This window comes from Labrus mixtus, chromosome 10 (assembly GCF_963584025.1).
Source record: "Labrus mixtus chromosome 10, fLabMix1.1, whole genome shotgun sequence".
Classification (NCBI taxonomy): Eukaryota; Metazoa; Chordata; class Actinopteri; order Labriformes; family Labridae; genus Labrus; species Labrus mixtus.
This window is the reverse complement of record NC_083621.1, coordinates 8652387-8711050: the sequence shown is the minus strand read 5'-3', so window position 1 is coordinate 8711050 and position 58664 is coordinate 8652387. Positions and strand designations below refer to the sequence as shown.

Sequence of the window (58664 nt, the reverse complement as noted above, 5' to 3'; positions counted from 1 at the left end):
ATTGATTACAATTAAGATTTCTATCCTAAAACAGTTAAACGCTTGAAATAGGCTTCTGTGACTCACATGTTAGGCTACACTAGGCCTACAGCTCACTTTATGGTAATGGATTCTCTGTAGCCTACTTTACAAGAGTTTGGCTTTAGCCCATGTCTGCTTAATTTTTCTGTTTTCTCAGTTGTTGTTTTTTTTAATTAATAAAAATCAGTGTTGCAAAGTTACTATACTTATTCAACAAAAATATCTGCCTGTGAAAACTAGGCTTTAAAGAAGGTTACAATTAGGCCTAGACTACTCAAGAATACGTTTCAGCAAAAGTATGATCGTCGTAGTTTACTGGCAGTGGCAGGAATAATGTTTCCTGAAATGTATTTATCATAGTAGCAGTGAGTAGGCATATTCAGATATTAAACTTTGCCATGGTCAAATTCTGTGTTCAAATGCATAGAATAAAGAAAATAGGTCAACCGGACAGTCTCCTAACAAAAGATTGCTGTGCCCTTCTGAACAACCCTGTGAAGTGAGAACTATGGGACCAGAGAGGAGGAGTCTCCTGCCACAGTGAATTAGACAGTGAGAGTATTTCACACTAGAACAAAGTTATTCAGTGAGTGAACAATGAAAACGCATTTGCAATCTTCTTCCATACGCCATGTGTGAGGGGGTCAAGACAATGTGTTTAATCTTGTATTATTTTATTGATGGAAAAAGTCAGAGACTCTAACAGTCTTCTATATGTTGAGCTTGGTTATCATTTTCTGGCAAGAAGAATGGATACAATACTGTCAGCCAATTTAAAAATGTTTTGTATTAAAAAAAAAGGAAATACACTTATTTACATTATCCAAGAGATACTCTGTTTTTTTCATGTGATAGGACTAATAGGCCGCAAAAACAGCTTTTCACCACTGAGTGGAGCTACAACTCTTCGTAAAAGGATTTGATCAGGACCACAACGATAAGAGCAGATGTCAGAAGTTACCCAACATTTACGGAATGGTGTCGTTTTTTCAAGGAGAGATTTTCTCAGTATGTCAGAGTTGAGTTGAACATAACCTAAAATCAGTTAATTTATGCTTTGTTACTCTATGTTAGGTAACAAAACACAGTGTTCATCGTGGTGTTAACAGTTCATCTGTGATGGGTTTCATTTGCTGTTTTAGATGTATTTCATGGTGCGTGCTTACTCACCATTTTGTTGTCAGAGTACGACACTTGAATCGAACTAAGCCATCGTTAAATTCTTTAATAACACCAGATTTTTTCCTACAGTTCGGGCAATTGTTAACCTTTTGTTGTCTTGTTGCACAAGGCTTCTACTTTATTGTGTTAAGTATAAAAGCGCTCTTATTTTTAAATTAGATTCAACAGAATTACCCCTTATAGAGAAGACTTAAACAGGTGAGATATCAACCAACACATCTGCAGTATGTATTGTGACTATTGATTATGATCAAAAGAGCCAACACAGAGACACAGCATATAGAAATTTGTACATTATACTTGGAGATTTATTTGGTAAATGGACTTGAGTTTACACCGCTTTTCTTATCTTCTGAGTACTCAAAGCACTTTTACACCGCATGTTACACCTACCCCTTCACAGACTGATGGCAGTGGTTGCTATGTAAAGTGCTAATCCCATTCATACACCGCCTAAGTGTCTTGCCCAAGGACACATCGGACATGTTGCTGGGGATCAAACCTTCGACCGATTGGGAGGCAACGACTCTACCAACTGAGCCGCAGCCGCCCTTAACCCTTTTCCCTTCGCATGGTAACTCATTATTTCGCTCACCTGAGATATGACAACACATGGTTTCAGCCATTTCCTTTGACATCTCTTCAGAATGTTAAGCTCCAATGCTGGTATTATGTCGTGCTGCTGTGTTCCAGGTTGCAAGTGGTATGTAAACATAGTAAATCTGACATATTGTTATCATTCACTGCCTCCAGATTGATCAGCAGCTGAAAAGAGGATCGCTGGTGATAATTCAGAGAGACATTTGGGTCATACTTCAAGGTAAAACAGCATACTTGATAGCCCATCAGCCAGCTCCTGTTAGACAACAGCATTCTGCTACTCACTAGCTAACATTACTGTTTCAGAGTTATATGATAAGAAAAGGGTTCAATCAATTGAAGTTTCAACCCACATATTTGGTGCATTCATTTCAACATGAGTTTGAAACATACTATAATCAAGCAATGTGATGTAGTGTCTTGTTGTCTCCTGACATGACCTCGGAAATGATTGCAGATTGACTACAATATACAACTTGCAAAACTAGAACACAACACTGCCACATTATCCTTTCGTAATACATTTTGGGCAAACCACCATGAGCGTTCCATCAGAGTAAAGTGGCTTTTAGTATATAATCATCACATAAATAAGTCAGAGATGTCCAGTGTAACAGAAATATGACACCCCCCCCCCAAAAAAAAATATCTACCACCACCAATGGAGGGTAACTTCAGCTGGAATTAAATTGAGCTCATATTGAAGTAGGATAGCTTCTCTGTTTACCACTCTTCAAATTTAGCATTTTTTTATAATCACACAAACATTAAGTGTAGGTTGGAATGTGAAACATCATCATGATTTGATGGAGCCGCCGCAGCCTGTTTCCAATTACCCCCTTGAGAAACAGCAAGACTTTACGGCCCACTCTGGCTCCACAGTGGGGTTTTTTTTTAACCAAAAATAGCAGTTCCGACGACTTCACAGAGTCTGGTTTCACGACTGCCCTGGGGATTCCTCTTGAATGAAGTGGGGGTCAATGGTGAGCGGGACACAACCAATAGTAGTGCTTCCTTTTTGGAATTGGAATACTTCAACTCCTCAGAGAGAGGTGCGGGCAGGAGAGGGAATAAGCATCTGTGAGAGGCCCACACATTTCTGAGTGGAAGATGACTAAAAATGAAAGTAAAGTTTTTTAAAGGAATTCATGTCTTAAAGGAGTATTGTTTGTTTCTGAGTTAAGAAATAACTGCCCCAATGTATTGTCTTGTGAAATTTGGTGCTATCTAAAATCAAGTGATGGTGTGGAGGGTACATGCAGGTTGTCAGGCGCATGTTCAGCAGCATGCTCAAACATGCTGTGGTGGTGGGAGGCGGTCGAGTCATTATCTAAAGCAGTGCAGTATGACTCATCCTCAGTTGCTGCCTGTATTCCTTGGGGGCTTTGGAGCTAGAGTTTGTATTATAACTTCAGCATGTCAGGCCTGTCACTGGCAGTGGACAATAACATACAGTAAACAATGATTCCTTAGTGACGTTGCCCACTTTGAAGAAAACCTTTGAACTGTTTGAATTTGAACTCTGTGGACAGATTTACTTACTGGAGATGAAACAGGGATATCAGTGGGACAATCTGAGTGTAGAGGCTGTAGGTGTATGCCTCTGTGCTGTAGCTTGGTAGCTCATTCCAGAAATTCATCAGGGATGACTTGCATGCTCATGATCATGAATGTGACTAAACAAAGAGCTGCCCATTAGTCACTTCACTGCATAATTGAGTGGGATTGTAAGTGGTTAAAAGTAGCTTATTGTAAATCATGGACCAAACAAATATGCTGAGAATGCTTTTGTTTTTCTCAATGACAAGAGAAAAGTATGCCATATTTAAAGGCAAAACAAACTAATAATAATAATTGAACACTTGTTTGTGTTAGTCCTCTTTCTAATCCTCTTTCCTTATTTGAACAAAAGAGATGTTCTTTTGTTTTGTGATGTAATCCGGCCTGTAAACTATTACAAGCTCACTAATACAAATGGCATGTGAGCCTGTTGTTGTTTGTAATGTTGATTTTCCTTCCAGGGGCCACACACACACAATGTTTATGTGTTCATGGACTAATTGTCTGATCACCCACTCATTCACAGAAACAGTGACACACTTGTCTTTGGGACCATGTTAGACTCTCAGAGCTTTACCGGTAAAGTGTTTGCGTAACATTGTGGGATTGAAAGCAACTCCAACTTATATGCTTTATTGAGGAAACCACAGTGAAAGAAACTGATGATGATATATAGTATAATTTGGTATAGTCTGTGTAAGACATATGAGAACACTTGCCTGTAACAAACAATGATATATACTCAAAGTTCTTGAAAATGGATTTTGTTGCTCAGGAATGAAGGCTGAAATGAATCATTTGGACTTCTGATAAGTCGCAGTAACCTGTACCATCCAGTTCCGGGCAGGTTGTAGCAAATTATCAGTTCCTGAAAGTAGATATGGGACTGATGGGGGTGGAGGAGATTGTTGTCTCATGTAACCAAAACAACCTGAAACTCACAGCTAAAATACAAAAGATGAGGAAAGACCTGAGGAGAAACTGAGAACACATACAGTACATCTGTCTTCTCCACTAAAGTTAAATATGTGGTTAAAATGCACAATGCATGTCCTTAGACGTTTGACTCTGTTCTGCTTATTATCAGGCAAGTAGAGGTACCTGCATGCTGGTGCTTTGAGATGTAAACATGAGGTTGTTAACATTTTTGCTTTGATGTTACTTATTTTTTGCCAATTTTAACTTAAACATTTGCTAATCAGCAATGACACAAAGTACACCTAATGCTATCACGAATGTCATTAGTAGGTATTATTGTAACATAAACCAAAGCATTGGACAGTTCCTTAAAAGGGAGAGGATCGTCTGTGTCAGATTATGTCAGTCATTGCCGTATTGTTAAGATATTATTTTCAAGACCAAATAACGTAGACCTCATGTCAGCAATATATGAGTCAAAGCCAGATAACCATCAAAGTCAGTAGTATCAACTATTATTTGTACAAAGAAAATAGTCCTTTAGTGGATAAATGAAACATTTTACTGGCTGGTGGCGTTAGATGACATGCCAGTGGATAACCACTGATACCTGTTTTATTCCAAGTTTCATGGTCATCGTTCGATTTTTCAGTAAGAATGCAAAGCTGTAAACCTTGTGGTACATGTTGAGGAAAAGTCAGGGGAACACCAAAATCAGTGGGATTCTCAGGGGACCATGAATTAATGCACCAAATCTTAAGATCATCAATTCTGTAGTTTTTGAGAAATATTAGGAAGAAGTCCCCGGTGGTGTACCAACTTGTAGTTTCACATATCATCCCATCAATGAACGTTCTTTGAGAATTCCTTTGGAACGATGATTCCCTATAACCCAAGAGGAGATATATATCAGCACTTCTCTAGAAATATGATCCGTTAAAAACTAGAAGTGATCATTCTGCTTTTCCATGCAGTCCATTAAAATCTGTTTTTCATCTAGCCCAGAGAAATAATTATTAGGTTGTAACACGCCCTCTGTGTATTTGACAGCCAGAATCAAGACATAAACTGAGGAGTACTGAAGACTGGGCCTCCTTTTCCAAGCAACTCTCGTAAATCTCGACCAATTCTACGTCGAGCTTGTAGCAGGGAGCTTGTCATTTCTAAGGCTGTGACTCACCGGCACTCTCCAAGCTGATTAGACATAATAAAACGAGTCCACTTTGCTATTGTTGCAACAAAAAATCTGCTCTAGACCCAGTTGTTTTTATTTATTCATTTATTCAAGATTTTATATTAATTGCTTGGCCTAATTAGTCTGGCCTGCCAGAAAGGAGATGGATTTATTGTATGTTTGAAAGCTGCTCTGGCTTCACTTTTCGCTTTACATCACAGCTGAGCAGGTCTAGAGCTCAGCTTTGGGTGTGCAGAACACATTTCTAACACATTTCATTTCTCCCATGGAAACTAGCCCAAAAGTAAAGTAAAGTAAGTAAAAACACATTTTATTCCTGGTCCATTCTTTCTATATAAAAAAAAAAGTATAAATCTGTTCTCTGCTTCCAGCTCTTTTGCTCAAGAGACTGTATATTTTAAGTCTCTCTTCAGTGTTTATTCATCTCCAAATAATTCATATTGTGTGGGCCTTCTCCTTTTTATGTTGATATAACATGTGCCTGTATATGAACATAAAAAGTTGATTTGTACGTATAAGTTCACTTTCTCACAACCCGACTCAACTGCTGTTAGCCCTTACAGCGTAGTCGTGCTTCTTATACTTGGTGAGAAATTCCTTAAGAAATGTCCTTGTATTTGCACATGTCAAAAACTTAACAATAAACAGACACTGTTTCAACTTGACTGAAACTCAAGAGGATTTCAGTAATGCAGGACGAGTCATTTCTTTGGAAAGATAGGGACCTCTGCCTCTGTACTTTTCTTCTCAGCTACACAACATGGGCACTCTGAAAAAGAAAGAACTCGCCTATACTTTGCCAGCTTCATCCCCTAAAAGGATGAGAATGGAGAGAGCATTTATCGTTCCCCTCCAGCTTGTCACAAAAGGGGCCACAAGAGGAGGGAGTGGGGGTCCGTAATAAACACACTTGCATGCATTCTTGACCCCCCACTCTCAAAGACACACATAAACACACTGTTTATTTCCACAACACCTGGAGACCGTGAAGGAAGTTAGCTCTTAAATAAGTAATCAGAAACAGGCAGCTACACATTCAGATTACACAAGCACAGAAAACAAGCACATGCATGCCTCCTGCTAGGGCTGAGCTAATTAATATGCCGAGCAGCACACCGGCACATGGAGTGTCTGCCCCAAATCCACTTCTTTCCAACACACAAACCCAGAAAAATTCCAAGTAAAGAAAAAAAAAAGAAAGAAGACTATGGATGTCTGGTTTGAGGCCCTGCTGAGAAAAAGAAGGAGGCATGATGTGGAAAAAAATGAGAAGAAAGGCATGAAACGTAAAAAAAAAAAAAAAAAAGGGGGGTGGGAGAGGCACTGAGGGAAGAAGAGAATGAGGGGGTGTCGAGGAGGAGGAGAGTCTGAGGGAAACAACTTAAGACAGTGAGAACGGAGTGAGCACACATTGAGAGCAGACAGAGTGGGAACACGAGAGGACAAAAAGAATAAAGGCTTAAAAAATCCATCACCAACAAACAGGTACAGTAAACCTTTTTAAACATTTCTGCTCTTTACTTTCAAGTTGGTTTTACACTGAATTAGTGATGTCGGTGGACCAGATGCAAAATAATGAAGATTATTTGCTGCATTTAAGTGCTTTTAAAAACCTCTTCTCACTATTCTGATTATCATTAATTGCTCAAAAGATGTAACAGTTGTGATTCAGTTTTCTGGTTCCCACAGAACTCCACTGGCTTGTTTCCAGGAGACAATAGATGTGCTTATGGGGTCACCCCAAGAGTTGTGCTTTTTTTCCCCTGCCCTCATCATTTATTTATGTAAAGCACAGGATGGAAACCAAAAGACCGCAAATATTTGTGTGTAACAGAGAGGCATTTCCGAGCAATAAACTTTAGGTAAACAACATCATTGTCAACACACTGAAGAAATTAGTGTTGTTTTTTAAAACCTTCTTGTCTTCTGTCAAAACAAAGCCTTGTGGTGGGCTCGTGAACCCCACATAGAGGCTGCAAAGCGGGCGGCCCAGGTTCGAATCCAACCTGTGGCTAATTTTTTACGCATGTCATTTCCAACTTTCTCTCTCCCCAATTAATGACTCTATCTAAGAAATGCCATGAATCTTTTAATTATTCCGTCTATTGTCGTATCAAAGTTCTGTTTTTTGTTTTATGTGTTTTGACGCATTGACCACTACTACAATAGTTTCAGTTCCTTTATTGGACTTTACAATTTGTATGACTGAGATCCTGGTGTCATTGTTTAATATATTTAGTCCATAAAGAAACAATGACTAATATATTAGACTAAATTTATCAACTCATAAAGGCGTCTCTGAACAATGTTTGGGATTTTTTTTATGGCTGTATTATTTGCTCATCATTTGTCTTTTCCTCCCATAGATATGATGTCATTGTACAGGAACCTGACTGTGCTTCTCCTTTTTCTGATTGCCGCCCTGCTACCCAGCTCCCACCTCTTAACGCACGCTGCCTCTGCCTCTCCTCCCGTCACTCGTCCTCGCATCAATTACACTTCCTTAGATGACTATGAAGATGACATACATGAAGTGTTCGTCAAGAAGACCACTGCTGTCAAACGTGGTCCGCCACAGCTTTGCAAATTCGACTCCTGCTCAGAGAATCAGGAGCCATGTGATGTCCTCGAAGCTAAACACGGGTGCCTCTGTCCCGGGGTCAGTAGGGCAGATGTGCCTCCTCATGCACCCCGCATCCAAGCGCTGCTGCCAATCAATGCAGGGGCTGACAGCGGGAAGCTAGAGATCAAGTGGTGTGCTCCATCTTCCGTGGTGTCTGGGTACAAAGTGGTGATAGAGGGAAGTGAAGGTGACACCCTTGAGTTCAGAGACGCTGCACGAAGAGGAGTGATCAAAACAGTCGAAGTTGGGACTAAGGTGTGTGTGGAGGCGGTAAACAATGCAGGAAGCAGCACCGCCTCAGATTTCTCATGTATGCGGTTTCACCATCCTGAATCTTCAGACCGTAAACTGCTGGCTGGAGTCATAGGTGGAGGAGTCACACTCCTTTTAATTCTTATCCTTGTAGCTGTGATCTTCTGGAAGTACAAGACGAATAAGAAGGCAAAGGGAGATTCAACTGATGGACTGGGGAACCCTACTTACAGCACAGAGGGGACTCTGTGATCCAGTTTAGTTCTGCACAGACAATTCATTCCTTTACACTGAATAGGCCCGTTAAGACAGGCTCTGGAGGGGCCTTAAAGCAGGGAAGGCAATGCTGTAATCATGAACAAAAAACAAAATAGTTCTAGTTTTTTATTCATTGTAGAATAAATAAGTTGTTTACACTCTTGTTTAGGGATATTTAAACATAATGGGATCAAGATGAGTGTAATTTATTGAATAACACTTACTAAAGGGTAATTATTTTAAAAAGTGGTACGTTCAAGGCTAATTTGCGGGCAAATTAACCTTTGTAAATTTAATGTAGTCTTGCTTTTTTTTTATCTTATCATGGCTGGATTTGATTGTTGAATTCATTTTGTACTTACTGACCTGAGCTTTTGTAATAAAATAAAACTTATTTTAATAAATACTGTCCAGACTCAATTATGTTTTTTTGTGGAATTAAAACAGTCTGTCCAAAGTGTTCTATAAATAATGATTTCAATTGAGATCTAGTGACTGTTTCTGCCATATTATATGATCGCCCCATACAAACCTTTTAAGCCATTCAGTTATTGATTATTGATTATTCTCGTTACAAATGTAAGTATCTGCATTTGACATATTTCTCTTTCATTAGGCCTAACTCTTTATCAAATCTGTCATCCATCTGTTTGTGGTGGAAAGTACTTTATTTTTCACAAAATGATTTCTCCATTAAGAAAAATATTATGATACTTTTTTTTTTTCTTTTTTTTTACCACACTGGAGTTTTGGTAGAGAAATGTGAAAGTTGGAGAAATGTACAGATTATGTGGTACTGTAGGCTATATGTTCATAACTCTATACACAAACTGTCCTCAGAGGAAAATGTAGTCCCTGTAACTCTGTTTGAAGATAAAATGCTACAGCTATGGTGGGGGGCCTTCAACACCAAAATCGTAACTCTCCTGGTAGCTTTTTTAGCTCCAAACCCAATCCCAATTTCTCCTTTGAATAAAGTTTCTGTATTTGGGTCAGAAAATATAGCATAGAATTGTTTCACTTCTCTAACTTTAAAATTTCACTACCAAATGTAGACAGTGCACCTTTTAGAACATACTACTTTCTTAATTAATTTAGAGCTTTAGTTAACAAGTTACAATAACAAAAATACGACATATAAAGGATGTAGAAAACAAAATAAAAACTGTGCTCTAATATAATTTAATAAAAGGATGTGTAAATATTGTATTACTTCGAGAGGGGCCCTATTGAATGACTTTACTTTTGAAACTTTTAGTACATCGTTATAGGAGCCTAATTCTTAATGTGAATGTCTTAATTGAATAGATTTTGTTGTAAAATAATTTGTACATTGTGTAATCCCTAATTTCTATCAAGAATAATTTCCCCCAACACTGTCCGTATTCATGAAAATACAATTTCAATTTCCTGAAACTTTTATTTTGAAGGTCCCGTTAGTGTGATATGAATTTTCATTGGCCAACGTATAAAGTCCATCAGGCGAGGTCCCGCCTTCCCTCTACGTCTCATCCACCGATTCGTCATTAACTATATGAGGAAGTGTCTTTGCTTATAGTTTATGGAATAAGCGTTTTCACAGCTTGAAGTACGCAGGATGGCCAGTTCAGGTGAGTCTTCAGTCATCCCACTCTTATAGTTTCAATGATGTCCGCTTGTGAGAATTTATTATGTTTATACCACTGAATAGTTAGTTAACATAGCCTATGTTGAGTTAACAGGATATAGTTAGGCCCATGGTAATTAATATTGCATAAGATTATTGCAGATGAAGTTGCTTTATAGGTTTATTGGTTTAAGCTTATCAGCTCAGATGGCCAGAAACGTTCTTGTTATTAATACACGTTTAGTTCTCTTCCAATTCCTTGTCAAAAAAAAAAAAACTTCAGTGATATCTTTATTAAAGTTCATGGCGCAAAGATCAAGAATGACTCAGCAGATTAAAAAAAAGTGTAAACCCGGAAGCTACCTGTATCCTTAGGGAAAGTCAGCTGGTTGCCCAAGCAACTATAAACAAACAGTTTCGTAGTTTCCCCCTGAAGTGAAGCTAAACAAGGCAAGTGTTGGCATAATCTGTCAGGTCAAAGAGGAGTGAGGGCACAAACCTTTTCCTCTTATCTTCAGACACACACACACACACACACACACACACACAGACACACACACAGCATGAGAGTCAAATGTGCCCTTTTAGCTTAGACCTTTTCAATCTTAATTCCAGTGGGGTTTTTTTTAATTATTTTTTAACAATGACAAGATTGAATACTGATTCCAGTACTTTAAATCAGTATATCATGAATAGTATGTTGTAACCAGTGCTTCCTTTCCCCAACACTTTAAAGCTCAGGAAAACTGGATAGCTTTAGCACTAACAACTGAGCATATTGTGACAGAACCAATGGAATCACTGCGTTTTATTGCCACAGTATTCTTCATAGCCTGGTACATCACGAATACGCACAAGTGTACCCACTCTTACAGCGTGCAGGTACACACACAATGTGTCGAGTTAATGTCGTCATCAAACAAACAGCAAACGGTTTTGTTTCAAATGCAGTTAAGATGATAATTAAGTAGTTATAATAACATTCAGGTTCAGCATGTTCTATCACTCGAAAGTAATGATAAAATGATTTTATGGGGATATTTAACAATATCTTATCAGACTTTGCTTTTTTTAGTTTTTAATGTGTTTGCTCCATCATTGACAGAAATCTCCTACGAGGATCTGAAAGCGCTCATGGCAAAGAGCGAGAAGCTCCTCCTGGTTGATGTCCGCACCAAAGAGGAGGTGGATAAAGGACGAATTCCAGGGTCAATTCACATCCATGGTGAACTTTTAAATTCAGACAAATAGAGAAATAAAACAAAACATTCTTTAGTAACCTTATTACCTTTACTTTAGTGTTACCATTTATTAAAAACATTCAGACCAAAGTTCCTGTGGATGTGTTGTTGTGCATATGTATAAGTGTGTACAGTGTACACAGTAGGCCTACTGTTTGTTTGTATTGCATTGGATGTAAATATTTTATTCATCATTTAGCTAAAAAAAATGTTTTTCTTCCCTTCATCTCTCCCTCTTTAAATTATTCAGTTGATTCTGTAGAGGCTGCTTTTGCCCTCGAGCCCGAAGAATTCAAGGCCAAGTTTGGTGTAACCAAACCACCACTGGATGCCCCCGAGCTGGTGTTATACTGCCAGATGGGAATGCGAGGGGGTAGGGCCACGAGCAAAGCCCAGGAACTTGGATATGTGAAGTAAATACATTATTTGTTACCATGCATTTATACAAATACACATACAGTTAATATGTATATAAAACAGACAGCACATGTTTACTGCATTAATAGCCCTCATTGTTTTAAAATGTATCCTGTGCCTTTGCAACAATTTCCTGTTAGAACATCTAGTTTTTTTCTTTAATGTGTTCCTCTACCTTCTGTTTCAGCGCTTCTAATTATAAAGGAGGATACAAGGAGTGGTCTGCCAAAGAGGGAAACTGATTAACATACCATTTATATAAAGCAATGTGAGAGCCAGGCGGGAAAATTGAGAAACATTTTTGATGTGTTTTATTTTGTATTTTGATACTTTTTTGTTTTCGTAGGCTGCATCAATGTTTACAAATGTTTGAAATAAAGAAAATTATATTACAATGTTTCTGTTATCTACTCTTATTTACATATTTTTGGGGCTAGCAATATCTGGACATGCAAATATTAGAAGAAAACAGTTTCTGCTTAAAAAAGAGATTCACACAGCAGTTGTAGAAAAATATTAAATACAACTGAAATAAAGTACAAGCAGAGAGTTCATTTTTGAAAAAAGTCTGCTGAGAAAACAAACATGATTCTTCTCTTCCTTTGTGAAAGTTGCATTTTATGTGTTGAACTATTTTGTCTTTTGTGCAAAATGATGTGGTTGAAAGCCCAATAATTATAATTAGCAGGTGGACCCTAGGTTCAGATAATGTTCTCAATAACTTCTGCAAATTGGTTTCAGTTTTAAGAGATGACAAGGAGTTTATATTCATTGATTACAGGCTAGTTCAGTTTCAGTAAACCTCGTTTTTTATTTTCAGGTACCTTATTTTAAAGAACTAATATAATAAATTCTGCAAGTTTTTATTCATGTAAAGACAACTTTCTAATTTTCTCTTTCTATTTGTTATGTATTACCTGTAACTGTCCATATATTAGCATTGTCTGCTGTGACGAGTTGTACAAAGACTGGAAGCAGCTGAACTGTCTCCTGTCTTTGCGCTGCGCATGCGCCCCTGTTGAAATTCAGTAAAGCGCGCGTGCGGCGGTTCAATCTCAACATGCTCGGAGAGATTCAACAGGTAAACATTTGAATTGGGGTTTGGCCTCTCACACATGGCTTGCGGGCTAAGCTTTTGTTTAACGTAAGCAGTTGTTTGCTATTGTTTCTGAAATGGACGGTGGTCAATATACGCGTGAAGCTAATAAGCATAATAAAATGAAAGCAATGCTACCTTTAACTAGCTACAGTCATAGTTTGTGTGTTTTTTTAATTTGGTCAAACCCAGGTGTTGCGGCTGATCATGTGTTTGAAAAAACAAAAGCATGGTTTAAAGACTACAGGAGGGCTTTTGGTGCTGATGTGGACGGACACAGAAGCTTTGAACTGCAGCGGTAAAACTCATCTCTTCATCCTAATATCAACCTGTGAAGACATATACAGTTTATACCCTTTATTTAAAGATCGTAATTATGTTCATACGAATCAGTAAGTGATTTAATGGGCACATTCAGGCAAGAAAGGGGAACAAGGTTTACTTTTATTTATGTCTGCCTGTACCTGATAACTGTAGAAAAAAACAAGGTTTAAAGGAAACCTCAGCTCAGAAGTTAGTGCCATGCCCTGTTAATACCTCACTTTGTATTTAAAATAACATTGAAGTTACTGATTCCAGCTGCTGTATGGAAATCCTTTCTGGAAAAGGTTAAACAAATTGTCATAACCATCTTCACACTTGATGTAAACTTCAGTTGCAGCTGCTGGTCCCTGGTGTGCAGGGATTCACATGAAAGACCTCCAACATGGTATGTAGTAATTAAATTACCTCACATACAACATGAGCTTTTGTTTTTGCGCTGTATAAAATGTTTTATTCTGCATTAGTCCTCCCAGATTTGGAGAAGAGCGTGTTTCACTGTGAATGGACATATCTTCAGCCTGACCCTGAGGAGCTGTGTACCTTTACTGAACTGTATGGTTCCCTCAGATTACTCCTTTCTATTCAGGTGCAAACAACAATCACCCTTCACCTGCATATTGGCCTGAATAATAATACCAATATTAAAGTCAAAGTCAAAGTCAAGGAAGGAAGAGAGGGGAGAGAGTTAAGCTTCCTGACAGCTTGGTGGAAGAAGCTGTTTCCCAGTCTGGTGGAGCCGGCCCGCAGGCTGCGGTACCGTCTCCCCCAATGGCAGGAGGCTGTGTGAGGGGTGGGTGGGGTCACGCACAATGCTGGTTGCTTTGCGGGTGTGGCCACATCCTTTTTAAAACGTTATATGCACAACGGGGTTGGAAATTATTGAAATGGGTCAACCTACCCGCCACGGTGGCAGGTAAATAAAAGTAGGCCTCTCTCCTCCTTTTTAAAACGCATGTACTTTTAAAACACAATGGATTGCCTCTCAGTTGATCCGTAGAGGACATGGCTGCATTGGAAACTCTACCAGCCTAATAATAAACAAAAATAACAAACATAAACGTCTTTTTTTTTTTTTTAGGTTCATGAGCGAGAGAATCAAAGAGAATGTCAGTATTTTCTGTTATAGTCAAATACTGTTATCCTTGATTTTATATTATACGTCATTACAAAATAAAGTGGCGGGTAAAACAACTGTGACTGGTAGATTTTTTTTAATCCACCAGTCACTGGCAGGTTGGCAAAAAGTTAATTTCCAACCCTGATGCACCCATTAAATATCACTTAATGGTATTTTGAAAAATTTGCTATTTTTAAAATTGTCTTTGTGGGATAACTTTACTGATTTTCTTTAGGGAACCAAAAGGAAAAACTTCAATCATACAGTAGTTAAATAGAACCTATTACTTATTCTAATCACATAAAGCATTAGTTTAGAGATTACATTTAAATTGTGTGTGAATGTGATTATGTTGTTGACATATTGTCTCTGTTTGTATATGTTGCTGTCCTCAGATTAAAGATACAAGTCTTTTCAGTCCAGAGTGGTGTGCTCACACAGAGGCCTTCCTACACACATTCAGTTTGGCTAATGCAGGGGTAGGATCTCTTCCCCTGTGATATGTGCTGAAAGGTTGCATCAGCAATATTCTTCCAAAGCAGGTTGCAAACATTTGACTGTCTTTGACTGTTTTTTTTTTTCACAGATCAAAATCCACCTCAAATTGAAACTCAGTCAGCAGACTGTTCAGCGCGAGTTCAGGTAGGACTATGCAGGCAGAGGCTCATGTTTCTTTTTCTCAGATGAGTCGAGCAAGTCTCCCCTCTTTTAAGTGACCTCATGATACAGTGGATTTATTGTAACTTGTGTTGTGCAGTCATTGGTTTACTTTTGTATCACACAAAATGTATCTGTTTGTTTTATATAGTTACTTCAGCTTTTACAAGAAAAAAACATCCTGCACACAAAGAATGCAAAGCGCTCAGGTTTCAATAGTCCCTGGCTATGCATTGCATCATTAGTAACAATATTACAGCAGTTGTTGTTTTTCTTGGTTTGCTTTTTTTTTTAAGAGCTAACATAATGTTTGGATTCGTGCAGAGGGAAAGTTAAGAAGAGAGTTGCCAGGGGTAACCAACCATCTCCGGTCTTGGACGTCACTTGTCGTACACAGTCAGTAATGCTGTCTTTGATATTATTTATTATTTATTAATTAATTAATTAATTAATTAATTAATTAATTATTATTTAATCTGTACATTCTTTTGTGGATCAAGGTTGTCTTACTCATGAAGTTATTCTCATCAAAGGCCTCCAGTGTGTGTGAAAAAAGGATGCTGGTGTCTGGGAGGTCACCCTGTCTGTGGAGGCCAGATACCCCTCAGTATCCACCCTGATGCCATGGATCAGGGCCTGTTTGGGGAACTCAGCATCCAGCCTGTCACTCTCCTGAGCCCCTGTGTGCTTCAGTACCCACATCTGACAACACAACTCACACAAATCAAAATATCCTTTGTTGATTTATGTGGAAAGAATTCCGAGTTGCAGCCAGACAGGAGTTTCTGTTTAAGGGGCTTCTGCTTTTTGTAGACGTGGTTCAGCTCACATCCTGAGCCTGTGACGTGGTCTCCAGCTGAATGTGAAAGCAGTGATGAGAGGTCAACACCTCAAGTCCATGGTCATGGGACACAGCTGGAAAACAGTGGATTACTCCCTGGGGCTGAGCTCATCCTCCAAGTGACAGAGTCCAGTTATCCTCTGGTCTTGATGACCGTTGAAAGTAAGGCCTGGCCATGCGGAGCCAGGACTTGGTCTACCAATTAACCGATGTGTTTATAGTTGTTTTAATTTTGGACTGTCTCTCCTTGAGGATGTTCATAGTTTTGCACTTTTTGAGTTAGGGTTAAAAAAAAAGAGAGAACTACAGAGAAGTTCTTAGCTGTTTGTGAATGTTTGATAGTCAGATTCATAAAGTCGTAGAAATGTTCAGAGAATCTGACATCAGTTGGGTGGGTGGAGGAGTGACGTTTGCTGGCAGCTTCAGATGGAGCGTGAGATAAGCAGGCAGATTTGTGTCAGGTCAGCAGTAAAGTAGATGTTATACTGGACTGTCATGGTGACAGAAAATAACTGGCCAATATTCAAATCCCCACCACGGGTCATAAACTTTTGAGAAGTGACGGCGTGTGAGAGTAAGAAAGGTAAGAAGCTAAACTGCCGCTCTTTTGTGTTGACTTAGTCGTGCTGCTACAGGCTTCTTAAATGTGTGCTTCTTCCTTGACTTTATATGTGTCCACGTTTTGGTATACAGCCCCAGTAATGTCCCTGTCACAGGCCCCTCCATCTTCTTCCAGAACCTTCCTGCACATCTGGACTGTCAGGAACTGGGCATGCGCAGCCTTCACTGCTCCTCCTTCAAAGGTAGACAACAACCACGCACACTGATTACAGGGAATAATTAAGATCCTCTGCTAAGGGATCTATAAAGTTCATATTTCTTAGCTGATCTTGAAGTTGGTCTGAAGTCAAGGACTGTTAATCCTGCCTCAAGAAGAGACACCCTGAAACACTTAGATTCTTCGATATGAGGTCGAATGGAAAAATCCTAATTCAAAACACCGGTGTTTATTTATTGGGGTATGTATACACATCCCTATCCTGAAGCTTCTCATAAAACTTTAGAAGCCCATTATCAGAATCAGAGGAATATGCACACACAGGAATAAAAGCAAACAGCACGATGGACCCAGAAAGAAAATAGTCACAAAAACCTTAGCGGGACAGCACTCGGAGAACTCGGAGAACCCGGACTCCAACTCTGCAGATCTGGTTTCCGTTAATAAAAAGACATCTCCTTTTAATTATATCCATGTGCAAAGAATCTGCACCAGTGGTTCATCAAGATTGCAAACATTTAGACCGTGTTTAAAAAGTTGTGTTGCAACCATCTCACAGCGGTGAGGTTTGTGGTGTGGGAAAATGTTTATATTGCGTTTGAGTCTTACATTGAATGGTCCTGTTTCTATCATGCTTAAATAATAAGTGTTCCTGTTTAGCTTAAACCATCATTTTGAACCTTGTGTGTTCTGGTGCCACCACATAATCAAACCGTGAATGTATTTCTAGTTTCCACAAGAAAAACAAAAACAGGTTGAAAACATTTTGCTGCTTTGTTAAAATAATGAGATTTTTTTGTGGCGTTTACAAAAGACAATTCTTCTACTTTAATGTTTTTCCCCAAATTACTCGTACAAACCCACAGTATGTTCTTTCAAATATAAGACATAAAATGTTTACAACAAACGAAAATATTTTAATGACTGTCAAAGTACTTGCAGTAGGATTCAGTTTTAAATCTAATTATCTAATTTAATCTGAAATTAAGCTGAATCTTCCCACACTAGTCCCACCCTGCTGATATAACACAACACTGTGCTGTACAGTCAGTTCATCATCAAGTCAAGACTATGCTGATATCGCAGAAACGTCTCTTGCATCAGCGTTGTTCTGCTTGTAGACTACACAATGAATCACAACCAGCAGCTTCATACTGTAAATGACAACCAGCTTATTCATCCGCAGTACACAAAAAAAGCCACAAGCCCCATGACACAGCCTCTGTCATAACATCCACATTACTGACAATCAGTCAACTCGACTTAACTTGTAGTACCTTTTCATTCATAAAAACATGCAGTCCAAAGTGCTTCACAAAAGAACAGACAGGAAATAACAGAAATTGATAGCAACAGAAAACAAAAAAACAAGATGGAAGGTACAAAGATTACAGTTAAATAGAAATTAATACATGAATGAATAAATAAAATTTAAAACAATAAAGTAAAAAAATATATATTAGTGATGAATCAAATAATTTAGACATGGTAAAAAAGTTGAACAAGACAAAAAAAAATAGCAGAGATAAAACAAAGATAAAGACGAGACCAGGTCAGAAAGGTCGGTCACATTAGTCTGACGAGCCGATGTTGTTGATGCAGCAGAAGGAAAAGACTGTAAACATCATTTCAAACGTTGGACTTGAGTAAGATCAAGTTGTATTGATAGAATTATAAAATCTAACTTTATGGTTACCTCTTGCCTCACCCAAAGGTGTGTTCCTCCATTTCCACAATGTTACGTAAACATTGTGATTTTGTAACCCACCACCGTATCCCCGAGCCTTCAACCTGTGTAGACCTGCAGTGTTATTGTTGAAGTGGAAAGAATCACCAACAATAGTGCTCCCTTTTTGTTTCCCTCTCATTTCTTTAATATCTTCAAAAAAACGTTTGAACATCCTCTGCAGATCTTGTGCACAGCGGCGGCTTCGTGTACACAGTAGAACAAGAGAACTCTGAAGATGCAGAAGTAGAATCCAATCCTTCCCCAGTGCAGCAGAGCCTCCTGCTTTTCCTCTTCCTGCAGCACAGTGACCCCTTCACCTGCCAGCTCTCTGATATCATGGGTGAGAGATAGCTATCGATGGCTGTAATCAAAAACACTTACAATAAAGTTGATATTTATTTTGTCTTTTGATTGACGTGTAATCCACATGCAGGCACAGAGGCACTGATAGAGCACCACCTGGAGGATATTCTGAACAACAACAGGCAGGCGGTAACAACAGCCCTTCAGACTGAGCTGAAAAACACACTAAGAGCCCAAAACCTCAGACAAAAAGCAAGTCCAAGAAACACAGTCAACCATCACAGATATTATCATTCTTTAGTCCTGTATGTTTTATGTTTTCATTATTTGGTTTTATAGAAATGTGTGACCTGAGTTTTCTGTCATCTATTTAAAGCATAGTTAATCAACTTAAGTTTTGATTATCATTTTATTGCAGATGTCCTTTTGCCAAATAAAGATGTTGAACATTAGGTTACAACTTCTCAAATCTGAGGATGACCTTGCATTTCTCCTCATTTTTACCTCTGGAAATAGCGGAAAAAAACATGAAGGATTGGTCCAATTAGTTTGGCCAAACCCAATATTTGATCTTCCCTCTGCGGGATGTGATAACTCTTTTTTTTTTTTTCTCAATTCATTGTTCGTTTGAAGAAAAAGAAGAAGTATGAATGTGATATTTTGACCTGATAGTGTGTGTTCTGTGTGGCATGTCAGGAACGCAAGAAGCTTGGTTCTGCTGCTGAAGTGATTCTCAGTTCGTCCCTCAGTATTGTGAGCTGCAGCAGTAACATGTACTTCAGAAATGCCTGTTTGAACTGCATGAAGGTGAGGGATGAAAGGATTTTCTAACTGGTTAAAAGAGAAGAGGAAAAGGTTTACTGTTTAATAAGAGGTCTTTCAGAGTTCATACTTTTACAGACACCATTGGCAAAATGATATATTTTGAGCTACAATCAAAAATATATATGGTGACAGTGTGACCAAAGTGAGATTTGCATCCATATAACGTATATGTTTGTCAGGTGTGTGACACTCATGACCTGTCAGCCTCCCTCCGTGAATCACTCAGGAGGGTGACATCATGGAAATTTGTCTCTAAGGGTGGGTGCTACTCAGACCGGGTGAGATGGATGTTTGTTGTTCTCAGAAACTGTTCTGTTACTATAGCAGCACTTTAGTTGTTTAACAAATCTCACTTTTATCTTTTATTTAAAGGGACACGATTACTTTGAACAGATAGAAGAAGAAGAACAACAACAACAACTGGAGAGTGATGAGCCAAAAAGAACAGAAATATAAAATCTGTCTGTGTGTCTTGAAGGAGATTAGTTCTGAGAAGGCTGCGAAAGCATTTCACAATTTTTATAAAAATGATTGTTTTTGTGTTACAGCAGATGTGATGAATTCTGAACTAGATAACGTTACTAAAGAGAACTTAATTAATGATCTGAGATAACCCTGTGTTCATATTGTTTCCCCATGTGCCTCCTGAAATAAACAAGTGGTTAATAACAGCACGCAGACATAAGTATGATCAAATATTCTTCAGTCATCACAAAGTCTGATTTTATTATTGAGCGTAGGGTTACAGTATATGGTTCATGCTATTTGTGGTTGTGAAACAAGTCTAGCTTGGTAAACAGGACTGGTTAAAAATGAAAATATTCAAACATGCCTCAGGGTTAACGCAACATTAACATTCCCATGATCAATGCTAGGTGGCATTAAAAGCTTTTATTTTATGTTTGCATTATACAGTAAGGGTCTGAGGATTTGATTCGTTTGGGTTCCTGAGTAGTGGGGCAAAAAAATAACTTCAATCACAAATAGGCATGCTAATTCAGTTGAGTAGAGCAGTAAGAAAATCAGTCAGTGAATCTGGGAAAAGATGCAAAAATACTTGGAAACAAGTAACACGGGTAGACACTGATACAACAGAACAGAAACGAGTGGGTTAGGGAACGAGGCTTGGCAGGAACAGCAATGAAGAGGGAGAGGATCTCAGGGTAGGAAATCTTTGGCTAAATCAGACTCTTTGCAAAATTGGAAATCCCCTAGCTGGTAGATTGTGCTTGAATGTAAGTATGAGGGGGGAAAGGAGGGAACTGGCACCAGTTTTAAAAGGAACTAAGAGAAAGTTCACAACAGAAAATTTGCTTGGCAACACATCAAAGGAAATATCCAAACGTCTTATTAAATTCTGCTCACTTTTATACTCATGTTTTTGTTATTCTTTAGCCTGCTCTTACTTGTATTTTAAACTTGTGTTTTCTTGATTTTGTATTCAATGTTATGTTTTAATTGACTCTGTAGCACGTTGAGATTAGTTTGAAATGTTTTAAAAGTATAAGTTAAAGTTTTATTATTATTATTATCAAATTCTTAAAGGGTATAGAATTCATTGAAAGCATTTAGTTTTCACTCATAATTTTTTATATATATATATTATAAACAACAAAAAGGAAACAGGTAGAATAATAATAATTATAAACTTTATAATTATTATTATTATTCCGCTTCATGCTCCAGTCCGGTAGGTGGCGGTAAAGCACCTTGTAGCTGGCCCGCCTTTCAAATCAAAGGACGAAGGACTTCCGCTTTACATTTTCCGGATGTGACGTGAAATCCGGCCGCCAACACTGACAGCACTTTTTCGCGGTAAAATGAAACGAATACCTTCTGTTTGTATCGAGTTCTTAAAATCTACCGTCTAACGTGTAGTTTACCTGTAACATTTTGTGTTGACACCGTTTTGTGAGACATTTAGATTGACAGTGATGTTGTGAAGTAGGACAAAGCCGACATTAGTTACCAACCTTTCACCAAAACATAACTCTTCATATCATAGAAAGTAAATACGAGAGAACAATGGCTCTAGTGACAGGAGAAAGTCTACAATCAGAGCTGGAAATGTTCGACATACCCTGCAAAGATGATTCCGTCCTCGACAAGAGTAAGTAGATAAAAGTCTGCTCATTTCATCTAAAGCTGGTTAAAGTGTTTTTGTAGCTACAAGCACACAAGTGATAATCCTAATATCGGTTTATAGGCCTTTACAAAGTTTATTTTCCATAATTTCAGGTTAACTATTGAATGCGATTTATCTCGTTTTGTCTTTCTGTTTGTCTAGCTCATTTCGTGTCTTTTAATATACTTGCATGAACCACCTCAGTAACTGTAGGAGAGCAGAATAATAACATTGATGTTAACTAATGTGCATCAGTCTATGGAAAGATTAACCACAATTATGAAGTGTAAAAATGTGTTGTATTACAGAAGTTGTTGTCATACCTAAATGGTGTACACACATCTGGAATTATCGTAAAAAAAATTAAAAAAAATAAAAACATTTTGTTGTTGAACATTTTACAAGTAGAGGTCAGGACAAATGTGTCACAGACAATGCCTTGCTCAAGGGCATCTGGGCTGAGCTCATGGAAGTGAACTGGCACCTCTCCAGCGATCAGTCTCTGAATTTCTTTGATTTAAGTTGGCTCACCTCAAAGTGATAGATGTTTTTTGGAAAATGCTTGAGAATCTGCACAACGAAAAGTACAGAAATTGGAGGTGTGTCACTTCATGAGGCCTCGGTGTACTGGGTTTGCAGCCGCACTCTTGTGAGACTTATTTGAATCGGTTCTCTTTCGTCTCTTAAGTGGTGGAGCAGTGTATCTGTAACAGGATGCAGGCAGATGAGATAGTCCTGGAGTGGGTGGCCTACAGCACCACAAAGAACGGACTGAAGCTCACCGCGGACACCCTGGAGCAATTTGAACACGAGGTAAGGAGAGAGTACGGTACTGCCTGTAATGTGCGTGTTTTCCAAATTATTTGTAACATTCTAAAAAGTTGAATTCAAAAAATGTTCCTGCATCAGAAGCAGGTTATATCAAATGCAGGTAACGGTGCAGTTTTTCATTTACAGTGTGTTCATCTTGATTGCAGGTTTTAAACAAGAAGAATAAGAGCAAACAAAGCTTCAGAAAAGAAGAAACCCACAACAGAACCAGGGACATCCACTCACTGCATGACTTGTATCCTTCATAATGATCTCTCGCACTCGTCTTGTTGTCGGTGTCCGATAATGCCTCAGTGTTACAGTCCCCTGACCGTGTGTGTTCAGAATTAAAGCTGAAGAAGAGGAGGAGAATCTACTGGACGCCTACTCTACTCCAGCTAAGGTAAGCTTGACTTCAGACAGTGTTTCTATGCAGATATACACATTGAAAGTGAACGAACTGAAGGCTGGGTCTGTAGTGACCAGGTGTGATTGTGTGTGTGTGTGTGTGTTTTTAGGGCTCTCAGAAGCGGGCACTGACCACTCCTGAACACCCGCAATCAAAAAGAACAGCAGCTCTGATGGCCAGCCCGGGCCTGCTGCTATCTCCTTCCAGCTTTTCCCCAAGGTGCTCACAAGCTGAAAGCCACAACAGGAGCTCTCCCTGGTTTTCATATTGGTTCAGTGTTAATGAACAACATCATTCAGAAACTGTTGAAGAGTCTTATAATTACTTTTACATATACACTAAGTGATCAACATCTGCTAATGTGATGAGTTTCATTTATTTGTAGTAATCTAGGAGTCCACTTTAATTTATTGTAAAATGTGTTACCAGTACATGAAGTGAAGGTGTTGCATTATAAGCAAGCTCTGAAATCTTCAAACAACCATGTTTTGAAACACTTGCCTGGAGTATTTGTTGAGAGGAATTTTGTTTTCACTCTGCCCTTCTTCCGCTCTCCTTTTTTTTAAAGTGCAACACCCTCACAGAAGTACAGCCAGCGAGGAGCCAAAGGGGAGGTGGTTGCTACATTCGGGGCCGTGCAGGGAACTCGCTGGGTCGGCAAGAGGGCTTTGGGTGCGGATGTCCAGCTGGAGCTGCTAGAAGGGCCAGAAGACTCGCTCCGCTGCAGCTACAAATACATGTTCCAGAGGCTGCGTGATGTTCGAAATGGTAAAAAAAAAAAAATCTATTCATACATTTAACTACATTTGAAAAAGATCTGATATTTTACATTTGCAGCTGTTTTGCATATGTTGTAGAAGATCAGAAAATCTCTTCTGTGGACGCTTAAATAGATCAACCTATCACACCTCTTTTGTTATTACCCTGAATTATAAAGTAACCTGGCCGGCCTGAAGGAACTGATGGAAATACATCCAAGTAATTTAAAACCTCATCGTACAAACATAACTCTTTGAATTTTAAGATGATTGCGTTGTTTTTCCACAGTTTTGACCGAGAAGATAGAGGAGCTCGGCGAAGGCCTCAGGTCGCACTTCAATATTGAAGAGTTTTCCCCCGTCTCTCTGCCGGCCCAGGTACCTTTTACTTATTATAATTACACTTGTAATATCAATTGAGCAGTGTTTTAATTCTAACTAGAAGCTGAGAGTAACAAACATCTTCTTACATAAGCCAACAGATCAGCCTTCAGTTTTAGCTGGTCAGAGCTAAGGTTTTTTTGTTTTGGGGCTTTTTAATGCCTTTATTGCAGAGATAGGACAGTGGATAGAGTCAGAAATCCGAGCGGGAAAGGAGCAACAGGTCGGATCTGAAACCGGGCTGTCTGCCTGGAGGAGGGCGCCCTGGGCTCAGGATTTTTTTAACTTGTGAAATAATCTCTTAAATATATTTGAGTGTGGATGCAGGAAAATGTTAGCTGAGTGGTTGTTGAATAGTCCCGTCAGTCCCTACACGTTTAACATGCTTAAGTTAAAGCGGGGAAGAAATATGGCTTCACATCTTTTAGTTTAGATAACCTCAACTACATCATGTGACTAATCAGTCTGCTGTGTTTAAATCTATTCTCCTGCAGGACAGCATTACTGTGTTGGGACAGGTTTGCTGTGACAGTAACGGAAAACTAAACGCACAGTCCGTACTGTTGGAGGCAGGACCAGAGCAAGGTGGTCAGCAAGTACCCGTGGACCTATCAGAGCTTAAAGAGTACTCCCTGTTTCCTGGTCAGGTGAGCAGAAGGAAGCTTGTGTTATCTCTGAGGATTAAACCACCGTGTGTCTACATTAAAGGTCTTTGTAACCATGTCAGTATATCAAATGCTCTTGTGAAAATAAGATCCGACTTTGCAGCACTATGTGTTGATGGTGTGTTGTGACAGCTGCATTAGCGCGGTGGTCTCTCCTTTTCCTGTGCACTGAGTTGTGTGCAGCAGGTTACAAGGCCACCAAGAGTAACAGAGCATGCCAAGGACCTGGGCTGGAGTCTCACCCAGCGTCTGACCGAGAACTCTGACAACCGTTCAACACTTTCCAGAGTATGAAACAATCTTTCAGGGAGTCTTTCTCTCATAATCGTGTTATTGTCATCCATGCTCACTTCCTCAGGTGGTGGTGATGGAGGGCATGAACACGACAGGAAGGAAAATTATGGCTTCTAAACTGTCTGAGGTCAGCAACAACAACAACAACAACAACAACAACAACGTGTTTTTAAGTGCTTCCAAACAAAGATGATCTTCTTACAAAGCAGCATTTATTTTGGCATTGCTTTAAAATTCCAATGAAGTGTTAGAATATGTCACCCCCTAGAACGGAGGCCTGTTTGTTCATCATCTTGTCTTTTAACAGGGAATTCCTCTTCCGTTCTACACCTCTGATGTGAAGATGGAGACCGATGAGGGTATGGTTTATTTGTTAGTTTCCTGGCGTTCCTTTATGGAATGATGACGATGATATAAATTGCACACTGACTCATCAGCATCTCATTTTGTGGCAGAGCCTGTGAATGTTCTGGTAGCATGCGGCCCGTACACGCCCTCTGACAGCCTGATGTTTGACCCTCTGCTGGACCTCATTAATGTCATAGTCAGGGATCGTCCTGACGTCTGCCTGCTGGTAAAGTGAAGTATTTATTCATTAAGCTGCTTCCATTAAAGACAGACTAACTGCTCATAACTTGTTCTGTCACAGTTTACTAGCTCACAGAAACACTGTTAACAAATGACTGTGGTTTAAATATATATACTGCTTTTTCTAATCGACCCTTCTTCCCCTGCAGCTCGGCCCCTTTGTGGATTCCAAACATGAACAAATTGAGGTTGGAGACACATTCACATTTTCTTTATCCCAGAGTAGCCACTGCTCCTAGATCTGTTACTTAAAATCTAGTTTGAACCTCCCCTCTTGAGTCCATGCATGGTGATGTGAACTTCTTTTGTTTCAATACCATAACTCGCTGATTCCTGCGCCGCATTTTTGACCGTCACTTTCTCAACCTGTTTCTTAATTAGAAAGCCCAGGTGACCGAGACGTTTGAGGCCATTTTTTCCAGATGCATTGAAAGCATTGTGGATGGGACAAAAAGGTTTGTCTCACATCTCCTGTCACTGTGGTTTCACTATTAAAGCTCCCGAGCCTCTCCAAAGAGCAGCGTGTTACCTTTTGATGCATCCAAGAAAAAAAAGAAACCTTTACCATCATGAAGCTTTATATTTGTTTGTTTTTCCCAGTGTTGGCAGTCGCCTGGTGTTGGTGCCATCCCAGAGAGACATCCACCATCATTTCATCTACCCACAGCCCCCCTTCACCCTGCCGAACCTCAGCAAGGACCAGGCCCAGGTAAGACACACAAAGACCAAGACAGTCACTGTAAAAGTCTAGTTGTTTATCCAAATCAAAAGACATCATACTAGAGTCTGATGCAAAACAAACTTTTTGTGACTTGAGTTGATAAATTAAATCACAATCAGAAATACTAATCCCAGGGGGATTTTTTTTTCTTTGTAAAGAAGATGAGCGATGTCTCTCTCTCTGTTTGTTTGGTGAATGAACATGTCACACATATTGTTATCTTACAGTTTTTCTGTTTGCTCTCTGTAGCGTGTCACCCTGGTCCCTGACCCCTGCACACTGCTGATCGACGGCGTGACCTTTGGCTTGACATCCACAGATATCCTGTTCCACATGGGTGCTGAGGAGATCAGCTGGTGAGAAGAACTGTTTGCAGAAATCAAATTTTTTTTTAGTTACCATACGCCTTCTTTCAGCACATTTATTTGGGTTTGAATTGTTTTGATGAACTTAATTTTTGTTCCATTATTGGCATTACATATTCCCTGTCTTCCACTCTTGTTTTCTTCTGTCTTTGAAGCTTGGAATTATGTCAAATTTCACAAGCAGCTGTTGCATATTTTAAATATTCAGTTTAAAAAATGTTGAATTTAGCTCATTTTGTTGCAGTGGCACTGGATCGGACAGATTTTCACGCATACTGAAACACATGCTCACCCAGAGGAGGTAGGAGCTTTAAAAGAGTTCACATCTTCTTTATATCTGAGCATTAAGTAACAAAAATAACTCCTATGCATGTGTTTTCACTTTAGTTACTACCCGCTGTACCCCCCTGTGGAGGAGGTGAACATGGATTACGAGAAGTTTCAGAGCTTTGGTCAGATGCCGTTAACCCCTGACGTTCTCATCATACCTTCTGAGCTGCGCTACTTTGTGAAGGTAAAGACCTTTTTTTTTTTTTTTTTTGCCTTTTATCTGACAAGACTTTCTTTCTGGGGGTGGATTACAGCTCCTATATAGGTTTTGTTTTATAAAAGTTAATACAAGAAGTAAATGAGGTAATGAAAAATAAGTCTTCACTTGTTTACTGTTGTAAAGATTTACATCAACATTAGAAATACATTTTACTTGATGTAAAAGAATTAAAATATATCACTTCTTTCTCTTTCTTCTTCCTTTAATGTTTACATTCAATGGGATTTTAAAAAAACTCATCTCCTCATGTGCTCAGGACGTGGTCGGCTGCGTGTGTGTGAATCCTGGACGGCTGACTAAGGGCCAGGTGGGCGGGACTTACGGCAGACTGCTCATTCAGCGCAGTGCTGCATCAGACGACGGGACGAGAGTGAGCCCGTGTTTGGCTGCTCAGGTGGTTAAAATCTAAAGGACATAAAGACTTCAATTCTCAATGTCAGCAAAAACAGGCTGACCAGGACTTGTTTGCGTACAGCTTTGACCGCAGTGCGCTAATGGAAGGCAAACAAACCATCCTCTAGTTGGTTTAATGTTGTGACAGACTTCTTGACAGTGTCCTGTTCTGGTGTCAGAGTGTCACTCGCGCAGATAAAACGGAAATAATAAACTCTTTTCACTAAATTATTCTCACATTTTGTACTATGTCCTTTGTTACCTGCTACATCAGGTTTCATCTCCATCGCAGATTTCCTTCTTATATGTGTGTGTGGGAATTTAGATCTGGGGAAAAATTCATAAATAACACCCATGTCATGCTGTTATTGTTGTGGAGTTATTCTCTGTAAAAAAAAAAAAAAAAAAAGTTTCAGATGGAAAATGTGTAACATTTAAATATACACTACAAATTTTTTTGTCCTTTTATTCTCAGTGTGTAAAACGTCAGCCGAACACATTTAGTCGTAGAAGTGGTCGAACTCGTCTGAGTCACTTTGATGATCCGTCTTTGGTGATTTGCACTGCTCCACATGAAAGATCTCCACCTCGTCACTGTCTCCTGTGGCAGAAGATGAAATGGATTAGAATTAACATCTTTAAAATCATTTCTTCTATATTCAAAACACCTAGTGATCGTGATGACTGCACGGTACCTTTGGGTTTCTCAGCAGCGCTCTTCTCCATTGCTCTGAAAAGAAAATAGTTAAAAGGCAACATCAGGTGTATTTCAGGCGGAAGTTTTTATAATCGGAGGAAGAAAAAAAAAAGGAACTCACTGTTTTTTATTTGATTGCTCTTGAGGCGCGAGTAGATGCTCGATATCCTCATCGCTGAAACTATTTGAGTCTTCGTCAGACGATTGCGTTTTGCCCCCCTCATCATCCTCGTCTTCATCTTCGACTGCCTCAGGAATCACAAAGATCTTTTTTTTCGCTCTGAAAATCAAGATAACATCGAATCCAGGCGCCCTCATTAGCTGAAGAGATCATTTATCGTCTGAACATCTTACCTGTTGTCTTGAGGTGCGACGATACTGTCCTCTGAATCTCCTTCCTCTGGTTCTCCTGCCCTGTCACTTCTTTGATCTTCTTCCTCCTCACTTCCTCTTTCTTCGTCGGACTCCCCGTCCTCGTCCATTTTGCCCTCGCCTCTTTCACTCTCATCCACGTCACCTTCACCTTGAGAAGATGCAGAACCCTGTGTCCTGTGCCCGTCGTCTCCGTTCTTCAACCCGGCCTCTTCCTCAGAATCCTGCTCCTCCATCTCGTCCTCTGCTCCTGTCTCATCGTCTTCCTCAGTTGTATTCTTTATATTAGAAGCCTCATCTTCCTCATCCTCATCCCTCTCCTCTTGCTCTTCATCCGTCTTACCGTTCTCTTTTTCAACATCATCTACCCCATCTCCTGGATCTTTCTCCTGCTCCTCCTCCAGCTCTACATTTTCTCCCGCACTGCTGTGTTCAGAGCTTTCACTCTCCTCCTTCTCTGCTCCTTTTAAACTTGCCTTTTCAGTCTTTACACTTACAGATTCCTCCTCCCTCTGGGATCCAGACTCAGGAATATCTGCTTTTTCACCCCTAGATTCCTCATCATGACTCTCCACCTCTTCACCTCTAGATTGACTCTCTTCTTTAGGGCTCCCCGAATCACCTCTCTTTCTCCCGCTGCTCCCTTCTTTCACCACCTCCTCAGGCCCTGGTGATCCAACAGCAAGTTCCCGACTTCTCCCGGTCTTTCTGCTGCTGTGTTTCTCAGCTGAGGCGTCACTTTCGGAGCTTTGAGGTGCTGTGGCTGCGGCATAGATGATTGCATTGGAACTCAAAGATGCACTGGAAGAGGAATGGAGAGAAAAAGATAAAGTAGCATGTTGGGGGAGGAAGAGGGAGGGGGGGGGGGGTTCATAGAGGAGTGGGAGGTATTTGTCCAGCCTTCCTGATGTGTCGTTGGCCTAACTTTGACAGAACACCAGTGAACTGAGGTGCCCTCTTGATAACCAAAGCGATGTCCTGGCTCTTGCTGCCCATTATCTACACCGCTGGGTTGTGGGTGCCATTAGCGCCATGTGGGACGTTAGATAAGGTAACTGATAGATCAGCATAGGGTAACTGAGAGGAGGGGTTTCCTCGCTGCACACTTAGCCTTTTCATTAGGGCACAAGTATCTTCTGTTTTATTCCAAAAACTTGTATTCTAAATCACAGTAGCTGTGGAGCATAGTGTATCTCAAGGTGTGTGTGTGTGTGTGAGTAAAAATCAATCAATCAACTTTTATTTGTATAGCGTCAACTCATAACAAGTGTTATCTCGAGACACTTTACAAGAAGCAGGTAAAAGACCTTACTCTTTGTCTGTTAACATTACAAAAGAGCAGGTAAAAAGACCTTACTTATTGTTATGTTACAAAGATCCGGCCTATCCATCATGAGCACTTTAGCAAAGCAGCAAAAGTTACAGTGGTAAGAAAAAACTGCCTTATTAAAAGGCAGAAATCTTCGGCCGCATCCCCGGCTCATGACGAAACAGTCTTCACAGGCCTAGACTGCGCCGGGCTTGGAAAGGGATAGGGGGAGAGATGGGATAAGATGCAGGAAGAGGGATAGAGAGCAAGGGGGTGGGGGGAGGTAGTTCTGGCAGGCCACCAACCCACGATCCGGTGGGGAGGGGGTAGTGGTGGGGTGGGGGTTGTTCTGGCAAGCCGTCAACCGACGATCTTGAGGAGCCTAGGAGAGCTCAAGAGCTCCCAGGAAAGTAGGTGGTTAGTGACTGAGATTTATAAAAAGAGAATTGTCTGGAACACAGAGAACAACTTTACTGTAAGAAGTGCCTGGGAATTAAATGGAACTTCAGAAAACACATGACTGACCACTGACAGAGGCTTCTAAGGGATATAGGTCAGTAAATTGGGAGCAACATTTGTAATTGTTTCCCTGGGCTTTTCTCTGGCTGGCTGAATATGTAATGGGGTAGACAAGCAGGGACAGAGGGAACACGCTTGACAGGTAATTTCCAATTTTTTGAGGATGAGGGGTTAGTGAATTGGTTTTTAACAAACATAAAGTTATGCATCCAGAATATTTACTTACTCCCGAGATCCGGGTGCTTCTCTTCCCGAGGAGGAACTTTGCGATCTTCCTTCCCTCTTCTTCTTTCTCCTGTTCTCTCTGCTCACCCGATCAGACTCCCCGCTGCTTTCACTGCTCTCTGCATGGCTGCTAGACAGACGGACTTTAGGCACAGCATGAACAAAGACACTAAAGTGATTCAAGAGACAATAGAAAGTACACATTCACGGTATAGAATTTCGCTTGCAATCACACTCACGTTCAGCTCATCAAATGTTCCTACGCTCACCTGGTTTGACATCCAGCTCCTGGGATAAATGACTCCCCCTGCTTCCACCACCTCCTCCCCTTTGTGAGCTTGATGATCTGCTCGTGTCAGCATTCTCCTCCGCATGCGGTGCCTCCCCCCTCTCGGTAGGGAGCTCCTCTGTGTGGCGCTGATCCAACAGGGCCTCAGAGTGTGAGGGGAGTCCAGCTGCACCCGCAGTCAAGGACCAGGGATAGTCTGGCTGCAGGGACCCCCAGCCCGGGGAATAATGACCCGATGTGGAGGCAAGGTGTGGGAGAGGGAATGGGTGGAAGTGTGGGTAGATGGGTGGGGTGTGAGGGGAATGCTGAGGTTGATATGGTGCTCTGATGGGAAACCTAGCCGCCTGGTATTGAGGGTGAGTCAGCCATGAAGATGGCATGAAGGGGAGGTGAGGGGGGCCATCTTGGTTGAAGCCCAAGTTGTTGTTGTGACTTTGAGGTGGCGCAATGTTTTGTGTCTTTGCATAAAGGCCTGCAATCAAAGATCTATGTAAGTTCAAGTTTCTGAATGACAAAAACATTTTCGATATTTTGATACCTTTTGACATTTTGTGTTTTAAAACGATCTGTTATTGGTTAATAGAATCAAGCTTAAAAAAACTAAAGGTCAGTCATATATTTAACCTAAGCAGAAGCTACCGTGAGAAAAAGAGAGAGTACTGTCTTAAGTGCACAAATACCAGAAGGTTGCCAAATTCTTTGTGAAGAAATTCCCAATGATTGGTTGTCTCGCACGTATAGGCTGTTTTGTTGTTGTGGTATGAAAAGCTATTGATATTGTTTGATTTTTACTAGTATCATATCAAAGTTTATAAATATGGTTTAATGACAACGCTAGTGTGTGATTCTTATATAGAAACTCTGAGGAAAAACTCTCTTCTTCAATAATCAAAAACTGTTCTAAATACTGAACGTCAAAGTGTTGAACTCACAATTTCAAATTCAGGAATATTTTTTTATTAACTTGAGTTTGAATTTTTTTTAAAGTCCGTGAGGAAGGAGGACAAACCTTGTGAAGGTTGATCAGATGAGGACTTTGTCGTTGCTTCTGTGTTCTTCAGACATGATCTCAAATACTCCTCCATCTTCTGTTCATGAAAAACAATCTCATTACGTATAGAGTCATGCAGTCGACAGGAACCCCTCGTACTGTACATGTAAAGTGAGTAGTCCTTGTCTCGTAACTTTCTGACAAACAGGAACGATGTAAATCTGATACACATTGACAGTGTGAGACAGAAACAGCTGATATTCTATAACAATGAATTCTCTACCTTCTTCTGAGCCACTTGTGTTTGTTTCTTGAGTTGCTGCTGCCAGCGGGGAGAGTTCTCCTTCAGGTACCGTTCATACTCCGTCTACAGGGAGTAAAAGGTCAAAAGATGGGTCAGTGTCGTATAGGCAGGACTGAAGTACAGTTCGTTGTAAACAACATAGTGGTTTGCTTTCCTAAGATACTTCATTCTTGTCTGTATGTGTCTCAGCACCCGAATAGTTTTCATGTTAGCAGTCAGGGTCAACATCTCTGTCAGTGCATCCTGGGCTTCTTCAAATTGCTGCAGCAGCTGCCTGTTGTGGTGTTTAGCTTTTAGCTCTCTCTCCTTCAGCTCCTGCCACCGCTGCTGTAGCTGCATCGCCCTGCTGCATGTCACATATACATAATGACAGATTTAAAGACATTAAGACCCACAGAAGCACAATACAAGCATCTTGCCATCTTTTGTCTATGCACTTACAGATTTTGGATACTCTGAGCAGTTGAAAAGTCAGCTTGCAACATCACTAGTCTGTTGAGAATGTAGGAGACAGTGCATCAGAACAAAAACTCATGTTAAACATGCTTAACACTCTTATCCACTCACAAGCGGTTGAAATGCCAGAACCAAACTTTCAAGCTGACATTACTAACACTGTTGCTTACATTGAAAAAAATTATGATTTTTTTTGCAGAGAATGCACAAGAGTAATTCTTTTAGCTTCCCTGTCAAAATCCAGATCTATTGTGGAAAAAAGTACAAAACCAGAGATCTCACAACCTGACCCTGTGGCACCATTAAAAAGTCTTACCTCTTTTTTAGATTGTGCTCTCTTTGTTTTGAGAAAGTGTCTCTTTCTGTGCACGTCAGATTTCCAAGAGACAGTAAATTCTCCTTCTGTGCAGCCATGACTGCAGGCTTTCAGTGGATGTAGAGATTATCAGGGATTAAGGTCTGTGTTTTTAGGGGGAGGGACAAGAGGCAATGCTATCATCCACACATGGGCATGTTAATGTGGTTAAACTGCAGTGACAGATTTTTAAGGCCATTACATTCTCAAGAATACTTTACACGAGTGCAGTAAAACTGTTGCAGGCAGTTTTGGTGACCATGGACAATTGCTGGGCTCTTACGAACCAGAAGTGGGCACCTCTGGTGGATGGAATCGACCTTTGCATTAAAATGGCAATACTTTAGACACACATTTTTCATAGTAACGTATATCTGGCAAATTAATGTAGAATATAAGTATTGTTTTTGCATCAAAGCAAGGGGCTGTAACTCATCTGGGATAAATCTGCTGTAAGAGTTACAGCAGTATGCACAAATATTTGCAACTAAAATTATATACAACTATAAATATTCCTGTCCAAAATAGATTAAAACCTACACTGTTTTTTTGAATATAGGGATATATTTGAATATTTGGGAGGTGTTACATTAGGAACCGCAACCAAAGTATGTTGTTGCACTACGGATGTATTTTCATGTAACACCCATTAACAGTAGCTTGATTCCGTCCAGTAGCTCAGTGGTGGGTAGTGAAGTTTCAAGTAAATGAAGCGACTCGGTTCAACTTTTACCTTTTAAAAATTCATCCCGAAAACATATTGGGGTATGAGTCATGACATGTGGAGTTTTTTTAATCAGGTTTAATTAGCTAATGTGTGTGTGTGATTTGGCTAAACAGAAAAAGTAAAAAGGTTATCAACGTGCGTCTGTCAAACCAGTCCTTCCAGTGAGTCTTCAGTCCTTCCAGTGAGACGGACGGGAAGGAAACATGACGAGTTTAGCGAGTAAAGCTTTTTGCAGGGTTGAGAGGCTCTGTCACCACCTCCCCGTACTCCTCAACACCTTCTTGGTCTTCTCTATCACCGGGGAGGTGAGCTACCTGGTCCTGGTCGAGGCTCCGCTGGAGGCAGACCAGAAGAAGACGGAGTGGTCCGCCTGGTGGAAAGCCGTCCACCTGCTGGCCCAGTACTTCATGCTGGTTAACATCTGCTGGAACGCCACGCTGTTCCTCAGGACCAGTCCCAGTATCAAAGGGGTGTTCCTGGGAGGAGAAGGCATGGGACAGGGGTGGAGGTAAGGGGATTATTAAAGACCCTGATAGCAAACACCACTATGTTTATCAATGTTGAATGAATTTATTTGACAAAAGTGGATTTACTTTGAGCATGGGTCTATTTTTCGTGATGTTGGAAAGGCCCTTTAATTCCAGTTCACACAAATTGTTTTACTGCAACATGCGGCCCCCCATCAACCCTCAACGTGGCCCTCAGGTTCATTTTTTTTTTTACACATCGATTAATTGGAAACATGAAGAAAAACATGAAATCTGCCATGAAATCATGAAAAGCAGAAATATGTCCATGATAATATTTGATCACTGGTGTATGTTGAGTTAAATTTTGAGACATAATCGTTTTTTGTATTCTACAATGTGGCCCCTCTGGCAAGTGAGAATTAAATGAATGTGGCCCTTGCTGTGACCAAAGTTGCCCCATCCCTGGTTTAGACCCTAGTGCCCTTTAACTTAGTAGCCTACTTTACATACTCTATAAGGGACAGAGAAGTTTAGGCCGACTAATATCGTTTAGTCGATATTTCCTGTCGCTTTCAGCCTCCAAAAGTTGTGTCATTAGGTTATAACAGGTTTCCAATAATTTTACTAAATCTCTTCTCTCTACAGCTGCTCAGACACTGTTCTGTACTAGAATTTTAACTTCTCTCAACAACTTAAACACCTAGTCATTATTACAGTTTTCTAGCACGTGTAAAATATGTCACTAATGATTTAGGGTCCATAAAGTGACCACAGCTAAGAAACTTTACCGGATGTCCTCGCAATCTACCTTTTCCAGTTAGTTTTGTCAAAAAGGCTTTTTGAGGGGGCGCTGGTGGCGCAGTGGTTAGTGTGCGCGCCCCCATGCATGGAGGCTGTAGTCTTACAAGCGGGCGGCCCGTGTTCGAGTCCAGCCTGTGGCTCCTATCCCCGCATGTCATTCCACAATCTCTCTCTCTCCCTGATTTCCAACTCTGTCCACTCTCCTTTCTCTCCAATAAAAGCCCAAAAATAAAATTTTTTTTTTTTTTTTTAAATGCTTTTTGATAGCCAGTTTCATCTGTGAAAGGTTGTTTAGGAGAAATTTCGACCCTGACTGATTCATTTTTTTTGTCTTTTTCCCTAACGCAGGTACTGTTACACGTGTGAGACCCACACTCCCCCTCGCTGCTCCCACTGCTATGACTGCAATGTTTGCGTGCTGCGGCGAGATCACCACTGCGTCTTTTTTGGCCGCTGTGTGGGCTTCCGTAACTACCGCTACTTTCTGAGCTGCTTGTTATTTATGTGGTCTGGGCTCCTGTATGCCACCTTGATGAACGCAGAGGTCTTCATTGTCATATTGAAGGAGGGTGTGACTATACACAGCGTCCTACTGCTGCTCATACCCTGGATCATGCTAGTTTCAGGTAGGAAATGGTTTGTGCCTTATTAATTGTCACACATTTCAATGGCAGTGATTAAACCAGTGCTCCTGTTCTTCCTCTCTCAAGGCCAGGTCTCTGCACAAGCCTTTGCCTTCGCCTTCATCGCTGACACCTGTGTGGTGGGCTTCCTACTGGTGTCTGCCTTTTTCTTCTTCCATCTCTTCCTAATGTTTCGGGGACAGACCACCAGGGAGTGGTATTCAAATCGTAGACCCTACAGCCTGGGACTCCCTGGAAACCTGAGCCACTGCCTGGGCATCCGCTGGTACATCTGCTGGCTCTCCCCACTCATCCAATCACCTCTCCCGGGAGATGGGATAAACTTCCAGGTCACTGGATCCCTGGACCCCACCCGGTAACAGCTGACGGCCTGGTCATGTACAGGCCATGTAACTTTACATTGGTGATGGTTCATGTTTTGGGAGCAGCATCAGGGGAGATCACCTCAGTTCCAAAAGAGGTAGCTTGAGATGTAAGAATGGTGTGTGGTTATATAAGATGTTTACAGGTACAACTTACCTGTGCTCAGACATATACATTGTGGGTGTACTGTGATTGAGGTTGACCTCAAGTGTTCTTCTGGAATACTTGCAAACAGCACTGAAATGAGAATGTATTTTATTGATTATAAAAAGGTTTATGATTTTAAATCCTTTTCACCAAGCAACAAATACTTTCTCTGACTTAAGGGTTATTTATTCTTCTGGAATTGGTGACACTGACTACTTAATTGAGCTTTTCAATTTGAAGATAATAGTTGCATTGTTCCTGAATATATATCTAAAATACACCGTCATTAGCCTCGTATCTACAGTTGTGCCTAAACTACAAGTGTCATTATGTGCTTGTGCTATCAGTGTTCTTGAAGGGGTTCAAAGTGATGTCTTAAAAACTACAGGAGATCAGAAAATACACTGTAGAAATTGAGTTTCGACTTCTAGAGTTGCAGTTTACAGCAGTGGCTCTCAACTGGTGGGTCAGGACCCAAAAGTGGGTCGCGAAGCCATTTTCGGTGGGTCACGAATGTGCAGCTGGGATAAAAATGGTGTCAAAAAGTCCACAAAGTGCTGTTTGATTTGTTCAATTTCTTGTCTCCATCCCCTGTTTTGTTAAGTCTGCTGCACAATTTTTCATTAAATAAATCTGATTGGTTGTAAGGTATCAGAAATTTGGGTCGTGATCTCTCGTGGAGGAGCCGTGGGTGGGTCCTGAGGCTAGACGAGTTGAGAACCACTGGTTTACAGGATACACAGTTTTGAAGCTACCCAAAGACTTCACTTTAAGAGTCTTTCCTCGTAGTTCATGTTATGTTGTCTATCTTTCACTCAGCAAGGGACTTCTACTTACCAAATCAACCTGGCCTACAACATAATGTGCTCTGACTCAACCACTGTTAATACTGTATTAAAAAAAACCTCTTTGGCAGTGAGAATACAGAAAATGTACTGTTTTATACAATTCTTAAGAAATTGTTCTTATTTTTGTTTTCTTAGCAGTTTCTTAAGCTGTTTAGCCAACCTGTGTCACAAATACATATTGTGTCAATTGTCTGATACACACTGCATACTCAAAGTCTGCTATATAAGTATGGATTTTGGACACAGCTAATGTACTCTGCAACACTGTAAATAACAGAAGTCCTTCAGTTACCTCATATCAGAGTCCTTTTTCTCTCTCGTCTGCTGTTGCTTTAGTAAGTTTGATCTCTTGCCTTAAAATGTGGTGAATATATTTACACGCATGACAATTTTTTTTGCACAATATATATTTCTGTTTAATTTCGTTTGTTCTTTGACATATGAATCACCCCATTTGTTGTTTGGTTTTGCTATCTGAAAATTGTTCGATGAATTGTGCTAAGGGAGCATTTTGATAATGAAATGCAGTAATTAAAAAATGTTTGATTGATGATGATTTTTATTTTCACTTGCATACATTTTTTTCTTTTAGTAAATACACCATTTACGACATTTTTACATCCAAAGTGTCATTGAATTGTAAGACCTTAGAGTCTAATTAAGAAGGAACTTCTTTAACAAGCTGTTAAAATATTATCAGGAAGTCTTTTTCCCGTTCAGTATCGGTCTCCTCCAAACCGTGACTGTCTCCATGGTAACCTGCGCGGTTTCCATTTGGCAGCAAGAATCAAACTTGACCTGCTTTAACCAATAATTTAGACCTCATCAGTGGTAATATATATATTTTTTTACGAATGTATAAAGCATAGCATGTTAGCAGTTTGTTAACTTCAGCTAATTCTTGAATGTTTGGCTCGACTGGTTTCAGTAGCTTAAGGTTAGTTCGCTAGGTAGCTAATCAACATGCTGACGGTAGGTTGAAGGTGTCGCAGTGCAAACATGAGAGCAGCTCGATTTGCTTTAGTTTAAGTTACATCTGTATACGATAAATGGTTGTATTAGTTAATTGTATGGATAAAATAATGTGTTTGAAACCTAAAATGCTAGTTACCAAAGTTTGAAAACCTTTAAGTACTGTAAAAAAGTATTTAGACCATTTCTAAACTTGGTTTCAGCAATTTAATAAAATGCTGCCTTTTGGCTAATGTAGTGTTTATATTTCCACATCTGCTTCCTTTGGTAATTAGAAAGGCGTAGTCTCTTAAGAATAAGTGTGTGCTATGATAGTATAATAAGTTTGATGGATGATTAATGTACATTGGACCTTTCGTTGATCTCAAGCACCAGGGCAGGAGAAAGCCAGCAGAATGGATTTACACCTGGAAAAGATGTGAGTTATGTTCACTGGTCAACCATTGCATTTATAAACAGGTTGACTGAAATACTTTGTTGCAATACATTAAACTTTTTTTTTTTTTTAATCTGTGTATTTGTGTGTGTGTGTGTGTGTGTGTGTGTGTGTGTGTGTGTGTGTGTGTGTGTGTGTGTGTGTGTGTACTCAGCGCACAGAGGGAGATGCTTGAGAAGATAGCGGAGTTGGATTACAGTCAGAGCCAACTGAGGGAGCTGAATGTGAAGATGAGGCTCTGGCTGGATGTTGCAGATGATGACATGGCAGCGCTGCGCTCAGAGAACACTGCCCTAAATCAACAAGTGAAAACGTAACTATCATATGAGTTGCCTCCTAAACTGTGTGACTCTCAAACTGAACTGCAGCTACTATTAGTACTACCATACTGATCATTCTTTTAAGTGGATTAATCATCCATCATTGTGCTTTATCTATCTGCAGCCTTTGTCACAGGTAGCATTGTTTCTTTCATGGAATAATTTGTAAATGAAACATTTTCTTCTATACATGTTCATATGTATCCCTTGTGAGTAACCACAATGGTCAGCTTTAGATTTAATTTAATCTCTTAATATCTGATACCTCTGGGCTCTGGTGTTTGCTGCAATGATAAATAATGATACATTCCAGTGAAACCTTTGCTTGTTCAAGTTTGAGCTGAACTCAAGTTCAAAAGTTAAATTATGCATAACTTAATTCTCTCCACTGCTGTATATAGGCAGAGTCCTCTAGGACTCCAGGAATTCAGAATGTGATAACCACATCTACACATCTCATATATTGTTAGCTCTTGGGTTCTACCCTGAACTAATTACAGCTTTGTAATTGTTTAGATTTTTAATGTATGTCAGAACCTTTTTGTATTTAGTGTTATGTAAGCCATGCTTTAACAAAATGTGTGTTTTTGCCTACAGCCTTGAGAAGATCATCAACAAGGCACCGCATGTTGAAGCAGAGCCTTGCAGGTCCCTCTTGGCTGATGACTTCAATGCAAAGAGATGCAGTGAAAAAAAGTTTCAGGCTTTGGTGGGTAACAATGAATAACTGTTATTTTTTGGGAATATATTGAGCCATAGTACAATATGATGTTAATATGATGTTGCATTCAATGTTGATATTTCTCCCTAGTAATAGCAAATTTGCTCTGTGTTACAATTGTTACTTATCCAAAGAAAAAAACCTTGATGATACAGCACTTCAACACCAATCTGATTACGATCTGGCATACCTGATGGTGCATTAATGTTATTTTGCTTCAAAAAGTTCCTATTTTATTAACATTGTCAGCTGTTTTTTGAGACTCTACAACTTTTTGGCGGCTGTCTCTCAGTTGGAAGAGTTGGTCTTCTCTTAACCGGAAGTTCAGTCTGGGGATCGATCCCCAGCTCCTGCAGCCACATGTCCGATGTGTTCTTGGGCAAAAAAGTTAATACTGATAGACACTTTACATAGCAGTCTCTGCCATCATTTTGTGAATGGGCATGACTGGGTAGGTGTGACCTGTTGTGTAAAAGTGCTTTTAGTTGTCAGACGCCTAGAAAAGTGCTATACAGTACAAGCTGAAGTCCATTTACCGTTTTGGAATTAACCTACACTGCCCCATTTGTCAGCCAAGCTGAAAGAGTGATTAGTTATTAAAATCTATGAATTCTCAGTCTGTGAAAAATCACTCAGTTCACCTCCATCAAAAAAATAAGAACTAGATATAAATCAGATCATGTTAATACTAATGTATGGTGGATAAACAGTTCATTATGCTGACGTTTGTCATTGTTAACTTCTCAAAATGATCAATGTGGTGTTTGTTTTTATGTTGTTGTTTTTGCGCAGGAAAAGGAATCTGTCACATTGAAGGACCAAAATAAGAAACTAACCATAAGTGTATGTCTGTTACTTTTCACACAACTTTAAACTGTCAAGATAAACAACAGTGAGACTTAATAAAATCATTTAAAAGGTGTAGTTAAAACGTCATCCTAACCATTTTAGCTCAAGAGCCTCCAACAGGATAGAGAGAAGGACAACGAGAACTTGAGCAAGATCAAGGATTCCGTTAGAAACCTCGAGGTAACATCGCAAGTTCAGTTTGAGATGATTATTTTGTTCTTTGTTTGACCTAGACTTGTTTGTTTAAGTCATTATAAATCAACATTTGTTGTGTTATGTTCGTCTTCAGTATGGATTGGAAGATGCTCAGTTAGGCCTGCTGCATAGGGAAGAGGTTATCCATCAGGTAATAACAGGGACCTTCTCCTTCTCTTTAAGTCCAACTTGACTATCTTGACAGTCTGTGTGTTTCATTATATCAGCAGCACATGTTTTCATATGTGTGTGTTTGTGGTAGAAAAATGTTCAGTTGCAGCACTCTGAAGAATTGGTAGAAGAATGTTCTAACATCATCAAGGTAAGCTCATCTTTTGATACTCTGTTAATAATGAAAGACTAAATGTTTAAATTAGATGCATTGAAACAGCCGGTTTTCATACTCTGTCTGTTGTAACATGTGAGGTAACTTCTTATTCCTCATAAACATTGCTCAAACTAATATAAAACATTAGTTTGGGATTGAATTAGGCCGTTGCAATGGGGGAAAAAAATCAAATACGGAAGTCGAAATCTGGAGTGTCTGTGTCCCATCAATATTGACGAAAAGTAGAATTTCAGGGGCCATTTTTTCCAGCTTCTTCAACAAAAAGCCCATGAGAGAAATTTCAAATGTAATCCGCTCAAAAGATGAACAGAGGTGGCAGAGAAACACTCAACGGTAAACGGACATACAGGAAGAATATAATCAGGACTCGATATTGATAAATACTCAATCATTCAATTAAATCATTTAGACAGGTTTGGGTAAAATACCTGCGACACATTCTCAATCATATATCAACTCTGCATCACTCACAACTATATCTAATTAATGAAAGGGACTTAACCCCACTCCACCCACAGAGTGACAGTCGTGTGAAATCCTAACACTTTGTAAACTGTAAACGGTGTAGTTGACCGTTCTGTGAAAATAGGTGGTTAATGGATGCGTCCCTTCATTGTTCCTGTTTACATGCGCAGTAATCACTAAGGTATTTACACGTGACAGATAAAATCTTAATGTTATGAGCTGTCTCTGATTCTCTGTTTCAGGAACTCAGGCTGACTAATCAGGAGCTGAGGACGCAGTTGGAGGACAGACTTTATGATGCCTCACTGTAAACTCTGACAGACAAAATCCTGTTACTTGAAAAGAATATTATGACTTCCTGGTGACATCTGTTTGTGACTGCACTCTACTGTGTTTGTGCCCTTTTTTTTTTTTTTTTTTCACCAGCCCTGGTCTGAATGATGCGGTGAGAGAAAAAGAAGAACGGCTCAATCCCCCTCTGTCCTTCGCAGATGAAATGAAGCTACTGGAGCAAACCATCATCGCAGACCCCACAGATCTCAGACCTGTAAGTTGAACAGGAACACATGGTTCAAACTGATGCAGTATATTACAACCCTCCTGTGATCAAGTTCTTTTTGTGTTGAAAGTGTTTCTAAGAGGTGTTGAGTCAACTTTGATATCATTTGGTTAATTCAACAGCGCTAGACGTTTCAGCCTCAAACCTGATGGTGCAGTTGAATCACAGTCAAGAACAGTTTCATCAATGAGGGAGAATTTATTGAAGGACTAGTGTAGAGTTTAGTTAAAGAGCCTGTACTTCCAAAAGTGACCACTAGAGCACACCACTACAAAAGATTCAGAGCCTTTATGTCAGAAAGCAGCTGAATGGCTGGAGATGTTAATATTGTAACATGATGATGTGTGCTGATGTTCCTGCAGGAGGAAACTGAGGCTGAGGAGCTGCTGCAACCTCCAAATCTCACAGCAGACATTCAGAGCAAAAGGTACCTCAGACAGACATCACCTAACATCCTGACACATTTAAAATGGGATTTGTGAAAGCTTGTGTACTACTTTACTTGTGTATTGTTTTACTTTTTTACTTTGTTCATTCATGTCTTGTCTGTTGTCTAAGCTATACAGGTACCTTGGGGACATCACTTCAGAGAGCAGGACTGTTCCTGCTCTTTGTCTTCATGCTCATTTTTTTGGTCTTTGCGGCCTCAGGAAGCCGCGCAGGAAACTTTTTTTCCATCAACACCTTGTGGAGTGGTGCTCGTCTGATTTTGCAGCCTTACTGGAGTGTGCATTATGGAGCCTTACCTCCAATTTGATCTCAACCTCCCTCTTATAAACATGTGAACTACATTTATCCGGCTGATTTGGATTTATTCAGTAGCTGATAAGGCAGAGGGTTTAGTTTTGTGTCTTTTTTATTTAGCTCATGAGCTGGGGGAATTTGAATTATTTAGCATTTATTCGGGGGTTTGTTGCTGTACTTTTGAGTATGCCACTAAATGAAATGCTAAGGATCATATCAGTGAAAATCTAATTTAGCAGATTATAAACTTCATCACAATAAGATAAAATATTGACTTGCTCCCTGAAGCCACATCAAAATTTACTTTCACTCTTCAGACAACTACTCATCTAACTTTGACTACCTCACATTCAAACAATGAAAGTTCTCTTCTTTTCTGAGATTCAAAAGATTTAATTAATTCAATTCAATCTCTGTGTCTATATATACACACTTTTTCAAAATATATATAATTATTTATAAATATTAACGTATTTCTTCTGTTGACAGTGAGGGGGAGAAGGCAGTTTGTATTTGTTTCCCTGTTGCTTACATTAAAACAGTCCTAGAAACAGTCACAGAGAGCCAAAACTTACCAATAGGATCATTTTATTAGGACATATGCTTCATCAAAATAAATAATAGAAAAGTCTATGTTTGTTATTATAATCAGGTTTGCCTCCCATTATACTTCTTATCTTTTTTTTTCCTGTTACCTTTTAAATAACAAACAGCAGTATGAGCCTTCCCATGTCTTCCCATGATGCCATGTCTCTCCAGTCGCCCCACCCAGCTGAAGACGCTCTCTGGTGGTCTTATCTGTGAATCAAGGAAAACACCTCCTCCCAGACGGAGGATAATAAAGAGTGGGTCAGATAAAGGGCTGGAGTGATGTGATATAGTCTGAGATATTTTTCATGACGTTTCCTTGTGTGACTGGTGTTTATGGACGCGGACACGTCGTTGCAGCTGGATGCTTAGATGCTGAAAAACAGGCCGGATCGAATGAACACATAGCGCATCGTGCCTGGAGCCCTTAAACACCTGAAAAACGACACATAGGGAGAAAGGATCCAACAGCACCAGCGCTATCCAGTCTGTGAGCTGAGGCTGTCGTGACAACAAGGATTGAAAGCCGGCGTAGGCGACATGTTCTGATCGGAGAGCGGCGGCGTCTGGTGGGATGAAGGCGCCGAGGAGACCGAGGCAGACGCGCCTCCTCCCGCGTTTCTGCGTCTGCGGAGTCAGTCTGCTTGCTGCCGCCTGGCTCCTCCACTTCAGTAATGATACAGGTGCTGCACGAGAAAAGATCTATTCATTCATCTTCGCTGTTGTCACACTCAACCATACAAATTACATTTGATTTAAAATGCTAATGCAGAATAATGAGCGATTATATTACAAACTTGAAAGAGTAAATTTAAGCTCAGCAGACTTGGTTAATAACCTTAAATTTGGTCAAGATTATAACAGTTGATCGTAGCCTGTTTTAGAAAAATAAAGCCTATTGTAAAATAGATGGTACTTTTAATCAGTCTCCTATGTATCCTATTTACATCTCAACCCCCCTGTAGATGCACATGGACCCTCATTGGAGGATGACATCTCCTTGTTGAAAAGAGGGCTCGTCCAGGAGAAAGAGGCCAACCATACTGACACTATTTCTACATCTGGTGAGACATTTTACCACTATGTGACTGTGTGACAAGTGCTAGAGGAAGAGGAGGAAGAGGAACAGAGAAGGGGGGGGGGTCGCTTTTGAAATGAGTCTGAAATGATTTAACAGAACATGCTTCACTTTTTTTTTTTTTTTAAATTACTTCACTTTTTTTTTTTAAAAAGAAAAAAAAAGTGAAGTAATTTGATTGCATGATGAGCTTTTTAACCATTAACCGGCTTGGATGCAGTAGCCTAATGAGTGTGTAGTCACTGTGATGATCTTCACAACACGTTTGGCTGGAAAATTTGGCTCCCATCTCCTTAGTTATCTGTTTAAACCAAGCCTGTCTCCTTCGTGCGTCAATCAACCTCATCTTTCATTTCTTTAAACTCTGCACATCTAGGTCTTTAAACACAGCTGGGCCTTTGAGGGAACCCGGTTGCTAGGAAACTATGCTAAATTTGTGGTCGGATTGTCGTCTGCACGTGAAGCTGTTCAAAGCGCCTGTCTTGTCGTAATGACCTCCTGATTAGTGGCCTCTCTTCCCCCCCCCATATGTGCTTGGATCTCTTTGGCTCATTAGAGACAGAAACATTGAAAGCATCTTGTGGTCTGATGTGAGATGAAGAGATGTTCTCGTCAGTTCCAGAGAATACTTTGAGCTGAGAAAGAAAATCACTGCTTTGGTGAGATACAGTACAGTAAACTCATAAACGCCTTAAATATAGGCCTATATTGTCTACCACTTAATAAATTCATTAAATATTTCATATTTCAAGACAAACATCTCAATTGTTAAGGCAAAAAGACAATTTGATGAGTGTGCAACCAAAACCACGTGACAGGTAGTCAAAAATACCACACCATCACTACACGTGATGTCTCAAACTGCACAATGGCACCTCTGTGCAGCACGTTTCCCACTTTTGTCACACTTCTGACCTTCTCTTAAGTGGAGGTTTCATATGTCCTGACTCGCAACTAAACTCACTCAGGAAGGCAGCAATCCAGATTACTGTTTTGCACAGCCTCATAATGAAATCTTTTTTTTTTTTTTTTTTTATGATGCAGTGGGTTGTGGCATTTGTTTAAGCTTAATTGCAAAACAGTGAAGTCAAGCAAAAACACTTGCTTGTTTTTGGAAAGTGTGACTGATTTAAAAACTAATTCGGCCAAAAGAAATGCCTCTGAGAGTTGACTTCAGAGAAAAAGAGCTGAAGAAGAATGTCAATAAAAAAAACACCTTTATGGACCTGGCACGCATGATGTCACACTGGGAGCAGTTCTGAAGAACACGGCGGGAAAAAACTCAATTTTAAAGCAGTTTCATGACATCAATCAATCAATCAATCAACTTTTATTTGTATAGCGTCAACTCATAACAAGTGTTATCTCGAGACACTTTACAAGAAGCAGGTAAAATACCTTACTCATTGTTATGTTACAAAAAGCAGGTAAAAGACCTTACTCATTGTTATGTTACAAAAAGCAGGTAAAAGACCTTACTTATTGCTATGTTACAAAGATCCGGCCTATCCATCATGAGCACTTTAGCAAAGCAGCAAAAGTTACAGTGGTAAGAAAAAACTGCCTTATTAAAAGGCAGAAATCTTCGGCCGGATCCCCGGCTCATGACGAAACAGTCTTCACAGGCCTAGACTGCGCCGGGCTTGGAAAGGGATAGGGGGAGAGATGGGATAAGATGCAGGAAGAGGGATAGAGAGCAAGGGGGTGGGGGGAGGTAGACCGTCCATCAGCAATCCGGTGGGGAGGGGAGGGGGTGTGGGGGGGGTTGTTCTGGCAGCCCATCTCAGACATGAACGCATTAACAATACACATCGCTCAAAACACACTCTTAACAGATGTATACATGTGCACACACTGATTAATCTGCAGATTTTTTTCTCTCCATTCACTGGTAAAGGAAATGCCGATCTCAACTCTAAAGCCTGACGCAGTGTCATCAAAATATTTATTGAATGTGCCAATCATTTCTTTCGACATAGGCCTACACATCATGAGGTTACTCTCTGCCATTCTTTTTCTCCAGCTATCGGTGACTTTCCTGATGACATCTTTACTCTCGAGCAGAGGAGACACGGAGCAGTGCTCCTTCATGTTCTCTGTGTGAGTGTCAGCTCTGCTTGTTTTCCAGTTTAAGATTCCTTTTGTTGCATTTAAACTCACAGACACAAAGTGACTCTGGTTTTTTAAACAGGCTATCTACATGTTTCTTGCACTGGCCATTGTGTGCGACGTTTACTTTGTGCCATCGCTGGAAAAAGTATCAGAGGTATGAATTAAAACATATTGAATGTGTTCAAAGTATAGAATCATTTATAGAGATAAAGCATGGTATTAAGATTACTGGGAAACCTTTTTATATCTTCGACTCTAAACCTGAGAAATATGTTTTTTACATCTGTCTTAACAGGGACATAAGCCAATTAAACATTAGTTTCTCTCTCAATACACCTTCTGTCTTCTCTGCCATTGGCCCTCAGCTTCCTGTTAATTTAACTGAACTGAAGACAGATCTTTTAAAAAAAACGATTTTCAACAGATTGTTACTGCGTTATTCATTTTCTCTCTTTTTTTCTTTTAAAAACCTCAAAAGAATTTGGGACGGTAGTTTTTTTAGGAGACATCATCCAAAGTAAATCGTACTGCAGTCCCTAAATTCATCAAAATAAGGAAAACTTTTGCCATGAGTGTGGCTCATCATGTATGTGTTTTAAATATTATTCAGAAAATAATGAAAGTCTTTGGCTATCTCAAACTTCTAATACATAGACGTGTTTGTAAGATCAGTCACCCTTCTTTAAGATTGTTTGATTATAAGAAAGTTGACTGCAGTCTGTTTTACACTCGTCTGTCCTATAGAACCTTCAGCTCAGTCAGGATGTTGCTGGGGCAACGTTCATGGCAGCTGGAAGCTCCGCCCCTGAGCTCTTCACATCTTTGATTGGTAAGTGTGTCACTCATCTAATCAATTACACATTATGAGGGTTAAGCCCTATAAACTTTGATTACCCTCCATCTAATGAAGCTCCCCTTTGTTTTGACAGAGTCAAGTGTGTGTAGAACCAGCTACACCAGCTAACCTACTCATAACTTCTCTGGCAATGATGTTCTCAGATGTTTTTAAAAAATCTGATTTGGTTTAGGTAAAGCGGAATTGAGTTTGAAAAAACACTGCAGTAGATACATTTTTGTCAGACCAAACAGACACAAACTACAGTGCACATTTAAAAAAAATGTGAGATAATAGAAGCCTATTGGAGATTTATCTAAATTACAGTCAAACATAAAACTGGGCTTACTGTATTATCCTGAATCGTGCCCCCCAAATAGTCAATATCAAAATGGAATAAGAGGCTGGCTTTGACAAAGCACCATCGTGACTTCAGGTGTAAATATAAAGTACATTCTGCAAGCTTAAGATAAAAGGTATCTGCACATCTTGAGACATCCACACTGCAAGGAAGAGCGATACAGCAGGTCGCTAATCCCACTTGCAGTCAGACTGTTTAACAGCCTCACCACCACATGACTCACATGTGACATGTCTCACCTGACTGTATCATAGTGATCATCATCACAAACATGCGACACACTGTGTGTGTTTATAAAAACTGTACTCTGTCTTTCCACAAGTGAACATGTGGATAGTGTATATTCCTAGTATTATTGTATTACTATTGTATATTTCTTCTTATATTTAATTACTGAAAATATGTTTGTTTTTAACTTTTTGCTATTTTGTATATTCTACTCCTCTCCTTTTTTTTTTAGCTGCTGTAACAACTAACTAAAAGGTTTATCTTATATTATCTTTACTCCACTGGTTATCAACCAAAGATCCAAAAAGTGTTTACAGTGAATAAAGTTATTGTCAGGGAGAAATGTAGCCCTTTTTTCTCATAGGAGGTCACATTTGATACATTTTGGTGATGATCTTTGGGTCATTCTTTCCCTTCCTGTTTTTTTTAGGGGTGTTTATCACAAAGGGAGATGTGGGGGTAGGAACTATCGTGGGGTCAGCTGTCTTTAACATTCTGGTCATTATCGGCATCTGTGGCATCTTCTCTGGACAGGTAGACACACGGTGGCCACACTAAAAAAAAAAATCAATAATCATATGATTACATCTCACACCGCTTATTTGATTAAAGTAATGGACATGTTGTGTGTGTGTGTGTGTGTGTGTGTGCGTGTGTGTGTGTGTGTGTGTGTGTGTGTGTGTGTGTGTGTGTGTGTGTGTGTGTGTGTGTGTGTGTGTGTGTTTTCTCTCTACAGCCCATCGTTCTCAGCTGGTGGCCTTTGTTTCGTGATGCTGTTTTCTACATCCTGTCCATAGTGGTGCTTATTCTGGTGAGAAATTCTCCAGTCAAAACAAGTTTGATACTCCACTGTCTTTATACTTCTATTCATTGTCAGTGATGAGTTATTTTTAATGCATTAAGACAACATTTTTATTTGAAACTATTAAATGTGTTCGTTGTTTAAAAGTCTTTAAGATAATTTAACTGGGAAAAACATTTTACAGGTCGAAGATAACCTTTTTAGACGTCTTTGGTGAAGCTATGACTGTTGTCAAACACATTTCATGCTTGTCTCTACTGCAGTTACATGGACATCAATATGATATAAATACAGACACTGATGCACACTTTCTTTGATAAGATAATCATTTTCAATGTGTTGGCTGTCATTAGATCATCAGAAATGGTTTATGTTGCATTACTGCCACGCTTGAATTCTATTTTTATTCTATCTGCAGGTAATCTTTGATGAAAAGGTCATGTGGTAAGACTGTAGTAAGACTTCCATAGTGTGTGTTTAGCACATCAGTGTACAGTCAGTATGAATGAATCTATCTTGGTGTTTCTGGGGATCTTTCAGGTGGGAGACCATTATCCTGATTTCAATGTATGGAATCTACATAATCATCATGAAGTGAGTCTCTCTCTTTTGTATTCCTCCTCTTTTTGTTTTAATCCACTTTCTCTCCTCACTGAACACACATGCTCTTCTCTTGCCTCACTGTCTCTTGTGTTAGGTTCAACTCCTCGCTGTACAGCCTGGTGGAGACACACTGCAGCAGAGCGGGGCAGCCGTGTCTGAGCAGCCTGCGAAGGACCACTGCTGTCGGAAACATGGGAGACTGTGACAACGACATGGTGCCGCTGAAGCCAGGTGCAAGAGCTCGTGTTTGTACGTGTGCGCACGTGTTCGTCTAAAACATCACTACGTCTCCTCAGTCTCTGTGCCGCTGTCAGCAGACCTACTGACACAGTTTCGGCTGCCTTTCAAACCCATTTCTGTTCCCTTGTGGATTTCAAACACTGAAATAGAAGTTGACCGCTTTGATGTACAGGATTGTATCATTCTCTCCGTCACTCTGTCCTCTTTGTCTTCCATCCTCTCCTCTCCATATGAGTCTCCTGCTAACCCCATTCATCTCCTCGCACTTTCCCCAGATTCCAGTGTGGTGGCCGGCCAGGATTCAGGGGTGATGATGGTGGATGAGCTGCTTAACAGGCACCCCCACCAGCTCTCCTTCTCAGAGGCAAGCCTCCGCCTTCTCATCACCCCGCATTTCCCCCCCTTCACCCGCCTGCGCATGGCAGGACGCATGATCATCAACGAGGTACACTGCATGCAGCTCGCACTGTTCACAAAAACTTCAAGGTCCCCTGGTTTGATCGGCTTGGTTGGTGGGTATTTTGGTATTGGTGAAATCAACATGCCTGCGCTTGTGTCGGACTGCTTTCCCTTTAGATCACTAACTACTCACACGTTTATAGAAACTGAACACTGAGGGATAAAAGGACAAAACTCTCTTACATCTTAAATAGATGTAGAATAGTTCAATATTGGATAGAGGTCAATATTATTTCTCCACCTCTGGCACTTTTGTTGTATGGTTAGGCTAAACAGGAAGTAGTTAAGCTATATAATCAATAATCCAAACCACCCCATAACTTGAATGAAATCAGAACATTTCAAAGGCTTTAAGGTAGAGTCAGTAACAATATTTATTGCAGCTTGTTAACACAACATTAAAACTGGGCCCCTCCTCCTGAGCCTCATCAGAAGCGCACACCCACTGCAGGGTGAGGGCGTACGTTTACTGCTTGTACATACAACACAGGCTATCTGAGAATATTACATTTAGTGTCATGAAAAAGCTGATAATTTAGCGAGTCAGCACAAGCCATTCACCAAGGTTTGGCACCTGCCTGTCCAACAGAAAGCCGGCCAACTCTGTTTACGCAGGTCATTCCCTCTTTTTTGGAACCAGCTTTATCCGCCTCACTATAATGATATTTTATCTTCTTTGCAGCCAAGTCAGGTCCACAATATTTGCCAGTTTGAATGGCATTCAATTGCTGAATTGTATCCACTCCCAAACTTACCTGCACGCTGTCACTGACGAGTGGAAACACAACCACTCCCCACCCAGAAACATCCCAGTCAACCAAAACAGCAAAATCCAGGCAGAGGACGGGGTCTCTGCACACACAGTCACCACCACAGATGTATGGAGGCCCATAAGTGAGGATTGAGCAGCATTAATTATATATAGTACGTCTATATTTTATTAGTTTAAAGAGGACGTATTATACCCCTTTTCTACCTTTTCAAACAGTCCCCTGTGGTCTAAATGAAACATCTGTGCTGTGCTTTGGTTAAAATATAACATGAATCAAGCACCAGAGGAGGTTTGTGACCCTGTATAAACCAGCTCTCTCAGAACGCTCCGTTTTGGTGTGTGTGTCTCTTTAAATTCAATGAGCCCCCCCTGAGTTTTCCAGGTAGACATCACTCCTCTGTAGCGAGAATAAAAATGGCGAACCTGCGCAAAAGTTTTGTTCTAGGCTGGGGATGGAGTCCATGGGGGGAGATACCAGGGGAGGGGAGGTTGTTTTTTTTTACCAGAACCCAGCTGAAAAAATGTGAAACGGAGCACTTTTCTCTGTGTTGTAAGACTTATGCAGACTACAAACAAAGGACTGGATAGATTTATTTTGTATTCTGTGGGTCCGTAGACACGCAGGTTACCCAAATATATATTCAAAAACACTGTAAAAGTGGATTTTTCATAAAATGTCCCCTTTAAGAAAAAAGCTACTGACTTTATCTTCAAATGTGTAATGAATAAAAATGTGATCGACTCCCAAATCACAGTTTGAGGCTGACTGCATTAGCTGCCTTTTGGATGGCATTTAGTACATTGTTGAATTTATGTGCACATAGTGTGTTACATTACTGGTATTATTTATGACTGTGTTTCTTAAGTGAGACATCTAGTAGATTGTTATTTTGTTGTACAGATCTGTAAGGGCTGTTTTCTTTCAATGCTGCTAACGGAAGTATCCGTTTGAGGCTGATGTTAAGCTTTGACTTTATGTGTTACTTACATTGGTAGTTCTTATTCTAATTTGTTTAACTTGATAAAGGTCTATCGACATTAAGATTCAGATCAGGTAAACAAAATTATATCCACATTCTATCTGATAAGCTCACAAAGAAACGCACACAAACAGACTGCTGCTTTTCTACATATCGTCATGTCCGACACAAAAGAAACAAAGAACTCAATCTCCAAAATCTCCCTCCTCGCCGTCTCTGCTCGCCTACATTTGCGCTTGCTATTTCCAAATCCAAAGTAAAGTGCGACTGCCAGTGCTGCCGCTGCTCTGTACCATGCCCCTGCTCAATGCTTCCCACCTCCCCTCTGGTGTATGTGACTTGCTGCCTGATCACTCCTCTTGCCGCTACTCATATTGTTGCTACAGTCAGATGATGTCATCTGTATCATCTTGCTGCAGCAGTGTTTCTCATCTAATTGTGTTTTCTTCTTTCATTTTTCCTGACTTCACCTCACTCCCTCCCTCCTCTCCCTCAGAGGCAGAGGCTTATTAGAGCCCGGGAAGGCTCAGAGGAGGGGGGAGCTTCAGGGGATGAAGGTGTCGGTGCTAATGGGACTGTGGCTGAGGGAGACAAGCCGCTGCCGGAAGGAGAGAGGGAGAGGGGTAAAGAGGCAGTGGGAGAGACCGATGGGGGAGCACAGCCTAAGGACGATGAGGAGGAGGAGGAGGAAGAGCAGGAAGAAGGGGTTGATGAAAACGCTCCTTTTAAACCCTTTGTCCTGCCAGGTTAGTGTGGAATTACAAGTAAAATATGCCGAAGCTACTGCCTGGCTACAGAAAGAGATGCATGTTAGAATTCATCAAATTTCATTTTAGTCAAACTCGCTGTTGATGCTGCTGTCTGCCAACTGCATAAAACTCATTTTGTATTGAAAAACCAAGACTGATGCCTACTTGACATAATAGTTCCAGCAACCATGGACCAAAGTAAATCAGACTTTTTATAATAAGAGACTTGACTATAGAACGATCATGACTCATAAGGTAATTAATTACCCGTGTGCAGACGGTCACAGTTTGACGCCTCTGATGTCACAATTTGCATAGGCACCTCAAACAGTGTTTTGATTTTGTACTGCTTTATTACAGGATGTTCAGTTGTATAGATGTTGGGAATTTGACATATTTTTGTAATTTTACTGCTTCTCAATTGACTCCTCAAAACACAATGGAAAGTATAAATGGGGCCAAATTTAAAGGTAAAATATACCTTAGCAGTCGTTATCTGGCGAAAGCTTAGTCACAGCGGCTAACGTTAGCATTCAACCATTATGCTTATTACCATAAGCTATTGAGAACAGTAGCTGATGTGTTATAAAATGATGATTAACAAGTGAGGAGCGTTGAAATGGGAGCCAATTCCTCATGCTTACAATTTGTGAACCTGTAATAAGCATCATGAATGGCTCTTTTATCTGTCAGATTTTTAACACCCAACATCTCTGAAAGTGATTTATCTTTATGATGTTGCTATAGCAACAAGTACAGTGTATGTGTTGGTCAAATTATTGCTGAGACTAAACAGCTTTTTTTTTTGTTGCACTTTTCTCCTACTTCTCTCCAGTGCAGCTAAATAAAAAGTGATCGTACACTGAAGCTACGTAATCATTTAGAAGTTCAGATCAACCCGTAATGATCCCTGCAGGGGGAACTTCTATATATTGTTTATTTCCTCAGATGGTTGGTGTGTGCGTGTGAAGTGGCTGCTCTCCTGGCCTGTAAGCGTCCTGCTTCACTGCTCCATCCCTGACTGTAACCTGCCGCGGTGGGAGCGCTGGTACCTGCTCACCTTCCTGTCCTCCACACTCTGGATAGCCGTCTTCTCCTACCTCATGGTCTGGATGGTAGGAAACACATGAACCAGCACAATTTAACACCGCCAACACACACTCTCACACCTGTGTATACACTGGCTCTTTCCTCTGTCTGTCTAGGTGACCATTATCAGCTACACACTCGGAATTCCTGAAGTCCTCATGGGCATCACTTTTTTGGCAGCTGGCACCAGTGTTCCTGACTGTATGGCCAGCCTCATTGTGGCACGACAAGGTGGATTCTTGTCTGTGTTTGTGTGTTTATGGAAATAGATGTGTGTTTAAGCTGTCTCAACACATATGCACTCTGTTCATCCATACCATTTATACCAACACTTTTTGTTTTGCACATTTTAGGATGCTGTTTCTGGACCTTTCTTGGTTGGTCTGATAAATCATTTCTAAAACTCAAGGTTCAATAACTTCAGTTTGACTGCGATGATGTTTTTTAGAGACCGATGCTTATTTTAGAGGGAGAAGAGCAAGTGAAGTTCATTGTTAAGCTTGAAAAGAAAATGGACCATCCTTATTTCCTATCCTATTTTTTTCCTATTATTTGTTCTATTCAAAATATTTTCACTGCAGCGTGTATTTAAAAAAAACACACTCACCTGCTCACCTCTGTTGGTGATGTAGGAAGCAGTGAAATGATAAAAACCTGTCACATCTATCTGAGATAGACCTGTATGCAGAAAACCAGCCTTTTCTACAGTACTGTAGTAGTCTCCACCTTTAGGTAGAGCCCTCAGCGAGATCTCTGAAAAATGTTTGGTAGATTCTTGATTGATTTGGTGTCATCATGACAAGCATCCTGTGGAAGCTGCAGAAGAGTTATAAAATCATTCTTACAATGTGTAATAGTGTTTATCCTTCATTGCAATGAGGGAGTATTGAAAATACACACAACAAATACTATGTTCTTTTTTTTTTTTACTTTAGATGCATAGTCTATAGCAGTTTCTGTTCAGTATATTTGGCTTGAGAATCACATGAATTATAAGTGTAGTGTCATAGAAAAGCAATGGATGGTCTACTGAAACAGTAACAAAAAAAGTAAAATATCTCTGCAAACGTTTTTAATAGTAAAAGCTGTGAAAGTGCCGAAAAAAAAAGGAAACTCCAGACTGAATCGGTCATGTGGCATTGTGCGTCTTAGTAGTCGTATATCTAAAAAAAAGGACATGAACATATACAAACACTCCTCAGTCGATGTCTAATATCATACCCACTACATGTACCCCCGTGAACTCTGTCTGAGTGTGTGTGTGTTTCTGATGTTTCAGGGATGGGCGACATGGCCGTGTCTAACTCCATTGGCAGTAATATTTTTGATGTGCTGCTTGGCTTGGGCTTCCCCTGGGCGCTGAGGACTCTCATAGTCAGCTATGGATCCGTGGTAACAGCAGCTGGTTTCTTTGCCTGATATTTTTTTTATTTAGTTCACTTGTGGCACGGTCATTTAAAACATTTCAATATTCCAGTTGTTTTTTTTCCAACTCTGTTTATTGATTTTCACATAGAAAAAACAAACAAGGTTTCGGTGATTAAAGTTACATTGGTTGGTCGTTAATTAGGAACCAATAAACAAACAGCACACAGACGGACCACCATACCCCCCCCCCCCCCCCCATATTAGGGAAACTGTGAGACTGTTGATGTTGGTTTCCAAAGTGGAAAAGAAAATGTTATTCTTATCATCTTTTATATTCATGACAGTTCTTCTAAACCATGTACCATCGAGGCAAGAGAGTGTGAGCCAGAGACTTTAATGTCACCGGTTGAATACTGTTGGTTTTTTTTTTGCTTCTCTACCTGTCTCATCTTGTATCCTGTAGTGTCTAGTTTTTCCACTTTTCCCCCTAGTAAAAAAAAAAATGTATTTCCCACAGTGTTCCATAAAATCATTTATTGGTTTTAAATATGTCTTGCTCTGTTAGAGGCAGGTATTAAGTCAGTGGTCCTTTAGAGGTTTTTAATCAAAATGTTATCTCTGCTCTAAAGGTGACAATTAACAGCAAAGGCCTGGTGTACTCAGTGATTCTGCTGTTAGCCTCCGTCACACTCACTGTGAGTAGATTCTCTGACCGTTTTTGTTGAAACAAAGTGAACTGATCTAAAGTCAGCTGCCCGTTTAATCTTTTACCTTAGAGCTTGACTATGTTCTCAGACTTGAGGTTGATTGTTTTTTTTGGCAGTGTAACAGGAAATGAAGATCTCTCTCTCTCTCTCTCCTTCCCTCTTTTTTATCCCTCCTCAGGTCCTGTGTGTCCATCTGAACTGTTGGAGGTTGGACCGCAGGCTGGGACTCTGTCTCATTCTTCTCTATGCCGTCTTCCTCATGTGCTCCATCGGCTTTGAGAGGCTTTAGACGACACACACACACACACACACACACACACACACACACACACACACACTCCACGTACAGAACCACACCAACAAGCCATCTGACTTCCACATTCACTGCTCCTGTTGCTGATCAGACGCGTGGACAGATGACTTCTCATTTCATTTCACCTCCTTAAAGCTGCAGTGTTCACCTTTGATAAACGAGTATTTTACATAGTTTTGTACCAAGCTTCTGATTTTGTGAAATCAAACCCAGCTGATGATGCACTATGTTTCAAACAATCTATCAAGTATTGACTTTGCATTCTGAATCAAAGAACATTGTGTAATATAAACCCAAGAGTGTGTTAGTTTACTTATGAATACTTAAAGACTGCCACAAGTAACCTCAAAGACCAGATGAGTATACGTGTAAGTGTCTTTATATTGTTGCTTTTCAGTGTGTGCACTTTTATAAGTTTAATGTAAGTTTAATGTCAAGTTTTCATCCCCCAGTAAATGACATAGCATGGCTTTTCATCACGCTCCAGATAATTGCACTAAGCCACTATTGTTGGTATTTTACATATTATAGCCCCCCCCCCCCCCTTTTTTTTCTCCTAAAAGCTTTGCGGCACTGGTGGTGGTATATTTATGTAAGGGATAAATGGGACTGTGTGCTTCAAGGTGTTCATGAATGTCTGTTTGGAGAAAGTCATGGAGTGTTTGGTTTTGAATGCAATAAAATGTTTTCTTCTGTGACGTTCAGCTTCTGCTTTTCATATCTGACACTCTCTGTCCTGCACATTCAAACCCTATTTGCTTGTTTGAAATGAATTTATTTACACTTAAAGAACATGTACCAAAGTGTCAAAAGCGGTGTAAAAGTTTATTTTAAGATTTCACCAACAGTAATGAACTGCATATTCATTCATGTTGTAGATTGGAAGCATGCATTAGCATCGAAAAGAAAAATCTTCAGTACTTCAGTATTACTCTGAATCACGGTACTTTTGTGAGTGCACTCACCGGTAGTTTCTTTTCTCAACATCATATGGTAACATATTTGACTTAACATAGTTCACCTGTCTTCTCTGAATTTACAAAGAATCTAATTTAACTTTTGTTTTTCTCCTCAATATGTTTATTGAATTTTCTCGATTTCCACAATACACACATATTTAACATATATTATTAGCCATAATAAAAATAACCAAACAAGTAGAAACAAAGTGACAAAAACAAATATAAGAGCACGGAAAATACTAGTGAGATATTTGCAGGGAACCTGTTTAGATATGACCATGCACTATCCTTTAACAGAAGGTCTTTCAGAACCAATCCAGTTATTGTTATATGACCTTTAAGCTACAGTGCGTATAGTCCTACTCGGGAGCCTCAACATCAGAGACACAGGATCCATTTCAAAAATATTTTTACCATTTCATGAAGTATTTCAGACCAGTATTTCTGCAGATTATGACATGACCATAAACAATGGGTAAGAGTACCTAGTTTGGTTTTAAATTTGAGACACAGAGGGAAACTAGGAGATAGTATATATTCTATGTATGATTCTAAACTGAATTCACTCTCTTTGTTTTCTTTTTTGACATGACTCAAAATATCCTCCCCTGTCTCCTCATCAATAGTCCCTGATAATTCCTTCTCGCATACACCTTTAACCCTCTGTGGGGGATATCCCACACACAAACATTATAGAGGGACCTTAGAGACACCTTCTCATGTTGTTGAAACAGCAACGGCAGATATCTCAGGATGATCCAACAGGGTTGTATTCTAAGTGTCTTATTTTAAAGAAATGAAGAAAAAAAAAACCTCCTTTTGTGAGCTGGTATTTCTCCAATAGACTATTATTTAAAAAGTCTCCTAATTTGGTAATATGTTTGGAAGTCCAATGCCACACGCCCGAATCCAACGTTCCAGGTGAATATTCAGGGTTGTTAATTATTGGAGTAAATATGGAAGTTTATCAAGACCTACTCTCCAGACGGCGTACTGACCACCACACCTTCAGAGAAGTGATTATTATTGGACAAGCACAGTTATCTTTTATATTCTTAAAGTTTTTGAGGAAGAGCATATCTGGAAATCTACATTTTGATTCAAGATTCAAGATTTGTATTTGTCACATGCTCATACAGATGTGCAGTGAAATGTAAGGGGCTATCAAAATGACTGAATGTCGAGCCAGTTACAGGAAGGTTGATTCCTTATTCATTCAGATAACAACCATATGTGAGCACACGTCTGGTATATTTGTATGTCGGGTAAGCCTTTAGTTTCTGTAGAGCACAGTTTTTGTTATATATGTAACGAGTGTTGAAGAAATGACTAAGACTTGACTCCACACAATAAGACTCAGTTGACTCAGATGGCTTAAGTTGATGAAAGTTTATACATCAGATGAATACTCATGAGGAGACATGATTCAACATCACACTTCTGTACTCGTGTCTTGCTCAATCACATCTGCAGAACTTCTCAAAAGGCATCGCATATATCCTAAAAGACATTACCACTATCAGGGTCACATTGACCCACCTAGACTAAACTGTGATGTCAATAACACTGGAGCAGACCAACAAGTCTACCAAATATCCTGATTGCAGATATCAGGAAAAACAGTTGACACTCTCTAAGCTGTACTCTGTTCTAATAACAGCTGAACTCTGTCAGGTCTGACTGACACTA

The 58664-nt window shown here is 40.0% G+C and overlaps 7 protein-coding genes across 10 annotated transcripts; 6 read left to right on the top strand and 1 right to left on the bottom strand.

The window, feature by feature from the left end:
• The first annotated feature begins 6804 nt into the window (after positions 1-6804).
• On the top strand, positions 6805-9013 carry si:ch1073-303k11.2 (LRRN4 C-terminal-like protein). The gene is made up of 2 exons (XM_061047967.1): positions 6805-6961; positions 7843-9013. The coding sequence occupies exon 2, from the start codon at positions 7845-7847 to the stop codon at positions 8601-8603; it is 759 nt and encodes a 252-aa protein (XP_060903950.1). The 5' UTR covers positions 6805-6961; positions 7843-7844; the 3' UTR covers positions 8604-9013.
• Positions 9014-11223: 2210 nt separating this feature from the next.
• On the top strand, positions 11224-12219 carry tstd1 (thiosulfate sulfurtransferase like domain containing 1). Its single transcript, XM_061047966.1, has 3 exons — positions 11224-11440; positions 11707-11869; positions 12061-12219. Exons 1-3 carry the CDS (start codon positions 11239-11241, stop codon positions 12113-12115), a joined length of 420 nt encoding a protein of 139 aa, XP_060903949.1. The 5' UTR covers positions 11224-11238; the 3' UTR covers positions 12116-12219.
• Positions 12220-13627: 1408 nt separating this feature from the next.
• Positions 13628-20953, top strand: zgc:195212 (DUF4554 domain-containing protein). The gene is made up of 12 exons (XM_061049124.1): positions 13628-13678; positions 13758-13879; positions 14806-14889; positions 14997-15052; positions 15392-15463; positions 15601-15796; positions 16588-16711; positions 18597-18755; positions 18849-19048; positions 19391-19525; positions 19723-19821; positions 19916-20953. Exons 1-12 carry the CDS (start codon positions 13660-13662, stop codon positions 19997-19999), a joined length of 1350 nt encoding a protein of 449 aa, XP_060905107.1. The 5' UTR covers positions 13628-13659; the 3' UTR covers positions 20000-20953.
• A 361-nt stretch (positions 20954-21314) lies between these two features.
• pola2 (polymerase (DNA directed), alpha 2) lies at positions 21315-27720 on the top strand. The gene is made up of 18 exons (XM_061047965.1): positions 21315-21653; positions 22357-22481; positions 22646-22734; positions 22824-22881; positions 22997-23106; positions 23456-23655; positions 23935-24023; positions 24521-24673; positions 25050-25112; positions 25293-25344; positions 25441-25559; positions 25723-25761; positions 25955-26028; positions 26174-26282; positions 26544-26650; positions 26904-26960; positions 27047-27173; positions 27466-27720. Exons 1-18 carry the CDS (start codon positions 21569-21571, stop codon positions 27616-27618), a joined length of 1809 nt encoding a protein of 602 aa, XP_060903948.1. The 5' UTR covers positions 21315-21568; the 3' UTR covers positions 27619-27720.
• A 55-nt stretch (positions 27721-27775) lies between these two features.
• LOC132981857 (cilia- and flagella-associated protein 251-like) lies at positions 27776-31849 on the bottom strand. Its single transcript, XM_061047964.1, has 6 exons — positions 30994-31849; positions 30726-30867; positions 28654-29472; positions 28421-28579; positions 28298-28332; positions 27776-28203 (listed from the first exon to the last, which is right to left on the bottom strand). Exons 1-6 carry the CDS (start codon positions 31559-31561, stop codon positions 28103-28105), a joined length of 1824 nt encoding a protein of 607 aa, XP_060903947.1. The 5' UTR covers positions 31562-31849; the 3' UTR covers positions 27776-28102.
• Positions 31850-33745: 1896 nt separating this feature from the next.
• Positions 33746-37687, top strand: zdhhc24 (zinc finger DHHC-type containing 24). The gene is made up of 3 exons (XM_061047963.1): positions 33746-34354; positions 35466-35743; positions 35828-37687. The coding sequence occupies exons 1-3, from the start codon at positions 34050-34052 to the stop codon at positions 36118-36120; spliced, it is 876 nt and encodes a 291-aa protein (XP_060903946.1). The 5' UTR covers positions 33746-34049; the 3' UTR covers positions 36121-37687.
• A 5806-nt stretch (positions 37688-43493) lies between these two features.
• Positions 43494-56711, top strand: slc24a6a (solute carrier family 24 member 6a). Of its 4 annotated transcripts, none has more exons than XM_061047959.1 (17): positions 43494-44000; positions 44283-44381; positions 46419-46495; positions 46587-46661; positions 47252-47336; positions 48362-48465; positions 48668-48742; positions 49152-49177; positions 49274-49327; positions 49431-49585; positions 49852-50021; positions 52284-52533; positions 53485-53651; positions 53742-53856; positions 54905-55017; positions 55623-55688; positions 55879-56711. In XM_061047959.1, the coding sequence occupies exons 1-17, from the start codon at positions 43892-43894 to the stop codon at positions 55987-55989; spliced, it is 1851 nt and encodes a 616-aa protein (XP_060903942.1). In that variant the 5' UTR covers positions 43494-43891; the 3' UTR covers positions 55990-56711. The 4 variants fall into 4 exon arrangements, with proteins under 4 accessions (XP_060903942.1, XP_060903943.1, XP_060903944.1 ...); XM_061047960.1 differs by having other exon boundaries at positions 43495-44000; positions 49431-49567; XM_061047961.1 differs by having other exon boundaries at positions 43495-44000; positions 49852-49940.
• The last annotated feature ends 1953 nt before the right edge of the window (positions 56712-58664 follow it).

What these genes read in the sequence shown, in the direction of transcription:
- LOC132981857 (XM_061047964.1), bottom strand. Translation starts at nt 31,561, where the DNA reads ATGTCAAAAGGTATCAAAATATCGAAAATGTTTTTGTCATTCAGAAAC. An exon ending in GAAGCACCCGGATCTCGGGA is followed by an intron (nt 29,473 to 30,725) that starts GTAAGTAAATAT and finishes TTCCTCTTCCAG; the next exon opens with TGCATCTTTGAGTTCCAATG. An exon ending in CGCTGCTGAGAAACCCAAAG is followed by an intron (nt 28,204 to 28,297) that starts GTACCGTGCAGT and finishes CTTCTGCCACAG; the next exon opens with GAGACAGTGACGAGGTGGAG.
- tstd1 (XM_061047966.1), top strand. Translation starts at nt 11,239, where the DNA reads ATGATTTTATGGGGATATTTAACAATATCTTATCAGACTTTGCTTTTT. An exon ending in AGGGTCAATTCACATCCATG is followed by an intron (nt 11,441 to 11,706) that starts GTGAACTTTTAA and finishes TAAATTATTCAG; the next exon opens with TTGATTCTGTAGAGGCTGCT. An exon ending in CAGGAACTTGGATATGTGAA is followed by an intron (nt 11,870 to 12,060) that starts GTAAATACATTA and finishes CTTCTGTTTCAG; the next exon opens with CGCTTCTAATTATAAAGGAG.
- pola2 (XM_061047965.1), top strand. Translation starts at nt 21,569, where the DNA reads ATGGCTCTAGTGACAGGAGAAAGTCTACAATCAGAGCTGGAAATGTTC. An exon ending in ACTCCCTGTTTCCTGGTCAG is followed by an intron (nt 24,674 to 25,049) that starts GTGAGCAGAAGG and finishes TCACTTCCTCAG; the next exon opens with GTGGTGGTGATGGAGGGCAT. An exon ending in ATTGTGGATGGGACAAAAAG is followed by an intron (nt 26,029 to 26,173) that starts GTTTGTCTCACA and finishes TGTTTTTCCCAG; the next exon opens with TGTTGGCAGTCGCCTGGTGT.
- zdhhc24 (XM_061047963.1), top strand. Translation starts at nt 34,050, where the DNA reads ATGACGAGTTTAGCGAGTAAAGCTTTTTGCAGGGTTGAGAGGCTCTGT. An exon ending in GGCATGGGACAGGGGTGGAG is followed by an intron (nt 34,355 to 35,465) that starts GTAAGGGGATTA and finishes TCCCTAACGCAG; the next exon opens with GTACTGTTACACGTGTGAGA. An exon ending in CTGGATCATGCTAGTTTCAG is followed by an intron (nt 35,744 to 35,827) that starts GTAGGAAATGGT and finishes TCCTCTCTCAAG; the next exon opens with GCCAGGTCTCTGCACAAGCC.
- slc24a6a (XM_061047959.1), top strand. Translation starts at nt 43,892, where the DNA reads ATGAAGGCGCCGAGGAGACCGAGGCAGACGCGCCTCCTCCCGCGTTTC. An exon ending in AGGTGCAAGAGCTCGTGTTT is followed by an intron (nt 49,586 to 49,851) that starts GTACGTGTGCGC and finishes CACTTTCCCCAG; the next exon opens with ATTCCAGTGTGGTGGCCGGC. An exon ending in TAAACCCTTTGTCCTGCCAG is followed by an intron (nt 52,534 to 53,484) that starts GTTAGTGTGGAA and finishes TTATTTCCTCAG; the next exon opens with ATGGTTGGTGTGTGCGTGTG.
- zgc:195212 (XM_061049124.1), top strand. An exon ending in GACGTCACTTGTCGTACACA is followed by an intron (nt 15,464 to 15,600) that starts GTCAGTAATGCT and finishes TTCTCATCAAAG; the next exon opens with GCCTCCAGTGTGTGTGAAAA. An exon ending in CACAACTCACACAAATCAAA is followed by an intron (nt 15,797 to 16,587) that starts ATATCCTTTGTT and finishes ATATGTGTCCAC; the next exon opens with GTTTTGGTATACAGCCCCAG.
- si:ch1073-303k11.2 (XM_061047967.1), top strand. Translation starts at nt 7,845, where the DNA reads ATGATGTCATTGTACAGGAACCTGACTGTGCTTCTCCTTTTTCTGATT.